Raw genomic sequence first — 72,089 nt, forward strand, 5'->3', positions numbered from 1 at the left:
AAGAAGAAAGGTACCAAATCAATAATCGAATTTTCCACCTTAAAGAACTATAAAAAACAAGCAGAAAGAAGGAAATAATAAATATTGATATTACAGTAGAAATCATTAAAATTGAAAACAGAATACAATAGAGAATACAATAGAGAAAATCAATAGAACAAAAGTTGTTTCTTTAAAATGATTATTAGAATTGATAAAACTTTAGCCAAACCTATAAAGAAAAAAAAAAAAGAGATGGCATAAATAACCAATATCAGAATTGACAAATGGAAGTCACAGACATTAAATGATGATACAGGAAAACCACAAAAAACTTTATGAATATAAATTTGAAAACTTAGATGAAATGGATGAATACCTTAAAGACCACAAACTACCAAAAGTCACCCAAGAATAACTAGATGTTTTGAATAGTCCTAAATCAATTAAATAAATAGAATTCATAGTTAAAACTCTTCTGAAAAAGAAGTATCTAGGCTCAGATAGTTACATGGGAAAATTCTATCAAATACTTAAAAAATAAATAACACCAATTTTACACAATCTCTTTTTCCAAAGGATAGAAGAGAAAGGAAAGCTCTCAAATTATTTTATTAGGCCAGCATTATCCTGATGCCAAAACCAAAGACAGTACAAGGAAATAAAATAACAGACCAATATTCCTTATGAACATAGGTGCAAAAATTCTTAACAAAATACTAGCAAATCAAATATAGCAATATATAAGAAGAATAATATACCATGACCAACTTGGTTTTATTCCAGGAATACAATTGCTGGTTCAATTTTTTAAAAAGTCAATCAGTATAATCAACCATGTCAACAGGCTACAGAAAAAGAAATACCTGATCATATCAATTTACACAGAAAAAATTATTTGACAAAATTCACAGTCATTTGTGACAAAACCTTTAGGAAGCTTGGAATGAAAAAGAGCTTCCTTAATTCATTAAAGGACATCCATAGCAAATATACAGCTAACATCATTCTTAATGGTGAAAGATTGAATACTTTATTCTTGAGATCGTAAAGAAGGCAAGGATGTCCCTTTTCACCACTTCTGTTTAACGTCGTGCTGGAAGAGCTAGCCATTGAAGTAAGAGAAGGAAAATGAAGTAAAGCACATGTAGGTTGGAAATGAAGAGCTAAAACTGTCCCTATTTGTAGATGACATGATTGCCTACATAGAAAATCTCAAAGAACCTATAAAAACATTTCTACAAGTACTATGCAAGTTTATCAAGGTCATAGGATATAAAGTCAACATAAAATTCAATTGTATATCTATATATTGTATTTTCAGCAATGAAAAATTAGAAATAAACCATTTACAAGAAATTAAAAAGTGAAATCCTGAGATAAAATTCTAACAAAATGGGGCAGAATCTGTAGTCTGAAAACTATAAAATGCTGATGAAAAAAAATTATAGACATATAAATGGAGAGACATTGTGTTCACGGATTGGAAGACTCAATATTTAATATGTTAACTGTCTCTAAACTACAGATTTTACACAATTTGAAACAAAATCTTCACAGGAATTCTTGTTGATCTAGACAAGATGATTCTAAAATTTATATGGAAAAGCAAGGGAACTAGCATAGACAAAACAAATTTTAAAAAGAAGAATAAAGTTGGAGGCCACACTAAAAAATTTCAAGACTTACTATAAAGCTACAATAGTTGACACAGTACAGAATTAATGAAGGGATGGATACAAAGACGAGTAAAACAGAATAGAAATTCCAGGAATGTAGCCATACAAATATGGCTACTTGATTTTTGATGAATGTAGAAAGGCAATTCAATGGAAAAATGAAAATTTTACAATATGGTTAGAACAATCAGCCATCTGTATGGTAATAAATGAATATCAACCTAAACCTCACAGCTTATACAAAAATTAACTCAAGTGGATGAGAGATCTAAATATAAAGTCTAAACCCACAAAAGTTTTAAGGAAAACAGAAAATCTTAACAACCTGTGGTTAGATTTCTTAAGTATAAAACTAAAAATGCAACCCATAAAATTAAAAAGTGATAAATGGGACTTCATCAAAATTAAAACATTTTCCTTTGTGTAAGACACTGTTGAGAGAATGAAAAGACAAGCTACAGACTGGGAGAAAATATTTGCAAATCACACAATCAACAAAGCACTTGTATCCATAATATACAGCGAACCCTTGAATAACATGGGTTTGAACAGCACAGGGCCACTTACATGAGGATATTTTCAATAGTAAACATGACAGTACTACATGATCTGCTGTTGGTTGAATCCATGGATATGGAACCAAGGATATGGAGGAATTGCATATACCAAGGGCTGACTATAAGTTATACTCGGATTTTGGATTGTGTGGAAGGTTGGTACCCCAGCCCCCGCATTGTTCAAGGGTCAACCGTATAAGAAACTCTCAAAATTCAACAGTAAGAAAGCAAACAATTCAATTAACAATTGGGCCCAAAAACTTGAATAAATCCTTTACCAAAGAGGATATATGGCTAGCAAATAAGCAAATTAAAATATATATAATCAATATGCTTTGCCATTAAGGAAATCCAAATAAAAACTGACGAGCTGTCCCTATGTACCTAGTAGAATGGCAAAAAATGCAACTAAAGAAAACCCTGCAATATCAACTGCTGGTAAGAATGTGGAACTCCTGGAACTCTCATTGCTGGTGAGAATGCCAAAAAATATACCCACTCTGGAAAACAGTCTGGCTGTTTCTTGTAAAGTTAAAGATACACCTACTTACCATACACCCTTGTAATTCCCACTCAGGTATTTCCTGTAGAGCAGGTCTCTCAACTGTAGAACTATTGATATTTTGGTCCAATCAGTTTTTGTTGTTGGGGGCTGTCCTGTGCATTGTCAGATAATGCACCTTGACTTCTACCCACTAGATGATAGTAGCAACTCTTCAGCCTCCCCACCCCCCAACAAACTCCCACTCTGCTTTAGTTGTGACAATCAAAAATGTCCCTCAGAGATAGCCAAAAATCATATGAAAAGATGCTCAACATCATTAATTATCAGAGAAATGCAAATCAAAACTACAATGAGGTATTACCTCACATTGGTCAGAATGGCCATCATCAAAACGTCTACAAACAATAAATGCTGGAGAGGCTGTAGAGAAAAGGGAATCCTCTTACACTGTTGGTCGGAATGTAAATTGGTAACAGCCACTATGGAGAACAGTATGGAGGTTCATTAAAAAACTAAACATAGAGCTACCATATGGTCCAGCAATCCCACTCCTAGGTATATATCCAGAGAAAATCATAATTCAAAAAGATAAATGCACCCCAATGTTCATTGCAGAAGTATCTACAATAGCCAGGACAGGTAACCAACCTAAAAGTCCATCAATGGATGAATGGATAAAGAAGATGTGGTACATATATACATTGGAATATTACTCAGCCATAAAAAGAACCAAAAAATTCCACTTGCAGCAGCAAGGATGGACCTAGAAATTATCATACTAAGTGAAGTAAGTCAGATGGAAAAAGACAAATATTATATGATATCACTCATATGTGGAATCTAATTTTTTAAAAAAATGATATAAATGAACTTGTTTACAAGACAGAAATAGACTCACAGATTTCAAAAACAAACTTACGGTGACCAAAGGGGAAATGTGGAGGGGAGGGATAAATTAGGAGCTAGGGATTAACATACACACACTACCATGTATAAAATAGATAACCAACAAGGACCTACTGTATAGCACAGGGATATTCTGTAATAACCTATATGGGAAAAGAATCTGTAAAAGAATGAATATATGTATATGTATGACTGAATCACTATGCTGTATGCCTGAAACTAACACAACATTGTAAATCAACTGTACTCTAATAAAATTTTAAAAAAATAAAATGAAGAAAAAAAAAACTCCCCCAGCAAAATTCCCCAAACCCAAAAATGTCCCTCAGGCATTGCCAAAGCTTCCCTTCAGGGCAAAATCATAGAGCAATGAGAACTCATATTCACACAAAACCTGTGCATGAATGTTCATAGCAGCTCTATTCATAATTGCCCCAAACTGGATACAGCCCAAATGTTCTTTAGTAAGTCAATTGATAAACAAACTCATACATCCATACAATGGAATGTTGCTCAGCAATGCAAATGAACAAACTACTGACACACAGCAATATGGACAAATCTCAAGGGCAATATGCTGATGGAAAGAAGCTGGTCTCAAAAGGTCACATAGGGACTTCCCTGGTGGCGCAGTGGTTAAGAATCCACCTGGGAATGCAGGGGACTCAGGTTCGATCCCTGGTCTGGGAAAATCCCACATGCTGTGGAGCAACTAAGCCTGTGAGCAACAACTACTGAGCCTGTGCTCTAGAACCTGCGAGCCACAGCTACTGAGGCCATGCACCACAACTACTGAAGCCTGCACTCCCTAAAGCCCACATGCCGCAACTACTGAGCCTGTGTGCCACAACTACTGAAGCCCTTGTGACTACAGCCCATGCTCCACAACAAGAGGAGCCACTGCAATGAGAAGCCCATGCACCACAACGAAGAATAGCCCCCGCTCACCGCAACTAGAGAAAACCCGCGCACAGCAACGAAGACCCAACTGCAGCCGAAAAAAAAATAGATCACATACATGATTCCATTTATGTGACATTTATGGAAAAAAGGTGAAACTATAGCTATGGAGAATAGATCAGTGGTTGCCAAAGGTTAGGGGAGGAGGGAGCATGTTATTACAAAGGGCCAGTGTTTGGGGATGATGAAACTGGTCTCTTTTCTGATTGTGATGGTGCTTACACAAATCTAGACTGTGTCGAAACTCATAGAATTGTACATTAAACAAAGTCAATTTTACTGTATTTTAGTTAAATGAAACAAAACAAAAACAGCATATATACCTGAGGTCTGCTCACACCAGTTCCTGTCTTACCTAAATTTGGTGAATCTAGTTAGAATCAGTATGTACTTGAAAATGAGGTGATTGGAAACAAGACAAAGGTGTAGAATCTGCCCTTGTCCCTCAACATCATGCCTTTCCATGACTCTTGCCTCTAACACTTCCTTTGTTACCCCAATGCCTTATGCAAAATATCAAGGTATGCTTGAACTAAAAAGAGAAATTGTATCCCAATTTCCAAAGAGATGATAGTTAGGGGTAGGTAAGGTTCTCATTCTGGAGTAAAAAATTTTTAAAGAGCCAGTGATTTGCTATTTTTAAAAGGCACACCTGAAACTAAATAAGTTTATTCTATTACTATCTCTCAACACAAATGTCCCATGTGTAATGAACCCTACTTTAAGAGTGAGGAAATGAGGCTTCATCGAATGCATAATCACAAAAATAGTAAATGGTGATACCAGGAATCAAAACTTACTGCTCTTTTTACGGTAGTATGTAATCACTGTATCAGGGTTGAAGGAGATGTTTTTATTTTCTAGGAATATCTCATGTCTTATTAAGCTATCTATCCTGAGTCCTCAGCAACCTCACTCTCAGAATAATACTAAGCCTGGGTTCCAGCGTCTCAGGCATGACCTCTGGCTAGTGGAGAAGATCCCCACCTCTTTAACTTCAGAGTTTGTCTCCTCAATCATTAAGCACCCAGTGTTGGGAAGTGAATCCTGAAAACAAGAATCCTAATAAAACCAAGAATAAACACACCTTAGCCCTGAGTAATCAGATGAAAACTCCGCTCTGGAAGTCCCATGTCAAGAAGAATAAGTTACAGTTCTTCAAAATCTTCCACAATGTCTTTATCATCTGTTAGCCTAGACTCTCCTTTAATTTGGTTGTTATTGGGATCTTTTTAACATAAGAACTTTAGGATATTTGTTTTTATAAAGAAATCAGGAAGCAGAATTGCATAGCTATAATTAATGAAAACCATTGTCAGAAAGAAGGAAACCAGGATGACTGATTCTGCTTATTAGTTTGTTCCTCAGAGCTGCTCCAAGCCCTTTAAATATTTAGGTTAGACTTTTTGCTCTTTTTTCTTTTCTTTTTGACATTAATTTCCTTCTTGACTCAAAGAATTGTTTTTGATGGAAGGTTAATGGTTCTGGACGTATGGCCACAGTTTACAGATATGTAGTAAAGGTAAAGTTTTTTTTCTGAAAGGAAAAAAATCTCAGTGCCAAGAATAGCTCTGCCTAAAAATCCTCCTCTTCTCTATTTAGTAATCTTCCTCTCATCTTTTGAGAATCAAATGTCGTCAGCTGTGTGAAGCAATTCTTTTAAAAAAATTATTTATTTATTTGTTTATTTATTTATGGCTGTGTTGGGTCTTCATTGCTGTGCATGGGCTTTCTCTAGTTGTGGCGAGCGGGGGCTACTCTTCATTGCAGTGCATGGGCTTCTCACTGTGGTGGCTTCTCTTGTTGCAGAGCACCGGCTCTAAGCATGCGGGTTTCAGTTGTTGTGGCACGTGGTCTCCGTAGTTGAGGCTCACGGGCTCTAGAGTGCAGGCTCAGTAGTTGTGGCGCATGGGCTTAGTTGCTCCACGGCATGTGGGATCTTTCTACACCAGGGCTCAAACCCGTGTCTCCTGCACTGGCAGGCGGATTCTTAACCACTGTACCACCAGGGAAGTCCCCGTGAAGCAATTCTTTAAGGAAAAAAAAAGCTTTATTGAGATATAACTTACATAACATACTATTCATCTATTTAAAGTATATAATTCAATGATGTTGGGTACATTACATTGTTAATTGTAAAAATTGTGGTTAAATATGACATAAAACTTCAACATTTTCACCATTTTAAAGTGTATAGTACAATGGCATTAATAACATTTATAATCACCACTATCTATTTCCAAAACATTTTCATTGCTCCAAATAGAAACTCTGTGACCATTAAACAATAATTCTCATTTTCCCCTCACGAAGCCATTTTTAACAGTCTGAGGCCAAGTTTGCAGCAATCTCTTTTAGATGCCCATGGAGTTCTACTTATATATCTTTCAAATTATTCACTTTTTGTAATAATAAGTTTACACATTTGTTCCTTTCACTAGATTGGTTTTTATGGGTATATAATCATATCAGCTGCAAATAATAATTGTGTACTTCCTTTCATAATTAATCAGAAATAATTAGTTAAATTAAAATTATTATTACCATCAGTAAAGAGGGCAAAGAGTATCTTTACCATAAGAACCAGTAGAGTAGATCTTTCTATCCACTTGATTGAATCTAGATAGACAAAAGAATGACAAAATCCAGTCATATAAAATATGAAAAACTGATTCTAAAGTTTATATGGAGAGGCAAAACCCCCAGGGTAGGCAAATCAATATTAAAGAACAGAGTCAGAGGACTGACACTACCTGACTTCAAGAATTACTATAAAGCTACAGTAATCAAGGCAGTATGATATTATTGGTGAAAGAATGATGAACAAGTCAAGGGAACAGAAAAGAGACTCCAGAAACAGACCCACATAAATAAAGTCAGCTGATGCTTGACAATGGAGCAAAGACAGCCTTTTCAATAACTGTTACTGGAACAACTAGTCACCCATCCATACAAAAACAATAAATAAATCTAGACACAGAGATTACACCCTTTCCAAAAATTAACTAAAAGTGAATCATAGACCTAAATGTAAAATGCAAAACTATAAAACTTCTAGGAGATAACAAAGGAGAAAACCTAACTGACCTTGGGTATGGAGATGACTTTTTAGATATCATACCAAAGGCACAATCCATGAAGGAAATAATTCATAATCTGGACATCTTTAAAATTAAAAACTTGTGCTCTATGAAAGGCAAGGGAATGAGAAGAAAAGCTGCAGACAGAGAAAGTATTTGCAAAAGATATATCTGACAAAGAACTGTTATCCAAAATATACAAAGAACCCTTTTTTTCCCCTCTAGGATAATTTGGCACATTTTCATGTGAAAAAAAATTAGAAACCACTTGATACATATATAATACACACACACACATGGAAACTGAAGCATCTATCTGTAGAATCTGAAATATGAGCTTTTAGATAGGGCTGTAGCTGTAGATAGCACATCAGTTCCCACACTGAAAGATTCCCTTATTTATCTCAAAATTGCCGTGGGAAATGCTAGCTGTGCAATACTAACCATCTTCTCCCGAGGGAAGAGTCTACAATTGCTTAAACATGAAATTTATCTTTACTACACACGTATCCTTTGCCAAACCCATCTGAAAAGCTATTTATTTGGAAGGTTTATTTGATCAATCTACTTGGTAGCCAAAACACCTTCTAGTCCCGCAGTCAAATTTTGGAGCATATTTTCAAGCAGAACTGGATTCCATACGTTAAAAGATAAAAATGAACTAAAACTTAGTAAAACAACCCATAGTAACCACATCAAGATGAAAGTTTCACTGCTAAGCTATGTCAAAATTATACTTATGTAAAAGGCACAAAATACATATATATTAAAAATTTATGGTCAAAATAAACCAGCTAAGCTGTTTAATTTATTCCCTTCTTGTCAACCAAAGAACTTCTCTAGTGTGTAGTACAATTTAGTGGTTAAGACTACAGGTTCTGGAGCCCACCTCCCTGCTTTTGAATCACACTTCCCACCACTTACTAGCTCTGCATCCCTGGCCAAGTTATTTAACTTTCTCAGGGCCTCAGTTTCACTTTCTGTAGAAGAGGGGAAGCAGTTCTACTAGTTTCATAGGGTTGTTGTGAGGATAAATTAGAAAATACAATTAAAAAGTTTAGAACAGCATCAACGCATAGAAAACATTTGCTAATCATTATTGTTAATAATACTGTAATTTTTCATTTTATTTCCCAATTTCCATCTAAGTCTTCCAACTTAAAATATAAAATTGTTGTTAAGGGGAGATTGGGTGTGTCTTGCTTTTGTCTCCACATGTCTCCACAGCTAACACAATACAGGGTGCATAGCATGGATTCACTACATATTTTATGGAAGAAGAAAGGGAGGGAAGGAAAAAAAGAGAAATGAAGGAGGGAGGGAGCAAAGGAGGGAAAAAAGAGGAGGGGAAGGGAGGGGAAAGGAGAAGAAAGGAGAGGAGAGAAAATAAAGGAGTAAAACTGAAAATGTATAGTCAGGAGTAGAAAACCAATAGTAATATGGCATGAGTTCATGTTTGGTAGTAGAACTCTCTTAATAATTTCACAGGTAACTTGATTGTTCTTCATCTAAATCTACTTACTTAATACTTTTGATATATATGTACAATCACAACTGTTTGAATACATTACAAGTGTGCTTTCTGGTTAACTTTCCAAATATTTTAAAGCATTTAGTTCATTTAGTTTATACACACACATTGAAAGGTATGAGGAAAAACACAGAATGAAGCATGAATTCATGTACACAGGCTAATTCAAAGTTAAGCTTTTAGACTTGTTTACCCTAAAACCCACTTCCGGCTTTCCGACCAATACAGAGGTGCCTGAAGGCTGGTTGGATTGGTGAGGACTGAGGCAGCTTCTGGCATTTCTGAAGCACCTCTAGTCAGTACAAGATTGCTCCAGTAGTCTTCAGTTACATGGACAGTCTGCTGTGGCAAACAGATGTCTCACTATTGGATCCTCCAACCTGGCTCAGTGACCATATTATTGGGTTTGCCTTTGAGTACTTTGCCAACAGTCAGTTTCATGACTCCTCTGACAAGGTCTGCTTTATCAGTCCTGAAGTCAACCAGTTCATTAAGTGCACGGGCAACCCAGTTATTTAAAAAAAAATTTCATAGGTAGATATTAACCAAACCATTAGGTGTTTAATTTGTTAATTTAAATATGCTATGATCTTAATAAGAAGTAACAAAATTGTTATTCTATTTAAGAGAAAAAAATTTTTTGGAAGCAATTATTTACCAGGTAGTGAAATTATGATCATACATGATAATAAAAAAGGATGACAATAATGTAATAAAATGTAAAAATAAATTCAAAACATGTAATTATCCTACTAATTTAACTAAATCTAATTAGAATGAATTTGGGTAGTCTAAGTGATCTAGTTTGGCTGACCAGATTTTTCCTTAATAAAATAGTCGATTTCTCTCTTCACTTTGTACCTGATAAACTTAGTACAAATGTACTTGTTTATAATTTGAAGTGATGTATTTTCATGATTTTCCAGTAGTGCTAATTCCTATAGAACAAATATTTTCTCAAAATATTTCTCCAATATTTTCTCAAAATTGATGGTGTATTTTTATCCACTAAATAAACATTTTCTTGTTTAAAAAAATAGAATTGAATACTTAGATAATGAAATTTTGGAGAACCGTCTAAGATTAGAAGCAATAGAATTATGTCACAAAGGAATTTTTCAGTGGTTTAACTATAAATTTAAATACTTTTAAAAATGTCAAGATATGAACTGATAAAATATTTTCTGCAAAATTGAGAGACTAAATGTTAAGATGTTTGTTATATAAAGAATTGATGTCAACCGAGAAATTTAAAAAACATTGAAATCAAAATTAAAAAATCAACAAAGGAAATACACCATATTGAAGAGAAGAGATATATTAGTAAAACCAGTGTTTGAGGGAAAATAAAGTTGAAACACACTAGTATTAAAATAAATGTAATTTAAAACAATAGTATGTCTCCATTTTCACCTGTCACATTTGCAAATAATTTATTTTATTTTTTAACATCTTTATTGGAGTATAATTGCTTTACAATGGTTTGTTAGTTTCTGCTTTATAACAAAGTGAATCAGCTATACATATATATATATATCCCCATATCTCCTCCCTCTTGCATCTCCCTCCCACCCTCCCTATCCCACCCCTCTAGGTGGTCACAAAGCACCAAGCTGATCTCCCTCAGCTATGTGGCTGCTTCCCACTAGCTATCTATTTTACATTTGGTAATGTATATATGTCAATGATACTCACTTTGTCCCAGCTTACCCTTCCCTGTCCCCGTGTCCTCAAGTCCATTCTCTACGACTGCTTCTTTATTCCTGTCCTGCCCTTGCAAATGGTTTTAATGACAATGTTTTATAATTTAACCACCAGTATTTAAAGTGATGAATTTTGTAAGGGAGACTTAATTGGGATATCCAACTCCTTTCTCTTGGTGAGCAGACAGCTATCCAAACTCCTCAGTCAGAAAATGGATTTTGTATGACTCTTTTATTCAGGCAACAATCCAATTATTAGAATATGATATATGTGATGTTATATAATTGTTTTGGCATAACTAAATATCTTGTTCCAGAAAAATCTTTGACTATAGTTATGACAGGGGAAATAAGACACCTGGGCTTCAAGCCTTTCTGTATAAATATTAAACAGCAGTCGACTTAAAAAGCAAAACAAAGCCAAACACAAACAAGCCAATTAAGAAACAAACAGGGGTGGTTTCCAGACCCAGCTTCACCTATGTCATTTTAGGCCATGGCTAAATGTACTTCCATGGAGCTTGAGAGATTCCTGGGACCTGAACAGACTTAAATTGGTAGTAATATTTCCTCCAATTACCTCATTGTCCAGGTGAATTCATGGCATTCATTGTCAGCTAAACAAACTTTGGATATGACTAAATATGTCTCTCAGTACTCTTGTTAAGGAGCATTATACATAACTCTTACACTTTGCTGCAATGATAAAAGAGACACTGGTGTGGCATGACAGCTAGTCTTACATATTGCTGGTGGCAATATATACTCTTGAGAATACAATTGACAGTCAAGAAGAATAAAAATGTTTATATTTTTACTTTGGTTGATTGATAACTTAATTCAATAATATATGATCTGGTACTTCCATCCCTAGGAATCCATCCTAAGGAAGTAATTCATCATAAGGAAGTAATCCTGTACATGAAAAGTTGGAAAATATCCAAATGTGATGTAAAATGGAGATGAATAGCTATAATCCAATTGTCCAATATCATTGGCCACACAACCCATTTTACATCCTCTTGATGGAGTATCATGTAATCATTAAAAATGATCATGAAACGTATGTAACAATATTAAAACGTTTATAAACCATGGTATTATCTGCAAAAAAGTATTAGAACTATATTTTTAGTATGATTACAACTAGATAAAATATATGTATAGAAGGAAAAAGAAAGTACATAATAATTAAAAAATACTATAAAGATAGCAAAGCTTATGTAGGATCATATTTTTTAAAATATGTTGTTTTCCATATTGTCTATAATATGGCTATATGATTTGCATAAAGAAAAATAGGCCAGATAAGGAGATGGTGAAGGGAAACACAAAAATCCAATCATTAAATAGTATATAATTATTCTATATATTTAATTTTTAAGCCAATGACTTCTAGAAGAAATCATCAGCTGGCAGTACAGGAAGTCACATTTCATGGAAATTAATCCTGTGATTCCAAAACTGAAAACTGGTTAGAATCCATTTTTGATATGTGATTGCATCTACTGAAATGTATGTAAACTAAACCATAATGATTTATGTTGAAAAACAGGCCATATTATTTGCTGATAATATAACCCTTTTCTCTTAGTACTTCAGTTCTTGTTCAGCTTGAGAAACCCTATCTCTCTGAATCATTGGAACACCTTCAGAAAGTCCTTCTACCCAGAAGCACCACTGGATCCAGAATTTTCACCAACAGAGACTGAGCTGAGAATAAAGGGGATCATGGAGAAGCTAGACCAGCTGATCCCACCCAGACCCTTCTCCCACGTGAGCTCCACCACCAGCGCCACACACAGTAAAGCCACCCTCCTCAGCCCTCAAGACACATACTGCAGGGGGGATCAGCTAGACGTCCTGCTGGAGGTGAGGGACCACTTGGGACGCAGGAAGGAATATGACGGGGATTTCCTGAGGGCCAGGATGTCCTGCCCAGCCCTGAAGGCAGGCGCTTCGGGAAAGGTGACAGACTTCAACAATGGCACCTACCTTGTCAGCTTCACCCTGTTCTGGGAGGTCCGGGTGTCTCTGTCTGTCCTGCTCATCCTCCCCAGTGAAGGGGTGTCGGCTCTCTGGAGGGCAAGGAACTGAGGCTATGACAGGGTGATGTTCACAGGCCAGTTTGCCAATGGCACCTCCCATGTCAATACTGATTGCGCCCTGGTTTTAAATTCAAATGCTGAACTGTGTGAGAACCTGCACTATCGCGACCAGGAAGCCTTCTACTGCGTGAAGCCTCCATGTGTTCCCTGTGAGGCACTGACCCACGTGACCACCAGGAATGCAAATATTTCCTATCTTAGAGAGAAAGAATGGATCATTTTCCGCAGGTAAACGGGCCTTCAAACACAATCATCAATACAAAGAGGGAGACTTAGTTTCAGAGCAACACTGCCTAATAACTTTTCTTAATCAAGCTCCCTTATGTTGACTAGTTTATAATCAGAGATTCAGTGCAGATGGTAATATATTCACAGGGTCCCATACAGGTCACCTCTACAACTGTGGTTTTATTCATCCTGAGCTATTTGCTAAAAGGAGTACAACCAATGAAGCAATTCATGTAGGTCTATAGTTCTCCAGAGTTTGTAATACTTCCAGATAGGAATTTTCTGGAGACCAGTATTTTCTATAATGTGTTCCATGGAATACCAATCCTATAGAGTGTTAATGGATGCTATGCAAAAACAACAAAAAAGAACAACAACAAAAAAATAAAACAAACAACAAACCCAAGGGGAAGGAATGCTATCATTATTTAGTCTACCTCACCCTTTACATCAAATGAATCACCAAATCCTGTGAATTGTACCTCCCAAGTATCTCCTGAACCAAGCCATTTCACTCTATTGCTGTTGCCTCTATCTTTGTATAAACTATCATTCTACCTCAATTAGGTTATTATAACAATCTCCAGAGATGTTTACTTTCTCACAGCCTTGTTTCCTTCCTACCCACTCCACACCCAGACTAATGTTTACTTTTACTTGCTCAAAACACTTAATATGATCCCATTGTTCTAAGGATGAAATCCAAACCCTTTAATATGTTTACAAGGACTTACCTAGCTCTGAAGCCCCTTATCTCACCTTTCTGCTGCCTTGCTCTCTGTCAGTCAAATTGAACTCCTTTAATTTCACAAACGGACTGTGGTGTCTCTCAGCTCTGGCATTTCACAAGCCTTCATCTAAACATCATTTCCTCTATGTTTGGGTAAAATGCTAGTCTCATACTCTTCCACTGCATTCTATTCTTCCCCAATCATAATACTCATTACACTATTAAATTTCAGATATATATTTTATACCCTCTGTTAAATTGTAAGCTCTGTGAGGCAATAACTGTAACTATTTTTTCACCATTCATTCAATTTATAGATAGCACATTCTATATTCCAGACACAGCTCTAGGTGTTGAGAATTTAACATTGTAGTTGGGTAGAAAGACAACAAACCAATAAACAAATAGATTTGTAATATAAAGTCATCAGAATAAGAGATCTGAATGTGATGGTGAATGCTATTTTAAAAGCGTGGTCAGGTAAGACCTGTCTTGAGCACCAATCTGAGGATGGGTCACTTGAACAGTAACCTGAATGAAGTGAAGAAGAGAGCCTTGTGAATTATGGGGGGAACACTATTTCAGGAAGAGGAATAGAACCTGAAGCAATGGCATGCTAGAATGTTCCAGGAACCATGAGGAGGACCAGGGAGGCTGGAATGCAATAAGAGAGGGAGAAAGGAGGTCAGGCGAGTAGGCAGAGCCTTGGAGTATCCCTTAACTTTAGTCTCTATTCCTTCAAGTGAGATGGAACACAAAACATTTCCCAGAATTACTTGACTGTGGACCACTTATTTATTTATGTATTTATTGGCTGCACCGCGCGGCATGCAGGATCTTAGTTCCCCAACCAGGGATCAAACCTGTGCTCCCTGCATTGGGAGCACAGAGTCCTAACCACTGGACTGCCATGGAAGTCCTGGACCACCTGTTTAATGGATCATTTTCAGGGATTGTGGTTCCATAGTTTGGTAAATGCTGCTGTAGAAAAGTCTTGGTTTTCGAGAAGAGCAAGTTGGATATCACAATATCCTGGAAATTCAAGTTCAAGTCCAATTCAAACATTATGATGACACAAGGGGAGGGGGTAGGATACAAGAGACCTTACCTGGCTACAGGATTTCCTTTCCACTCCTAGGTCACCTTTACTTCTTTTTGTTTTCTTGGTCAAGGTGTGAAAAAATCCATTTATCCTATGGCTCAGCCAAAAGAGGCTGGACTTTTTCAAATAAATATTTTACTGAAAACTAAAGGAGACATAATCATGGAGACATAAAGGCCTAAATAATTGCAAAGACAGAGACCTTCCTGTCTTGAAGGTCTGAGAGCCATGTCTTAACTCTATGGGCAGAGACTACCTGTGCTGATTCCACATTCCTTGTTGGCCACATCTGCTCCCTCTTGAGATGGTCCTCCTTGCAGCTTGGGTTGGAGGAGCTCTCCTTGCACACTCTCCTGGCTGCTCTCAGGAAATGCCAAGTCCCTGGTCTGGCAGATCTGCAGATCTGTATTTTGGGTCTAATCACGCTTCTCAAGTGAGCTATGTTCATGACAATAATCTGCCTGACCCCATTTTACTTCCCAAAAGACACATTTACTTCCTGGATCCCCTGCTCTATTCAAACCATCTATTCTCCCCCGCCTCCATCCCCCCTGCCCGCCCCCCACCCCCAATGCATGGAAGTAGATATCTCAGTCTTCTCAAAGGTGATTTAGTGCCCACACAAGGAACAGTTGGCTTCTGGTGATTCTGGATCCAAGAACTCTCACTATCACTAAGCTCTCGTGCCCCTTCTTAGGCCCACGCCAGGTTCTGTGGCATCTTTCTTTCCCACAAGTCCAGGGACTTAGCCTGTTTCTCTCTCATTTGTCACAAAGTAAATACATTTTCCTACCAGGGTTCTCTCTCCCAACCCTAGCTGCAGAATCAGATGCTACCTCCTCAGACACTCACTTCTTCAAAGTTAAAAAAGTCTTTTTTCTTCTTAATTTAAGAGTTTTATTGAAAATCATGATGGGAAAATAAACAAGGGGCATCACATGAGAACACATCACACAGGCAACAAGTTGTTGACAATTCTTTCCATTTCTGTTATGTTTCTAATACTATGGACCCCTTCTGAAATGTGATACACAAGCACACTCAATACTAAGACAAGACACATTGAAATAAATGCCTTTATACCATGAGTACATATTTTTTTTTTGTTTTTTTAGGGTTTTTTTTTGTGTTTTTGCGGTACGCGAGCCTCTCACTGTTGTGGCCTCTCCTGTTGCAGAGCACAGGCTCCAGATGCGCAGGCTCAGCGGCCATGGCTCACGGGCCCAGCCCCTCCACAGCATGTGTGATCTTCCCGGACCGGGGCACGAACCTGTGTCCCCTGCAACGGCGGGCGGACTCTCAACCACTGTGCCACCAGGGGAAGCCCCATGAGTACATATTTTTAATCCTAATTTTAAGGTCCCATCAAAGTTTGGCTTTGGTAACAAAATTTACGAGGTAGCTGGCTATTGGTCTCTTTTGTCAACTTCAACCTTACCTGGAACGGATGTAGAAGAATCAGTGTTTCAAGTTTTAAAGTTCAAGTTTTCCACTGAGACAAATTTTAATTTGTGCCAAATAGAGGTCTGATAAGCGCCTCAGTAAGATACTCTGGAGCGACTATGGTTGGCCAGAGTAGGTAGCGTCTAGTAAGTGGCAGAGTCAGAACTGGAATACCTCTATCCCCTATTCCAAAGTCGGTAGGCTATAGCACAGTCTCTCATGACTCCATCGCTCTATGCAGCCATCACTGTCCAGATACCCCAGCCTCTCTGCTCTCCAGCCCTCAGATGCCCTTGATAAAGAAAATATTTTTCACTTGACCTAAAAAAATCCTTTCCTGTGATTCCAGCAATCCCTCTCAATTTTTGAAAATGTGTCCTTTGTCCCTCCTGGAGATCTCTGTGGCTCTGGGCCTGGAAGTCCTTCTTTCCCCCAGATGGATTTCATTCTGATGAAATGAATTTGATTGATCAGTAAAGTGACCATCTTAATTGGTAAGACCTATACCTTGAGGTGAAACTCACTGTGCCAGGGCCTTGAAATATTATAGTGAATAAAATTTGACCTACTTATTCACTATAATATTTCAAGGCCCTGGCACAGTGAGGTCTCAAGGAGATAACAGAGAACAGAAAATAGACTCCTGGGGGGATTTGTGAAGGAGAGTGCAGGGAGGAGAGGCTGGAGAAGTAGATACTCATAGGAAGTGTTATGCTAGTTGAGGACCTTGGTCCTTATCCTGCAGGTTGATGATGGAAAGTCATGGAAAGATTTGGTGTAGGGGAATAAAACAGGCAGCACAGAGGATGTATTTAGGTGGGATAACCCAAAGGGGCAGAAAGACAATATTATAACAATCTAGGATATAGTTCTCAAAGTAATGTCCTTGTATCAGCAGCCTCAGCATCACTTGAGAGTTTGTTGGAAACCCAAATTTGTGGACCCCGCCCCAGAACTAATTTTTTTCTAGCTTATTGAGGTATGATTGATAAATAAAAATTGTATATATTGAGGGTGTACAGCATGCTGTTTTGATACACATATACGTTGTAGAACAATCACTAAAATCAAGCTGATTAACATATCCATCACCTCACATAATTTGCGTTTTTGTGTGTGTGGTGAGAACTCTTAATATCTACTTTCTTAGCAGATTTCAAGTATACAATACATTATTATTAACTATACCCACCATGCTGTATGTTAGATCCCCAGAACTTGGTCATCTTCTAACTGAAAGTTTGTACCCTTTAACCAACATCTCCCCACTTCCCCAACCCTCAACTCTTGGCAACCACCATTCTACTCTCCGTTTCTACTCTCTGAGTTCAGATTTTGTAGATTCCACATAAAAGTGAGATCACGCAGTATTTGTTTTTCTATATCTGGCTTATTTCATTTAGCAAAATGTCCTCCAAGGTCATCCATATTTTTGCAAATGGCAGGACTTTCTTTCTTAAGGCTATTGTACATATAAACCATATTTTTCTCTACCCATTTATCCATTGATAGACACTTAGATTGTTCCCATATCATGGCTATTGCGAATGATGCTGCTATGACCGTGGAAGTACAGAGATCTCTTCAAGTGCCCAGAACTATTGAATCAGAAGCTCTGAAGATGAAACCCAGCAATCTGAGTCGTAACAAGCACTCTAGATGATTTTGATGCATGGTCGAGTTAGAGAAGTACCTGCCTAAGAAAATGTCCATGAAGGACTGAATTACTACGAGTGGTAAATGTGGAAAGGGTGGCTTGTGGTAGAAAATCATTTGGAAGGTAAAATCAAAGAGCTATATATTTGATTAATTGCACAAAGAAGGTGAGTGACTCTCTGGATCTCTGCATTCTTGTCATCAGTAGGAGAACAGTTTTATAGAATCTTGGCCCGTCTATTTCCTGCAAAATATCTAAAATATATCAAAATAAAGAAAAAAGTATTTGTAGAGAGTTGAGAGTGGTTTGATCCCTCTAAGTCCCCCATGATTCATTCTTACTTTAATGTCTGGACAGCTATCAGGCTATTTTACTTTCCCATTTCTTGAAGTTCCAACATGGGGCTTGAAATAATGAAGGACTTTACCTCCATCAAGGTCTTGCCATGTAACAAGTCTATTGTGTTCATAATTTATCCATTTAAAGGACATTCTTACTTTAAGAGATATTTCTTGAACATTAACCATTTCAATCTTTCATTTCCTGGAATAAATAATATTAATCATCTTGGGTTTTGCAGAAGGGGTTTTATTCTTGGAAATATTTTCATATCAATTTAAACCAATTTTCATCTTGAGTCAGATATAAAAGGCTAGGTAACCCTTCATTTCAGCTGCCTTCTCTCAAAATGTACAGATTATTTGTACTTGTATTTCAATTTGGGATTTGTTCCTGAAAAGCCAATAATTGGATACTGGTGAAAATGTCTCAAATGAACTACAGAGCTAGAAAATCTCTCTTTCAGCCAAACCATCTCAGTTAAAGTTCTATGAACTAGCAATTCCTGTGAATATTTTAAATTTTATCACATAAACTTCAGTGGTCAATACAAAGCCATCTCACTTATCAAAGTGATGTTTCTGCTATCCTGAAAGTAAAGTCAACTTCAGAAAAGCAAATTACTTCTGTTTTAACAGTCAATGGGGTATGCATTTATCCATTGCCCTTTTCTCATATATTTAGCACATGTTTATTGAGGACCTACTATAGGCAAAGAACTTTGCTAAATCCTGTGGAGATATAAATGGATCAGGAACCCAGACCTAAAGCTCACAGTCTATGGGAAAGACAGATCCCTTCTCTGCCATGGCAACCATTGTCCATACCCAACATTTACACCAAAGAAAGTTCTTTGACCCTTGAAGCCACTTGAGTCCTCTTAACACCCCTGTGGTTTCTCTCTTGCCTGGACAGTAATTTCTAGTAAAGTCAGGCAGTTTCTTATAAGACAGTGCCAGACTTATTTTAGGAGCCATTTATAAACCTGATATAATTCAATATGGATAAACTTAAGTCCCTAAACATATACCCCAAATCTGAACAATGTAGGTAGATGAAAAAAAGATGTGTTTTTTAAGTGGCAAAATAAAAAATGGCCTGAGCCACACATGGATGGAAAGCTTGATATGAGTCAGTGACTTCAGCTTAGGCCACTTCAAAGTGGAATATTCAGAATAAGCAGAGAATGTTTCTCTCTTTTTCTGCACTAATCAGACCACACAGAATATTAAGTTCAGTTCTGGGCACAAGAAAGAAACATTGAAGGAGTTTTCCTATTAACTAGAAAACATGGTTCTAATACATACAAAATAAACAACGTGTAATAGTCATTTTGTAAAGGTGTTCAAGCTTTCTGCATGGATAAGGAGTTTGAGGAGGAGGAGATGTCCAGTCCCCCCCTGGCCAGTGTCATGGGTATGATATTCAGCTGGGCTACCGAGTCCTGCTCTTTTGCCACCACATAGTTCCCCCTGATTTTGGCTAGCTGTCTCACAACTGAGTGACATTAGGGACAAGATGAAGCCCTGGGAAACATTACAAATGCACAAAGAAAAAAATTTAACCCCAGTCTAGGAAATACCATTCATTATTGGGATTATTCAAAAGTGAGAAATTTTAACTCATCCCTTAACATGAACTTATTAAATAAATATTTGGGAAGAGAGGATGGCAGAGACAGAGAAGGGTGGAGGGAAAAGGGGAAAAAGAGGAATAAAATGAGGAAAGTGTTTCTGAAATAATTTGTGATAATAAAAGTTGCTGACTGTGGGAGTTTTTATTGCCAGAGAGTGAGAACATAGAAACAAACTGTCAGCTTGGCAGGAAGACTCCTTTTCCCAGCGGTTATACTGTGAAAAGAAGGTGGATTGCAGCATTTTGCAAACAGATCGAGTTAAATGAAACAAAAAATATAAATGACTGCTTGAAGAGAAAACTTATTTACCTCATGGGAGATTCAACACTGCGTCAGTGGATTCACTACTTACCAAAAGTGGTTAAAAAGTATGTATTTTATTTTTACTTTGAAACTACAGTTGCCTTCAGAGGTTATTTTTATAGAATTCTTTGCTTCCCTTTCCTGACGTTTATTATTTTTCAAAATTTGCCAAATATTTGGATTTGGGCTTTTAATGAAAAGTTAAATTTTATTTTCTTCATTCACAAATATTAACATTTTCTTCCCCTTTCTCTATGCTGATAATAAGTTCAAAATTTTGTTAAGATTTGAATGCATCTGTTAAAGTTCCCTTCCTCCCACAGGCAGCAGTGCTCTTAGAGTTAGAAGTGATCTTGGCTAGAATTTTACAAATACGTGCATTTAAAAATTATATCATTATTTTCCTTTTGCTAAAAGATTTATTGATTTTTTTTCCCATCAGCCTTAAAATGTTTTGATCGTCATGGAGCTGGGATCTTTAAAACACATGTGCTTCTGGATGCTGAAAGACATATTTTGATTCAGTGGAAAAAGCATGGTCATCCATTTATTACCAAAAATCTGTTCTCAGTGAAGGATGAAAATTATATCCCATGGGAAATTGACCGGGTAGCAGGAGACAATGACACAGCCATTGTCATCACTCTCGGTCAGCACTTCAGACCCCTCCCCATCAAAATCTTTATCCGTAGGGCCATCAATGTTCAAAAGGCCATTGAACATCTATTCTTGTGAAGCCCAGAGACCAAGATGATCCTGAAAACTGAAAACACCAGGGGGATGTCTCAAAATGCAGAGATGTTTAGTGACTTTCATGGTTCTATTCAGAATCTTATCATGAGGGATGTTTTTGTGGATCTCAATGTGGGTATTATTGATGCCTGGGACATGACTACTGCATATAACACTGATAATGTTCATCCACCTGATTATGTGATTGGAAATCAGATTAACATGTTCTTAAACTACATTTGCTAGAGGAAAAATACAAAAAAAGCCAGTACCAGCCATTCTCTACAGATGACCTCACTTATACTGCAAGGATGGTTTAATGAAATCCAAGGTAGGAGGAAACAAAATAAAAATAATTATTGTTAAAATATACGTAACATAAAAATTACCATTTAAACCATTTTAAGTGTACAATTCAGTGGCATTAATGACATTCACAATATTGTGCAACCACCATCTTGATCTATCCCCAGAATTTTTCATCATCCCAAACAGAAACTTCGTATCCATTGAACAATAATTCCCCTCCCCCAAGGCAACCACCATTCTACTTTCTGTCTTTATGAATTAAACCATTCTAGGTAGCTCATATAAGCGGAATTGTATAGTATTTGTCCTTTGTGCTGGCTTATTCCACTTAGTATAATGTCTTTAAGGTTCATCCATGTTGTAGCATATGTCAGAATTCCCTTCCTTTTTTAAAGCTGAATAATAATTCCATTGCATTATGTGTATATCACATTTTGTTTATCCATTCATCTGTTGATGGACACTTGGGTTGTTTCCATCTTTTGGATATTGTGAATAATGCTACTATGAAGAGGAAACCAAATTTGAAAGATTGTTTCCAGTACTGAGTATGATGACAGAACAGCAAAACATCATCATTCATAGTTTGATTTTAAGAAATGTAAGGCCTGGAAAGGAGCAGTCTAAATGATTCAAGTTTACAGAAAATGTGAAATGTAGGAGGAAACTTAGTGAAATCATAATAACAGTCTTTGTGCTTAAGATAATTATTTGAAATTTGGTAAACAGTTTTTCTCTAGATTTCAGTAAGAATCAGAGATCACAGTCCAAACCCACAAACTCATTGAGAAAAACCAACTAGTATTATGTCAATGTACAGACCCTACAACCCTGGTTCTTGCTGATCTTAAAAGTATGAGATGAGATCCTCTCCAGAGGACCTCAAATGACTTTATAAGCTTTGTCTCTAAACTGTCCTCTCAGAATAAAAGTATCCTCCATTTCTATTAATATACTTGAGGTCACATGAGTGGAAATATTGTTACTCCAGGGTGATTTCTTTGTTTGGACTGTGTTTCTTAGGGAGAGGAAGTGAAATTATAGTACTGTAACATCAGTATAAAGGTCAATCCATACAGCTTAGGACGAGGCTCCTCTAAATAAGGAAACACACATTAGAAATCTTTTCTTTTGGTTCTAATTCTTCGCATAGGAAACTTTCAAAATAAACCTAATCGTTCTTCCAATCATTGCATTCTTAAATGCTTATATGACTTATCATTGTCCCACCAAAGTTACCTTAAGTTCGTTTAACCTAATTCTGAGTTGATAGAGTTTCCAGTTTTGTTACCATTACTCTTCTCTGATTGCAATGAAGTGTGTCTGTGTCATTCCACAGCATGTTTCTACCCCATCTCTCTCCTCAAAAAATTGAATGCTCTAATTTAAATGTGATAAATCAGCATCGAAAAATGAGGGTCTATTACTTCACTTGTTCTAAAGATGAACTGTACAATATTATAGCCATTAGTTACATGTGGCTGTTTAAATTAAAATTAAATTAAATTAAAAATCATTTCCTTGGTTGCACTGATCACATTTCATGTTCAGTAGCCACATGTGGCTAGTGGCACTGTACTGACAGCACAATATTTACTTACATTTGTTGCTGGAGATTATTTTTTAACGTTTTGTTGTAGTATTTGAATGTGTTTTTAATAATAAGGCCAATGATATATTGTAGTTTTTTACAGTGAGTAAAAAAATTATTAAATGTTGCTAAGTGTCAAACTCTTGACTTTTAAGCCATTTTCTTCTGGTTCAGTCTTTTAAAGAAATCCTGGTACCTATATAGTTCATAATTCTTTGGCCTTGAAGTGATAGCTTCAGATTATTACAGATATTGACTATGTTGCTCGTGTATTTACAAGACTTGAGCAAGCCATTTGAAATGTAAAGATATTCTTTACTGGTATTATCAAGTCTCTTTCAAAAGCCCATGTATGTATAAGGAATGAAACTAGAAATCAATAACAAAAGGAAAACAGGAAAATTCACAAATACATAGAAATTAAACAGTGGACTCTTTTTTTTTAACATCTTTATTAGAGTATAATTGCTTTACAATGGTGTGTCAGTTTCTGCTTTATAACAAAGTGAATCAGTTATACATATACATATGTCCCCATATCTCTTCCCTCTTGCATCTCCCTCCCTCCCACTCTCCCTATCCCACCACTCTAGGTGGTCACAAAGCACTAAGCTGATCTCCCTGTGCTATGCAGCTGCTTCCCACTAGCTATCTATTTTACGTTTGATAGTGTATATATGTCCATGCCACTCTCTCACTTTGTCCCAGCTTACCCTTTCCCTTCCCCGTATCCTCAAGTCCATTCTCTTGTAGGTCTGCATCTTTATTCCTGTCTTGCCCTTAGGTTCTTCTGACCATTTTCTTTCTTTCTTTCTTTCTTTCACTTTTTAGATTCCATATATATATACATATATATATATATATATATGTTAACATATGGTATTTGTTTTTCTCTTTCTGACTTACTTCACTCTGTATAACAGTCTCTAGGTCCATCCACCTCACTACAAATAACTCAGTTTCATTCCTTTTTAAGGCTGAGTAATATTCCATTGTATATATGTGCCACATCTTCTTTATCCATTCATCTGTTGATGGACACTTAGGTTGCTTCCATGTCCTGGCTATTGTAAATAGAGCTGCAGTGAACATTGTGGTATATGACTCTTTTTGAATTATGGTTTTCTCAGGGTATATGCCCAGTAGTGGGATGGCTGGGTCATATGGTAGTTCTATTTTTAGGTTTTTAAGGAACCTCCATACTGTTCTCCATAGTGGGTATATCAATTTACATTCCTACCAAGAGTGCAAGAGGGTTCCCTTTTCTCCACACCCTCTCAAGCATTTATTGTTTGTAGATTTTTTGAAGATGGCCATTCTGACCAGTGTGAGATGGTATGTCATTGTAGTTTAAACAATGGACTCTTAAACAATTACTGGATCAAAGAAGAAATCACAAGGGGATTTAGAAAATATTTGGAGGCAAGTGAAATAAAAACCACTATATGTCAAAACTTATGTGATACAGTGAAAGCAGTGCTATGAGAGAAGTTTATTGTGGTAAATACTTACACTAAAAAAAGAAGAAAGTTCTCAAATCAACAAACTAAACCCAAAATGAGTAGAAGAAAGAAAATCATGAAGGCTAGAGCAGAGATAAATGAAAGAAGAAAACAATAGAGAAAAAATCAACAAAAGCAAGAGTTGATTTTTTTTTGAAAATATCAAAAATTTGACAAGTGCTTAGCTAGACTAACTAAGAAAAAATGAAAAATCAAATGAAGTTAGAAAGGAAAGAGAGGACACTACAACTGATGTTACAGAAATAAAAAAGATTATGAGACTGCTATGAACAATCATCAGCCAACAAGTTGGACAACCTAGAAGAAATAAATAAATCCCTAGAAACATACAACCTACCAAGACTGAAGCATGAAGAAATAATAAATCTGAACAGACCTGTAACTATGCTGAATACAAACAGTTCTTTAAAGCAGTAATCAAAAACTTCTCAACAAAGAGAAGCCCAGGACAAGATGGCTTAACTGGAGGATTCTACCAAAGATTTAAAGAAGAAATAATACGAATCCTTCTCAAATTGTTGCAAAGAATAAAAGAGGAGGGAACATTCCCTTTGAGTGTTCAATGAAGCCAACATTACCAGATACCAAAACCAGACAAAGACACAACAACAACAACAACAACAGAAACCACTACAGATCAATATCCCTGATGAACAGTAACACAAAAATCCTAAACACAATAGTAGCAAACCGAATTCAACAGCATATTAAAAGAATCATACATTATGATCATACATCATTTATATCTGGAAAAAAGGATAGTTCAACATACAAAAATCAATCAGTGTAATGTACCACATTGATAAAAACTTGATTGTCTCAATCAGTGCAGAAAAAATATTTGACATAATTCAACACCATTTCATGATAAAAACATTAAACAAACTAGGAATAGAAGGAAACTACTTCAACATAATAAAAGCCATATTTGAAAAGCCCACAGCTAACATCATATTCAACATGGAAAGACTGAAAGCTTTTCCTCTAGAATCAGGAAAAAGGCAAAGATTCAACATAGTACAGGACATTCTAGCCAGAGCAATTAGATAAGAAAAAGAAATAAAAGGCATAAAAATTGGGAAAGAAGAAACAAAATTATCTCCATTTCCAGATGACATGATCTTATATATAGAAAATCCTAAAGATTCTACAAAAATACCTGTTAGAACTAATAAACAAATTCAGCAAAGTTGTAGTATACAAAAATCAACACTCAAAAACCAGTTGCAGGCTTCCCTGGTGCGCAGTGATTGAGGGTCCGTCTGCTGATGCTGGAGATGCAGGTTCATGCCCCGGTCTGGGAAGGTCCTGCATGCTGCGGAGCAGCTAGGCTCATGAGCCACGGCCGCAGAGCCTGCACGTCTGGAGCTTGTGTTCCACAACGGGAGAGGCCACAACAGTGAGAGGCCCACGAACCCCTCCAAAAAAGAAAACAGTCCTATTTAGTATAGACTCAAAAAGGAATTAAATATTTTGGAACAAACTTAATCAAGGAGGTGAAAGACTTGTACACTAAAAAATACAAAACATTGTCAAAAAACATTCAAAGAGGTTACAGATAAATGGAAAGGCATCGCATACTTGTGGACTGGAAGACTTAATATCAAAATGTTCATACTTCCCAATGCAATCTACAGACTCAATGCAATACTTATCAAAATTCCAATGGTATTTTTTTGTGGAGATAGAAAAAAATTTCTAAAATTCATATGGAATCTCAAGGGACCCTGAATAGCCAAAACAATCTTGCAAAAAAAAAAGTTGGAAGACTCAGACTTCCTGATTTCAAAATGATACTACAAAGCAGTAATAATTAAGGTGGTGTGGTACTGGCATAAAGATAGATATATAAGCCAATGGAACAGGATAGAGAGTATAGAAATAATCCCTTGCATATATGGCCAAATGATTTTTACCAAGGGTGCCAAGCCTAAACAGTAGGGAAAGAACACCAAGGGTGTTGTGGAAACTGGATGTCCACATACAACACAATGAAGTTGGACCCTTGCCTTATACTGCATACAAAAATAAACTCAAAATTGATTAAAGACCTAAACTATTAAACTTCTAGAAGAAAACATAGGGGAAATCTTTAGGACTTTAAATTTGGCAATGATTTCTTTGATATGACACCAAAAGCACAAATAACAAAATAAACAGACAAATGGGACTATACCACGAACTTAAAAACTTATGCATGCCAAAGGAAACAATGCATGAAAAGATAGTCTAAAGAATGGGAGAAAATAATTGTAAATCACACATCTGACAAAGGTTAATATCCACAATATATAAGGAATAGCTATAACTCAAAAAAAAAAAAAAAACCCTGATTATAAAGCGGGCAAAGGATCGAGGCTAGAGTCATGCTTGGGTATCAGCCATTGTCTTACTGTGCTAGAGTCCTCAAAGAGTAGCTGCTGACCTTATTCACTGACTGTGGCCCTCATGGCATAGTCAGTCACCAGGTTAGTGACATGCATCAGAGAAAAAAAATGGGCAAAGGAATCGAATAGATATTTCTCCAAAGAAGATATACAAATGTCCAATAAGCATATGAAAAGATGCTCAACATCAGTGATCATTAGGGAAATGCAAATCAAAACCAAAATGAGACATCACTTCACACCTATCAGAATGGCCACTATCAAAACAAGTGTTGGTGAGGATGCAGAGAGAAGTTGGAACTCTTGTGCACTGTTAGTGGGAATGTAAAATGGTGCAGTTATTGTGGAAAACAGTATGGAGGTTACTCAAAAAATTAAAAATAGATTTACCACATGACCCACTGATCCTGTTTCTGGGTATAACCAGAAGGACTGAAATCAGAATCTGAAAGAGATATGTGCACTCTCATGTTCATTGCAGCATTATTCACAATAGCCAAGATGTGGAAACAATCCAAATGCGCACCAACAAATAAATGAATAATGAGATATATACATGCAATGGAACATAATGGAAGTCTTAAGAAAAAAAGGAAATCCTGTCACATGCTACAACATGGATGAACCTCAAGGAAATTATGCTAAGTAAAATAAGCCAGTCACAAAAGGACACATAGTGTATGATTCCACGCATATGAAGTATCTAAAGTAATCAAAATCATAGAAACAGAAAGTACAAATGTGGTTACCAAGGTGGGAGGAGACGGAACCAGTATTTAGTGGGTGTAGAGTTCTGGTGTTGCAAGACAGAAGTTCTAGAGACCTGTTATACAACAATGTGAATATACTTAATGCTACTGAACTGAACATTTAAAAATGGTTAAGCTGGTAAATTTAATGTTATGTGTTTTTTATGTGACGTATGTTCTTTTCCTTTCATAGCAAATAAACATCAATGTTGAGATCCAGAGCAGTTCATTTCTTTGCTTAACATGTTAAAATGAAATAGTCTCAGTTGCTCAGTAGCTGTTGGTGACTTGAATTCTTAATTTTCTTTCATAATAAGTCAACATTAGGAGGCATATTGTTAAAAAAGAAAACTGTTGGGGCTTCCCTGGTGGCGCAGTGGTTGAGAGTCCGCCTGCCGATGCAGGGGACACGGGTTCGTGCCCCGGTCCGGGAAGATCCCACATGCCGCGGAGCGGCTGGGCCCGTGAGCCATGGCCGCTGAGCCTGTGCGTCCGGAGCCTGTGCTCCACAACGGGGGAGGCCACAACAGTAAGAGGCCCGCGTACAGCAAAAAAAAAAAAAAAAAGAAAAGAAAACTGTTCTGTTAGTAAAGCAGCATGTGAATTGGCTTCAGGTAAAGTCTTGCTACACACATAGCTGCTGTCTTAGTAGGAGTAATCCCAATGCCCTTTTCCATTCTACACCACAGCTCACAAAATAACTTATATGAAAATTCTTCCTCTACAGCACGTTTTCAATGACAACAAGAAGCAAAAAATCATCAAGTGCTTCAGCCTCTTAGAAATGCTGTACAGATGCCAAGAGCTTATCATACCCTACATATCAATCACTTCAACTTACAGTAAAGCAAAATGTGTTCCAGTATACACCTTTCAATTCGCATTATATGCTATTGACATTGTGTTTGCACAACAGTATCATTTGACAAAGGAATTTTGCCAACAGTTCCATCTGATTTAGCACTAACCATATTTGTCGTTAACTTGTGGTTGGCTTTATAAACTTCTCATCAGTGGTTTGACATGTACCTTTTTTCATTATCAGGAGTTCAGTGCTGAATGATACCTTAGTAATTCTAATCTTTCCTTTGACTTCATTAATAAAATTCATCAAGTTTGTACTGGAAGGCAATATTTTGTTCCTACTCTGGAAAAAAGCTGATTGCTTTAGCAGAGAGGTGACTCTGCTTTCTCTGGCGATCATATAAAATCTTTAATGGCTTTAGTCCTCTGTGTTAGACAGGAGCTTTTTTTTTTTTTATAGGTGATAGAAATCCACCTCAAAGTAGCCTAAGGAGGGTGGGAACGAACGTATTGACTCATAACTAAAAAGTACAGAAAAGGCAGAAAAATTGAGGAATGTTGCCTCCAGATGCTTAAAGAGCATTGTTAGGACTCTGTCTCTCCCTTACCACCTCTTGGCTCTGTGTTTCGCTGGCGGTTTCATTTTCAGGCAGGATGTTTACATGTGATAGTTGAAAAGTTGCATGATCCTTGTGACTTGGGATCCCAGAGGAATAGAACCCTCTTCTAGTGTCTATATATAGATAAAAAACATAGAGAAGACTCTGGTTGTCCTGTTTAGGTCACATGTCCATGTTGGACCCAATGACAGTGGCCCAGGGTATAAATGATTTTGATTATCAAGCCTAGACCATATGCCCACACTTATGGTCAGATTCTATTGCTAGAGGTGAAGGAAAGAATATAAACACAACATATTTTTCTTTTACTGCAGATGTATTTTTTTAACATCTTTATTGGAGTATAATTGCTTTACAATGGTGTGTTAGTTTCTGTTGTATAATAAAGTGAACCAGCTATACATAAACATATATCCCCATATCGCCTCCCTCTTGCATCTCCCTCCCACCCTCCCTATCCCACCCCTCTAGGTGGTCACAAAGCACCAAGCTGATCTCCCTGTGCTATGCGGCTGCTTCCCACTAGCTATCTATTTTACGTTTGGTAGTGTATATATGTCCATGCCACTCTCTCACTTCCTCCCAGCTTCCCCTTTCCCCTTCCCCGAGTCCTCAAGTCCAGTCTCTACATCTGCGTCTTTATTCCTGTCCACTGCAGATGTATTTGAAGAAGTCTCATAAAAAATAATACAAATAAAAAATAATACCCAAGGGGCAAATAGATTACTGATTCTGTAAAATTTAATTATCAGAGATTTGTGGTTGTATTTTTTTGTACTTTCTTTTTTACTTAATTGCATAAAATCACCACATTCACAGATATTTGGAAAGAAGCTCTTCACTTTATGTCTAAAATTATTTTGAGTTGAAGTATTTGTCACTAATTTTTCCACTACATTTAATTTCAATAATCCACTCTTAAACCTTTGAGTTATTTATTTGTGTAGTGAGAATCTAAAGTTATATAATAGAAACCAATAAAATATAAATTTAACATAAACAAAAATACTCTGAAATGATATAAAAATATGTTTACGAATCCCAAACTGTGCCATGCTAACTGAATATTAGTCAAAATTAAGTGACCAAACAGACCTTATGACTCATGCACCAACTTTGAGTAAGAGATTTTTATTTAGAATATGGAGAAATTTGGGGAAAATCATAATTTTGCCTGATAATTATATCAAGTCTTTCATGGCTTTAGTCCTCTCTATTAGACAAGACTTTTTTTTTAAACGGGTGATAGAAATCAACCTCAAACTAGCCTAAGGAGGGGTAGGATAAAATGCATTTCATTTCAAATCTATGAAATATAAGTAAAGAAAATATCTAAGTGTTTTTCTTTGAGAACTACTCAAACACCTCCTGACCTCTTGCTAAACTACCACAAGCCACACTCTGAGAATTAGTGCTTTATCCTACAAGGGTATTTTCAAAGTCACTCCTCCAAGAGCTTGGGTACCACAACTATCTGGGAAGCTTATAAAAGACATTGATTGACAGACTTAATTCTGACTAACCAAATAAGGCTTTTCCTGGGTGATGCTCAGAAGTTTCTATTTTTAAATAGTCACTGTAACATACCCATCTTGGCATCTGGCAATGGGATTAATTTAGGAATCACACCCTAAAGTATTCTCTCTCCACTCTATTCCCTGAGGTCAAGCAACTTAACTTATCCATTTGCCCTGTCTGTATCCCTCCTCGGTTCTCATCTAAACCTATCACATGGCTGAGTCCTCACCACAGGATACTGTGGGAAGCAGCCCCCCAAAGAGGTAATTCATAATCCTTGTGGAAGTTTTATCAGCAGGTAGGACAAGGAAAAGCAGCTTTAGTGGGGCCTGATCACCAGGCAGTTTGTCTCCACCCTCACCTGCTCTGGATCCAATAAAACTAGTTGTCTATGCCTCCTCTTCTACTGCACTTCATGAAAAAAGGAATTCTGGTGCTCAAGGAAGGTCACTCCATTTCCTACATAAAAGTTACCCTAGGAATAGGGGAGAGGTGATGAGGGATGAAATAAAAATGCTCTGAAATATAGGTGGGTATATGTTTCTTGTCTCTTCTATTCATCTCTGTCTTCATTATCTGGGTCTCGGATATATTACACAATATGTCCTTCCTGCAAAGTACAACCTGGGCAGGGAAATAAGTAAGTGGCACTTTTCAAGGATTTGGTCAGCATATATTGAGATGCAAGCTGAGGGCTTCCTGGTGGCCAAGCAGGGAATGGTCAGTGCTGCTTCTATAGTCTTAAGCAATTCAGCTCTGACCCCCAAGCTGCAAATCTCACTAAGCCAAATGAGAGCTCTGTGATTGAAAAGATCTGCCCTACTCAGAAGGCTGTTTGGTATCAGGTCATTGTCACTAGGTTATACACTTAGGGAGGAGGTAGGTGGTGTTCCATACTTTAAGCAGTTGGTGAAAGTATTCCTTCCACCTGCAAAGAGCACTTTCAATAAGGAGAATGGAAATAAATAAATAGGTTCTGCCTTTTTGCATATCTGCTGCTAGTTTAGGAATCAGCAAATTGATGGCTGCCAGCCAAACCCAGCCTGCAGCCTGTATTTATACAGCCTGGGGGACAGGGGCTAAGTATGGTGGTTGCCTTTTTAGGTTTGTAAAAATAAAACAAAGAAGAATATATGACCCACAAAACCTAAGATAGTTACCATCTGGCCCTTTACCGAAAAATTTGCTGACCTTTGGCTTAGAGTCCTTTTAGACTGGTGTACCTGGTAACTTCCTGGCTGGCCCTCCTCTTAATTGGACTCTCCCTGGATCTACCATGAAACCAACGGAGAGTCATTTCTGACCTAGTTCACATACCTGTCCTCCATTTACCAAATCCCTCTGGTGTGCAAGTAAATGTTCAACAACCAGCAATCAGAACAAAAAAGCCCTGATTTGTAGCATCTGCCGGTTTCTGTGGTGTAAATACTCCCCTCCACGGCTGGTTTCAAGCTACCAGCATGATGTTACTGAGCACAGAATTGGGAAGAAAGGCACACATCAGATCTCACTAGATGGTAGGAGCTGACTCCAGCAACCACTGCCCAGTCCTGAGAGGTGTGAAGCATCTGGAGTACTGGAAAGAGAATCATTCCCTGGTTAAATATTCTTAAATTCAAATCAAGTCATCATTACTTAACTAGTTGGATGACCTTCAAAAATTCACTTAACGTCAATGAGCTTGTTTTTTCATGTGCAAATTTGAAATAATGCTACATTATTATCTCAGAGAGAAGGATTTGGGAAGAGTGAGAATAGGTCAAGCAAACATACCACACAGTATTTGGGACACACCTTCCCCACTTTTCCTCCACTGGCCCCATAGTAGGGTGGAGGTTTCCTCTTCCTTCCTCCATCTTCTCTACAGCTCACTCTGCTTAGGCCAGGACTGGATGGGAGTCCAGTGGATACTCCTTCTGGGTCTGTTGTGGAGGTGTTTGGGCCCCAGGAAAAGTTTGAGGTCTGAGAGAGTTGGCTGGGGCCTTATGAGCCGGATAAGCACAAAACTTTGGGTGGGTTGTCCTGAGGATGTCCTTCAAAAGAGAAAATAGTCACTAGATTCCACTTTAAGGGCTGAGTTCCAGTCTTATTTTGCTCTGTATCTACCATGGCTGGCACAATTGCATGGAAATAGGAGCCATTCAATATATAATTGCTGGATGAGTGAATGAATGCTGATTGTATCTGCCAACACATGAATGCAATCCTGATCAAATACTGATTAAGAGACTGGGCTGTGAACAGTCTGAATTTGAATACAGCTTTGTCCCTTACAAGCTCTGTATCTTTGGACAACTTACTTAACCTCTCTGGACTTCAGTTTCATCATCTATAAAACAGATAATAGTATCTACTTTCAAGAATTGATTTAAAGTATTTACTAAAATAAGTCTGGAACAATATAAGTGCTCAACAATGTAAGCTATTATTATCTTTCTCATCAAAGTCAATGTCAACAACTAACACTCATTGATACCCCCTATGCCTCATGCTCTTCTTTTAATCTATTAGTCGGTTCATCATTTCAAGGAAAGGAGGCCACAATACAATAGTACCACTCTAATATGTCAAGATGCCTAATTTTAATAGAACAGATTCATCGTAGCCAAATATTTCTATTCTTTTGGTCTCTCATGCTCATCCGATTTAAGAAGCAAAGGCTGTGATGAAATCAAAACAAGTCTGAATTATAGCAGCAAAAGATGTTAAATACATTGCCTCTGAAATGTTCTCTGCCTCACAGACATGTCCGCTCTTATCTCATCTATGTCACTATTCTTAATTCTTAGACTTTATACCTTGGGTAAGATATAGGAGAGATAATGGTTAAGAAACAGAATGTTCTTCTGTAAATATTATGATATGGTCATTTTGATGCTTTGTGGAAGTGGTAGTATGGGGTAGCATTCGACTTTTAGCCTTTATTTCTCCCAGTAACTAATGTGAGAAATGAATCTTCTCCCAGGATGGCCAGCCTTCACCCCACACCTGGACGTAGTCTCATTCCTGACCCGTAGTCCAAACATTTTACTAATGCCAACTTTATTGTGGGCAACTTGCTGTTAAATCCTGCAATTAATCTTTGGTTTATAATTAAGTAACTGGATTTAGACTTTGGCTTAAATTTGTGGCTTTCTTGCTTTTGAGTTGGGCTGTACCTTGTGTAACAACTGGCACCATAAAATACCCAATGTCTTGAACCACTTTGGCTTAGGACAATTGCCTTGCTCCATTAGCAAAACAGTAGACAATATTCTGGGAAATGTGGCATAATTCTTCAAATTTTCATCCATAAAAATAGAAGAAATAATCCTTATTGATGTCACTAGTGGAAAAAAGTATAACAGAAATCAAAGGCCATTTCAAAACTAAGAAATGAATCAAGAGTCGGACATGGAATAAAGTAAGGGCAAGGTAACTCTCAGAGTTGGGACTTGCAGATAGGTTACAGGTGATGGATGAATTTGGTAGCAATTTTACTCACACATAAAAGCTTTTGAAAGAACCAAGCTAGTCTGCCTCTGTTTCTTTCTTTCTCTCTCCCTATCCCTCACCCCTTTCCTCCCTCCCTCTCCCCTCTCTTTCTCTGTTTCTCTCTTTTCGTCTCTGTCTCTCTGACTCTCTCTCTCCTCCCTTTTGGTGGACAGGGATATGTAAATGTCAAAATGTAGCCTAAAACCAACTTTTAAAAATTTTATCTACATTCTAAAAATGGTCCTGAGGTTATTTGTGTTTGCTTTTTGATTTACTTATATCCAATACTTTTCCATCCCTGCAATGTCTAACTGACATTTCTTAACAGTTTTTTTCCTAGTTCCCTACACTCAATATCACACACTATTCTTTTTACGTTGGAAGGTAATTCTGAGTTCACCTCTCTCCTGTTTTTTTTTTGCAGGCTTCTAGCAGCCATGAATAAACTTTCACATGTAATACTTAACTCTTTTTATAAACAGAAATTGTACAATAAAAACTGAGGTCCCCTTCCATTTAGGGGTCCGAAAAGGAATTCAAGGGGCTCTCACTGGTCAAATATGGGGCAATGTGAACTCCGAAAAGAATGACTGCAATTGTTTGAAGCACATTGAATATATAAAAGTCTCCGAGTTTATGGGAGAGAGGGAGAGGGAGTGAGAGAGAGAAGAAATCTCATTTATCATCACTGGAGGTAGGAAGCACAGAAACACCTTACTCTAAATGTTGATAATTAAAGTTAAAGAATTCGCATTTATCTTGCTTTTCCTGTGTGAATTATATTCAGGGAAATCAAAGAGCTTGAACTGATGAAGGAAAGTTCTACTTAACAGAATTGTTCCAGGGAATAAATGTGGAAAGAATTAGAAAATCACCAGCTTTTAAGCTCCTAATGAATTTGTCTATTTAGATAATAATTATTAATAGATGCTAAAGTAATTACAGATATTCACAAAGTGCCCAAACATTGCCCCACAAATTACTTACTGGCTGTAAGAGGAAAGTGCATCTACACAATGGGGAAGTCAGCCTGCCACCACCCAAACCCACTCAGCATCACTATAAGCAGGACAGTAGGCAACTACATGCCTTCTGAACACTTCATGCAACATGAAGCGTTTTTGTCCAAAATGTTGAACCAGAATCTAATTGAGCCTTCAGATCTATTTCTAGTTTATAGGAAACCTAGAAGTGTAATGAAACAAATTAACTAACACCTTGGGGAAGCAATAAGAAAATTCAGAAGATGGGTTATTCTGCAGAACAACTGCCTCATTTTTCAACAAGTCAATGTCAAAAAAGCAAAGGAAGTTGTGAGATAACTGTTCTAGCCTAAAAGAGATTTAAGAAGTAGAATGGTGGTTGCCAGGGGTGGGGGGTGGAGCAACGTGAAGTTGTTCAGTGGGTATAAAGTTTCAGTTGCACCAGATGAATAAATTCCAGAGAACTTCTGTACAATATCATGTCTATAGTTAATCCTACAACGTGCAGTTAAAAAATTAAGAGAGTAGATCTCATGTTAACACACACACACACACACACACACACACACCACAAACTAAACAAAAATAACCAATTTGCACAAGGAAACTTTTAGAGGTAATGGATATGTTTATTACATTGATTGTGGTGATGGCTTCATGAGTGTTACACATTTTGTTCCAGATAAATTTATAAAGTCTAGTCGAAACAACCCCCATTATACTCTGATCTAATTCACTCTGACTTGTTTTTTACAGACGACTTGTTTTTCTGCTTAGTTGCATATCCACACCTGGTATTTTTCTCTTTTAAGAACACTCCCCTTTACACTCCGTTCTTTGTAAGCATTCTTCATTCCAGAGAGAAGGTCACAGTTTGATAATCTTGAGAATCACAGAAGCCCATCACAAGACCAAGTCCTGATGGTCTCCAGATGATCTCTGGATGGAAGGAATGCAGGCCCTGCACGTACCCTGATCCTAATCAACAACCCTGTTCCCTGAACCATTACTATAAGACTCCTCAAAACAGCCCCCTTCCCCGGGCTGGGACACACAGTTTTGAGTGCATTATCCTGCTGTGGCCCCCCTTTGCCTGGCAAAGAAATAAAGCTATTCCTTTCTGCTTCACCCAAAACTTTGTCTCCGAGATTCAATTTGGTGCTGGTGTACAGAGACCAGAATTCGGTCACAATATGTCCAAGCTCAAATTGTACACATTAAATATTTACAGTTTTTTGTATACCAATTATACATCAATAAAACTGTTTAAAGAAAGAAAAATTTAAGAGTTGTAAGATCCAATTATTAAAATGTATGATTATTTATTGAATCCTGGCTTGAACTTGTAAAAGATGTTTTGGGGACAATTGGGGAATTTTGAATATGAACAGGATACTTGATAGAACTAAGATAATACTGTAAATCTTGTTGGGAATGATAATGGCATTGATCTTAAGTAAGAAATGCCATGTTTTAAAAAGGAGAGGCATACACACACATTTGGAAATTAAGTTTCATTTGTCTGACATTTACTTTAAAATACTTTTGCCAAAACAAAACAGGTGGAAAACAAATGGGACAAAACTAAATAGATGGAAAAAATATAGCAAAATTCTAATCATTGTTAAAACCAGATGTTAGGTATCTGAGGATTAATTATATTAGTCCATTCTACCTATTTATATAGACGTTTGAAAATGTTCAATAAAAAGTGAAAAAGAATATGAGGGTCCATAATCCCTTTGTTACAAGGAAATGGATGAAGTCACATCCATCATTGCTTTTCTCATGGTGAGTTGAAATCCACAATAAAGGTAGTAAATCTGGCAGAATTTCCAATGAAATTGCTGTGATTATAGGTACATATAGTCATTAGTGTAACTGAGATGTTCAGGCTTCATTTATCTGTGACAAAAATTACATGTCACAAATCCTATTTTTAAAAAATTTGAAATAAAGATATATATAAATATATAACACATATATACGTTAAAAGCAAGGCTAAGTACAATAGAATGGTATCACATGGAATACCATTTCCTCCAAAGAGTTAATTATTTCTGTTTTAGGTTGGCAGGTGGTATACCATACATTTAAGTTCATACTTCTTATTGATTATACTGACATTAGATGGAATTCATTGAGTTGTTATTGGGAAAGATGAGGAATCTAGATCACTTCCAGCTTCTTTCTTCCACTGTAAGATTTGTTCCTTATATTACTACTTTTAGTGCTTCTGTGGATTGTTTTTTTTATTACGTTAGATAATACAGTCAAACCTCTATTTCATGTTAGATCACCTGTAGTCAGTATGTCTTCACTGCCAGCAGGTACGATAAATAATAATACGCCACTACTTCTTCCTTCCTTTCACCTCTCTCCAAACCCAACCAAAGAAATGGCAGAAATAATATTTTTAATAAATAAATTAATAACAATTTTAGGAAACAAGGAAGAGAACCAATAGCAGATGGAAAATTTTTGAGCACTTTCTGAAAGTCAGAAAACAAGGTCACTCCTCAGGGGTATGGGAGGCAGCAGCTTAGTGCAGGAGAAGCTTGGGTGCCAAGGACCCTGGGGAGTGGGGGAGCTGTCTGGTTGTGCCTTTGTTCTTCTCCACATTGCTTTGGGTGGACTCTTGCCCATTCTGTCATCACTACAGGTCCATGGGATGAGTCAGGGGTGGCAGTGCCCGTCAGAACCATTGGATCCACTTGGTCAGGGAAAGTGTTTAGAAGAGTTACACACAGTTTCTGCCTCCCCAGACCTGGTGGAGGGCCTGCAGAGTGAGTGCATCCAGCCTCGTGTGACCACCTGACCCAGGGCTCAGCCTGCTTCCGGTGGCTGTGGCTGCTGGGGGTCTCGGGCCACAGCGTGCTTGTCACGTGTCTCCTCTCAAGCAGTTTCCTGGCCTTGTTCCTCAGCTGAGAACCTCTCAAGACAAGTAGTCTGTGGTCCCAGCCCTCTCTGATGCCATTCCCCCCACACCAGGTCCTTCTGGAAGCCCCATACTTCTCATTGGTACCCGAGTGGCTCTCCCCTAATGAAGGTGACACACTGGAGACAGCCTGGCTGTGACAGCTATGAGTGAGCCTGTGCTCCGTGTCTGACCCCCCATGGCTTTGACAAAGGAGGAAGCCTGCAAGGTCAAGTGGCTACCCAGGATGCCCAGGGTGAGTTCAGGCCATGGGGGATCTGGGGAGTTGACTGCATACCTACCATTTATGAAAGATTTTAGTATTGATATTATTTCTCTTCCCATAATCACCCCTGAGGGAGGTAGTAAGATCATCCCATTTTACTGATGAGAAAACTGACACAGAAGGAGGTTAAATAATCTGCCCCAAATCACAGCAATGATCAGTAGCTTGGACCAGATTTGAGAGGTCTGACTTTAGAGTGTTTTCCTTTAACGACTGTATTTCCTGCCCATGAATAGAATTAGGATAGAGGATTAAGTAGAAAAGAGAAAGGCATGCCAAAAGAAAAAGGAAGTAGAGGGTACACAATAATGGTATCCCAGAAATGCGAGCAGCATAGAGGAAAAGTTTGACTAGAAGGAGATAGTATTAAAAAGAGGAGGAGATAGGAAGGAAGTGGAAAGAAAGTCTGCAGTTTCAACCCTTGTTTATATATTGTACCTGGAAGATCCCTGTTCCTGCATTTATCAGCAAAACTTCTATTTAAGCTTAATTTTCCTACATAGTTTAAGGAGTTCTGTTTATGAGACAACACATCATTCCCTAACCTTTACAGAAAATTTGCAATTTATTTAAGAATTGCGAGGAGGAAAGGAAGGAAAGAAGGAAGTGAAAAGAATAAAGGAAGGGAGGGAGAGAAAAAAAAGGAAGGAAAGCATGGAAGGAAGGGGAGAGGGAGGGAAGGATTACTAATTTTTGAAATCCCAAAGTGTGGAAAGCATAGAGTTGGAAAAGTGTTACCAAAAACACAGTAATAAATGATCCATTTGGTCAGGAAGAGGGAGAACAATTCAAGGTTACATCATATGGCAAGATTTCCTGAGGGCTTCAGAAGGAAAGAGTCTCACAATGGATTTTGTACGCAGTTATTAATTCCCCTGGGCATGTACCAGCTATATCCCCAAATCTGAGTTATCTTCATAAGGTGATTTACTTTGGCCTGCCCAGAGAGATTGTTATGAAACTGGATTAAAACATCTAATATAGTGAGTAAGCAAAGATTTCCTAGCTTTAAAAAGTCTTCGGGGGGCAAGGAAGGGGTCACAAAAGTGATCCAGGCAACTAGTACAAACATCAGTATGGAAGATAATGTATGTTTCCTTCCAGTGTACAATACATGGTATGAATCTTATTATAGGTAAATATGAAAGAAATTTCATGAACAATTACAAGTAACATGACACCCCTTGGTGCTGACACTGCCCCTTTCCATTAGATCTCTTGTGCTCAGAACCCTCTCCTGACTGGTTCCAAGTTCTTCCCAGCTGTCATCTCTTTGTAGCTCTGAATTTATCAACAATGCTTTCTATAGAAGGGGAAAATGAGAAACGAAGAAACTTCCTAAATTTCCTCTAGAAAAATAAAATGTCAAACTGGTTGGAGACAACATACACAATCCTAAGGATGAGAGACCATTATTATCTCCATTTGACAGATGAGGAACCGAAAATTCAAATAGGATAAATAAAATAGTCAAGGTCACATGAAGGGTAAATCAGTAACCTGAGATTTAATCCCAGATCTGTACAACTCCTAACTCAGATCTTAACCACAACACTGTTCTGTTTCTCATGCCATTATGACAGCCCACTTCCCAGTTACACTCTCAACCTTGAGTCAACTGCAGAGTGGAAGTCTCTTTCCCCTTATCCCACCAGAGTGTGTGACACCATAAAGCTTCAACATGTTGACATTGAAAATATTCCATTCACTTCTGCTTGTAATGTTATAGCCAACAGTTAGGGTCTATCTTTGCATTCTTTTTCCACCATCTTTTTCCTACCACTCGGCCAGTCTTTTGCCATACACAGGCTTTTGAAGTCCAAATGTTACCTGGCTACACCAAATGAAGAGACTTGCATACCCTGTTACCATAGTTAAGTACCTCTGAACTTTCTACTAGCCCAAGCAGGAACTTCATAATCCTCCATTGCACTACCTCTGAACAAAAAGTCTTCCCATCTGTTTCTGAACATCCTCAAATGGGTGCCTCGTGTGTGCCTATGAACCATCTGCTGGTCTTTTCTGTGTTTGCCTCTTCCACCCCTCTCTGTTTTGGTTCATGCCTGCTGACAAGCAATGCTTGCAAAGCTACTTGAAGGAGCATCATTGGGACTTCCATGGCTTTATTTTACACTCTGGGTAATGTTGCCTTCAGAAACTGTCTCCTCCTAATGCTAATAAAGCTAGTGATCCTTGGCTTGCCACAGTTGTGCTAGATTTCAGGTTACAGGTCAGGAGAATACCCTAAAACTCTATGCTACACTTTTGCACTGGGGTCCTGTAGCAGCATTGTTTGTGCCATAGCTCACAAAAGTATTTTGTCCACACGACAACATCTGAGGTCTAGCTCAGCCAGGCAAAATTCCTTGCTGCATGTTATTAAATCATGCAATCATAGGACTCAGAGTTAAAGGGGATGGTGAAGAGCTTCTGTGCTAACCTCGTACGTGGTGCCAAATTCCCATTTAAATCAGTGGTTTTCAAACTTTAATGTGTATCAGAATCACCTGGAAAGCTTGTTAAGTCACAAGTGTTTCTTGCAGTGTGTACCGACAACAAATTTTCTTAGCTTATTTTACCTGAATATGCTTTATTTTACCTTCATTCCTGAAGGATATCTTTTGCCTGGTATAGAATTCTGTGTTGACAGTTGTTATTCATAAGCATTTCAAAGATGTCGTTCCTCTGTTTACTGGCCTCTGTTATATACAATAAGAAGTCAGCTATCATTTGAGTCATTATTCACTTTTTATGTATTGTGTCAGTTTCCTCTGTCTACTTTGAAGATGTTCTCTTTGTCTTTAGTTTTCAGCAGTTTATCTCTAATGTGCTTAGGAGTGGTTTTCTTCAAATCTATCCTGCCTGGGGCTCTATGAAGTGCTTGAATCTGTAAGTTTATTTCTTTTTCTAAGCTTTGGACATTTTGGGTCGGGATTTCTTTACCCCCCCCCCTTATTTTCTTTATTCACTCTCTCCTTTCCTTATGGGACTTGTTAAAATAAAAAGCAAATGGAGACCAGCCTTGAAAATTCCCTGAGCAGACAAAACTACTTTAGTCATACAAGCAAAGTTTAATTTAGCTTACTTTACAAGAATAACTTGACCTAGGTCATTTCTTGTTTATGACTCTGGAAATCACAAGCAAAACTTAAACTGTTGATATGAGGTAACCACTGACCAATTCCCTATCATTTAAGAAAATTCTAATGTTATAATTAATCACTGTGAAGAATAAACAGTCACTGTATCCTTACCCTGGAGCCTCATTCCATGTTTGATTTGAATGCTCCAGGTTCACAAACTGTCTTTTTGCTGTGTACATAATAAACTTTTACTAATTACTACTTTGGTGATTCATTGGTTTTACCTTGGCTGTTTCTGAACTTTTGACAGATTCCAACTGCATCTATGTTAAACTTTATGATACTGTCCCTGAGTCTTGGTTCATCTAAAAATTTTTTTTAATGTACTGGATAACTATTGATTTATCTTTAAGTTCACTGACTTTCCTCTATAAGCGTCATCCTGCTTTTGAGTACATCAGTGACTTTTTAAACAAATCTTAGTTCTAAAATTTACATTAAAAAATTAGTGTCTATTTCTCTGCTAGTATTTCCTATGTTTTTATGTATTGCAAGGATTTTTTCTTCATGTCATTGAGAATAGTTTAAAATCTGCTCATTCCAACATCTGAGTCATCTTAGGGTTAGTCTCCACTGAATTTTTTTTCCTCCTGAAAATAAGTCACATTTTCCTGTTCTTTCATTAATAGAAATGTCCGGGATTGAATTCTAGATATTGTAAATATTATGTTGTAAAGACTATGGATTCTGTTATATTCCTCTGATAAGTATTGCTTATTTATTCTTATTGTTTTAGCACTCATTTGACTTGGTTGGACTCACACTGCAAACCTGTTCCTTGGGAAGCAGTTCAAATCTCAGTTCAGTTCTTTATCCTTTGCTGAGCAGCTTGGAATCTGCCTTGCACATGCATGGTCTGGGGACAGCCAGAGATTTGTTTAAAGACTGTACACAGCATTTGGGGATATCTCCCTCTATCTCTCTCATTTCTAGGGTTCTCCTCTCACTTTCCAGTTTCTTTCTATTGGCTATCTTTTCTGGCTCTTCAAGTCAGAAAAGTGGAAGATTTGCTTTAGGGGTTTTAGATGCCCTGTATAGTACAGTCTAAAATTTTCCTTAGGCTCAAAGCTGTGAAGACAAGAAACACACTTGTTTTTCAAATATCAACCCCTTTCCAGAATCTGCCTACTTTTAGTTTCTCTTCCTTCCACGCTAGATTTTATAATAGTTATTTGTGTGAAAATCTGCTCATTATAAGCTTACTTAGCCATACTAGAACTAGAACCTCCTCTAGTGATTTGAAAGGTATGCATTCTATTTCTCATTTTAATATTAACACTAAAAATGTTAATATACCTTGAATTTTTATTTAGGCATTAATATCTAGAGTTAATCAGTATCTGTGGCTTGCCAAAACCAGAACAAACACCAAGAACCTTAGCAGGGCTTGTTTCTATCTTCTTTCCTTCACCATCATCTATATTGAGATCATCTGGGATTCTCAATATAGATTATTAACCTTTTACATTTAGGCTTCTTTAGTTTCTTTGCTTGCCCTTGCTTCTTATGACCTGTGTCTTCTCTGAATTCATTTATTTCTCCTTTTGGAGTATATCCTCTAATAATTCTTTCAGAGTATGAAGTTGGTAACCTTTTTGATTTAGTTTAATTTTTTAATTAAACTTCTGTAGGTACATAGATTAATGGCAAGTGTCTGACAAAGCTTGCAATGCATAAGAGCAATCCCCTACATCCTTACTACTTAAGTTCTGCTTTCTAGACTTATTATCTATTTTTGATATATTCATTAGCTTATTATATAGGGAGATAAGTGTTCATTTCTCTTACCCTACTGCCCTCCCATACACACACACACACACACACACACACACACACACACATACCTTTCCCCTTCTCTTCCTCTCAGAAGACTATGATTTTGATTAATTACTCAGGATTTCATATTACTGGGTGTATTAGTTTCCTATTACTGCTGTAACAGATTACCAGAAACTAGTGGCGTAAACGAACACAAATTTATTACCTTACATCCTGTAGGTCAGAAGTAAAATACCAGTCTCACTGGAGTAAAGGGAAGATGTTAGCAGGGCTGGTTCCTTCTGGAAGCTCCCTGTGTTTTCCAGCTTCTAGAGACCACCTGCATTCCTTAGCTCATGGTCCCTTCCTTCATTTTCCAGACCAGCAGTGTAACATCTTTAAATCTCTCTGACTCTTTGACCTTTGCTTTAGTTGCCCATCATTTTCTCTCATGCCAACCCTCCTGCCTCCCTCTTATAAGGATCCTTTTGATTACTTTGGGCTTACTTGGAAAATCTCCCATTTTAAGATCCTTAACTTAACCACATCTATAAGTCCCTTTACAGTGTAAGTTAATATATTCACACGTTCCAGGGATTAAGATGTGGCCATCTGGGGCAGGGGCTTGGCATAATTTTGCCTACTATACTAGGATTATATAAATCTTTCTATAAATGAATCATGTGGTACACTATGATTAAATTTTCATTACGTATATAATTTATTTTGATAATTATCTTTTGTTGTTTGCTTAATTTTCTATGTACTTACACATTTTTTTCCTATACTCTATGTTAGAATAATAAAACTCTCTTTAATATGTCAAACACTTTGGGTAAACTACTAGTTCCTGTGATGGTTAATTTTGTGTCAGCTTGACTAGGCCACAGTACCCAGGTATTTGGTCAAACATTATTCTAGATGTTTTTTGTAATATTTTTAACATGAAATTAACATTAAATCAGTAGACTCTGATTAAAGCAGATTACCCTTCATAATATGGGTGGGCCTCATCCAATTATTTGAAGGCCTTAATAGAAAAAGACTGACCTTTCCTCAAGAAGTGGGAATTTTCCAGCAGACTACCTTTGTCCTCAAACTGCAACTCTTCCCTGGGTCTCCAGCCTGACAGCCTACCCTGCAGATTTTGGATGTTCCAAGCCTGCACAATCTTGTGAGCCAATAAATCTCTCTCTCTCTCTCCCTCTGGCTATATACACAACCTCTTGGTTCTGTTTCTCTGGAAAATCCTGACTAATACAGATTTTTGTATTGACAGTGGTTCTAGAGGAACAGAATCTTAAGGATGAGTTTTCTGAATTGGTTCTGGGGTATCTGGAATAGGTTCTCTGATCTGATTAGATTTAAAGACACTAATGACTCTATTTCCAGTAATAAAGAATGATGTTTTTGTAAGAGGAGACTAGGACACAGGTTGGTATAGAGGTAAAACTATTTGAAGAGTCATAGAGAAGACAGCCATCTACAAGCCAAGCAGAGAGGCCTTAGGGGAAACCAACTTTGCCAACATTTTGACCTTGGACATCTAGCCTCCAGAATTTTGAGAAATAAATTTCTACTGTTTAAGCCACCCATCAATTATGTCTTTACAGCAATTCTGTAACATTATTTCTTCATTCCTAATTTTTTAGCCTGTTCTTATTTAATTGATATAATATTCTGTCCTGTTCCTCTGAGAATATTACCTTGATTTAAAAAAAATGTCCGGTTCCTTTAATTATCTTATTGAGTGTCCTGTTTGTTGAGTTTGGTGCTGTTTTATGTAGTGAATTTCCAGAATGTTAGGTGCTTCTTGCTGTATACTCATCTTGTATGAGAGTTTCCCTATTCTAATTTCAGTGGATGCTAATTTTGGGGGTGAACAATGCTGCCTTAAGCGATTGTGGTACTGAAACAGTAGGCTATATTTCAAGGAGGTAAAAATATTTATTTGGGGAACATGGGTTTCCTGCTTCTTCCTGGGTGCTGCAAGTAGCCTAATATGTTGTCCTTCCTCTCTTGCCCAGGTACCCATATTCATAGTTTTAGCCCAGAGGCTAATGTTTTGTTGGCTGTTCCTTGGTATAAATGGACATGGAATGTCATTGTCCTATGGTGTCAACTCATCTGGACATTCAAAATATATCTCTTTAATCACCTAGGTGTTTCGCCAGGGATCCTCCCTGACCCCCGTGTCTACACCTTCAACTTGAAGTATTGATACTTCCAAAGTCATTGCCACCTTTCCTAAGAGTCCTCTTATATGTTTTGGACAATGATTTCTTCTGTTGATCCAACCCCATGTGTATATTCTAGTTTTCATGGCTTCCTCATGATCACTGGTATACATTTTTGTTTTATAGTGTGTTTATGAACTTATTCCTTTAAACAATATCTTTTATGCCATTTTTAAGGATTTAGGTCAGGAAGTGGAGACGGGAGTTTGTGGTCAATCCATTCTCTAATTTTTTATCTTTTACTATGCTCTGGAATAGTTTAAGTAGCACCAGAATTATTTGTTATTTTAAGTCTTGATAGAACGTATCTTAAAGAAACCCCCTGAATCTGAATTAGTGGCAGAGTTTTGACTACCTATAATAATTCTTATCTTGATCAATTTTGATCATTTGTATTTTTTTTAAAAACCCATTTGTATTTTTTAAAAAACCATAGATCTTTTAATCTGATACAAATTTGACATAGTAAATTCTTATTATAACTTTAAAACTCCCCTATGTATCTACAGATATGTCTTCCAAATACTGCTTACTTGTGTAATGAGCAACTTTTAGGGTAAAGCTAATTCATCTTGTTTCCTCCACAGTGTACGAGCACAGGGCTTTATATATTTGTTTAGTTTTCTTTTTAATCCCTTTCAAAATGTTCATTGTACTGGCATTGGTCATGGTTCAGGAGACCAAGACTTTGGCCAATGCCAGGTGTGTGGCTAATAATTCACTTTCCTATACACTGCCCATCTTTAAAGTTATGGCTCTCAGTAGGAAGTAATGAAAGTTAGCATGATCTTCCATTGCTTCATTTCACAATTACATCATCTTTCAAATATGTTACTTGTACCCTCATAGGGTTGCTAAGACTCTTCAGCTTCTCTTGGATACACGCTCCAGGAAAAATAAGCACATGTCCCTGTGTGATTCAATGGTCGCTTCTCTGAAGTGTAGCAGGGAGTTTTGCATGTCTCATCCTCCTGTGGTGTTTGGGAAGTTTTTTCTTTTCTTGGCATTTCTAAAAGCATAGTATAGTTTTTCTTTTTTTTAGCATATTCAGAATAATCTTCTACAAAAGAGCCTCAACCCTATATTTATAAGAATATAAAGATTTCTCTTTTTTTACCTCTGCTGTTTGGGATCTTTCCAAATCCACTTCTTATGAGTTGTTTCCTTCTATCACTGTATTTTTACAAAAGGATTTCTTATATCTTATGTGAGAATTTTTCTTCCTCACTGATAAGCCACGTTTGTAGTCCAAATCTATGAGTTTCTAGCTTTGTGAATGTAGGCAAACCCACTTAATTTCTGTGACCACAGTTTCCTCCTTAGAAAAATGGAGGAGTTAAAATTATTTCCATCTCGTAGGATTGTTGTGAAGATGAAATGAGAAAATGAATGCACATTGCTTAGCGTGGCACACAGGAATCAATAAACATTAGGTGGTACTGTCAGTCATAATCATCATCATTGTTGCCATTTATATTTCAGTTACTTTCCTCTGATATCAAGCAGAAACTCCAGCTTAAACTTGCAAGAGGTATCTGGAGTGATCACCTGCAACAGGAAAGTAACCATGGCACACTGTCCTACAGGCCTTTGTTACATATATCTGTCTCTGAATTTGAGCTTTATCTAAGTGGTCGTATGTGGTCACCATCTGTGTCTGTTTGTGGTGTTCCTGGAAAGCATGCTTCTAAAACCTACTTCTTCCCTTCTCTCTCTGGAAGTGATAAACTGCCAACCTCTGAGTGCTAGCAATTTGCAAGGTATTGATTTCCCTGACTCCTGCACTCCCTCCTAGAACAGACATACACATGGTAAAACTTGTTTCTTCCTTTACACAATTGGATTTCTCTTATTTTCTGTGTTCTGACAATAGTCTGATTTCGATCTTTGCCCCAGAATTTTAGTGCTGTGTTTTCCTTTTAAACCAGTTCTGTCAGCACTGATATCGGCCAAGGCCCCAAACTCATCTCTGCTGATATCAGTAATATCCCAATCCCATCTCCACCAACATCAGTTAATGCTCAAACCCATCTTCACCAATATCAGCTAATGCTTCAAATTCCTTTCCACATGGATTGCGCGCAGGTGGGTTTGGGGCGTTAGCTGATATCAATGCTGGAAGAATGTTTTTAAAAAAGAAACAGAGCAACACGTTTCTGCAGCAAAGATAAAAATTATAATAATAAAGTATGAAATGAATTAAAATATTAAATTATAAATATAATAGTAACATTTCTTGAGTGCTTAAAATGTGCCAGGCACTCAGCTAAACCCTTTTTTTGGCTTATACCTTGTCATTCTGCCAAACAATCCTTGAAGTAGTTTCTCTTATTTTCTCCATTTTATGGATGAAGAAACAGAGCTGTGGATGGATTAAATCACTAACTCATGATCACACACATCTGTTGAGCAGTGAATCCTGGACACAAGTCTAGGTTTTGAGGGCCTCTAATAATTTGCTCCCCTATGCTTCCCTCTTGAATTCTAAACCGAGAGGAATAAAATAGTCAGAAAGATGGAGATCAAAGATTGGCTCTTTTACTGATATAAGTTGGACTGGAGGGCATGGCTTATGCAGCAAAAATTGGCTTTCCACTTCTCAGTGCCCCTCAAGTAAGATCATGGGAAAGTTTGATTCTGCAGGGCAGACACAACTGACCAGGCTGCTGCCTTATATCACTGTAGGTTGGAGATGGGAAAAATAGAGAGTAACTTCTTGTATACTATTTTTATTACTAAAGAAAATTTGATCTTGTCAGTAAATTATGTGTTATGATGCTTCCTAGCTATGTAATCTTAGCTCTGTGCCTCAGTTTCCTTATCTGTAAAATGGGAATTATGGTCATATTTTCTAATATTGTTTTTATAGTGTAACATATAAGCATGATTGAAATAGTATCAATCAAACTGGAAAGGTGAGGGAGTAAGCGGAAGAGAATAAGAGTTTTTAGTGAGGAGCTTACTTGGATGTCTAAAATCCATTTATTTTATGCAGAAATTTAGAATTGACAAGACTTTCATCTTTCTAATACCTTTACCAATTTGGTAATGTAGATACTGTTACCTACAATTTCTAGATGGGAAACTCAGGCTCAGGTGGATTAGGTGGGCTGAAGTGGAACAGTCAATACATAGCAGAGGTGGAAAGATAGTCCAGACCTTTGCCTCATCATCTATTTCCTTTTTTTTTTTAAACATCTTTATTGGAGTATAATTGCTTTACAATGTTCCTATTCCTTTTTATTTTTCTTTTTGGCTGGGCATTTTAGATATGCTTTCTATTTAGTTAGTGTAAATATTTTTCTTTACCAAAGCTAGGAAAGAGTGTGTTTCTCCATCCTTTCTTTGTTTCTGTGGATTTTGCTTTCTTAGCTGCTCCTGGAGCCCTTTGTACATGAGCTGATTTGCTGAGAGAGCAGGAGTGCTTCCCCTATTAAATTGTGCCTGGTGTGAATGTGGTCTTTGGCATTCACTTTCCTGTAAATTCTAGATAGAGACTTTGTCTTCAAAGTATCATTTGTACACACTAGATATACACCAAAGTTTGACTTTACCCTAGGAATCTGGCCAAAAAAACTGGTATTCAGCCTTGGCTTCATCATTAGTCTTAGCCTTTGTATGTTACAGTAGACTAGATATATGTTTAAACGTAACTTTTGCCACCTTTAACTTGTCCATGATCAATAACAGCTTCGTCCTGTGGTTTACTATTATGTCTAAATGGTTTAGCAATGTGAGTAATACAAACATGACATGTTATTCAGATTTTTCACTGATACCTTTAAATGTAAGTGAGCATTCTAGATGTTACGTAGAATGAAAATCTCTGTGTATTTTATATACGAACATTCTCAGCCCATTAAAGTTATGAAGGCATATTTATTATTGCAATTATAAAATGGAACAATTATGAAGGCTCTTCAATTTTTGTACAAAAATAATTAAGAATATTTAAATATAAGGATATAAGTTAGTAGTTAATACAAAAATTAAGGGAAGCTGGGTAACTTCAGGAAGTTATCCTTGGTCAGCAAATAACTACTTATAAGAATTTAAATAATACAAAGCAGAATAATAAAAATATGATTATGCCATAGTTCTAATATTTATAACATGACTAGATATTAAAGTAGGCTTTAAGAACCATATTTAAATCTTAGTTTTGTAATTCCATTTAGGCCATGATTCTCTCAAGGAAAGTTTCTTTTGGGAATTCTTTATGTCTTGTGAGAATGAAGTACGAATGTCAACTTTGTGACCGTCAAATTTCATGAGAAGAGAAAACTCCAAAATCACATAGAAAAACTAGTTATAATAAAGAATAGTAGAGTAGAATACAAGAAGAAAACACTGGGGAAAAATTAGGTGCCTCTCAATTTCTTGTTCTTTTGCCATTTTTTTTTTTTTTTTTTTTTTTGCGGTACTTGGGCCTCTCACTGTTGTGGCCTCTCCCGTTGCCGAGCACAGGCTCCGGACGTGCAGGCTCAGCGGCCATGGCTCACGGGCCCAGCCACTCCGCGGCATGTGAGACCTTCCCAGACCGCGGCATGAACCCGTGTCCCCTGCATCAGCACGCGGACTCTCAACCACTGTGCCACAAGGGAAGCCCTCTTTCACCAATTTTAATGAGTTACTTTATCTCACAAATGTGCTATATAGGAGCTGACCACGCCAAGCAAATACTGCTCCTGTGGTCACACGATAAGCTTAAAATGTCAAATTTCACGTCTAAGTTTAGTGATAAAATTGCAATAATAATATTTTTTCTATATTATAAAAATATAATAGATTTTGTATAAATATAAATTTTGTGTACACATAAAGTAATATATTTTACATCCCACAACTGCCTTCTATAATGTCTGTTTGGCTTGGCTTTAGCTGAATAGTGGTTTTCACACTTGACCTTTGGGCATTTGGCTAAAATCTGTATTTGGTGAACTTCTACTACAAACTGTCTTGTATAATTTTGGCAACCATGTTGTACCCTTAGCAGTGGGGTGCTGAACCTCATTAAGTGAGTATTCCTACTATGTGGGGTAACTAGTTATGATGATGGATATTACTTTTATTTTTTTTTTTCTTTTGAGATTTACGTTTTTTTTTTTTTTTTTGATGATGGATATTATTATAGTATCTTTATTTCTGTTAACTGAGCTAGGATTTTTTGTCAAGAATATCAAATAAACTAAAAACAAAACAAAACAAAAAGCAAACCTCCTAGTAGGGGTTAAGTATTGTAAGAAATTCAGTACGCCAAATCCAGAGATATAAACCATTTGAGGATTGTTACCAAGACCGGAGATGGGTGAGGGGACAGAAATCCTAAGACCAAGAACTAGTAGGAGATCCACTTCAGGTGCCAAGAATCCAAGCATTTAAAGGGCCAGGAATCAAAAGAGTGCATTTTCCTCTTTTATCACCCTATGTCTAAAGATAGCAAATTTTTATGTCTTGTTCCTATGTTAGCATTGTTATGTCCATCAGAAAATCCAGATTCCCTATCTCTTTGGTTGATTCATAGTCGTATTCCACAAAGATATCACTCTGACCCCTTTTATCTTCAAAGTGATGCTCATGTCTTTTCCCTTCCTTCTACCCCTCTTCATTTCTAGGAATGAAGCATCTATGTAGGCTAGATTATACTATAGTAATGAACAACCTCTAAACTTAGTGGTTTAATCCCCCACAAAAGTCTTTTACTTGCCCTACTTGCCTCCTTTATTTCTAGGTTCCATTAGGTGTCTGACTCCATGGTGACACTCGGATTCAGGCTGGTAGAGAATCTGTCATCTTGTAGCTGCAGCATCTGAGCACATGCCTTCTTCAATCACCACAGCAGGGAAAGAGAGATGGGGGCAAAGCATCTGGACCCTTCACTGCATCTGTATAGAAGTGGTATGTGTTATTTCTGCTCACCTTTCGTTGGCCTGAAATAGTCACAAGTCACATGGGCTAATAATTGCAATGTTTTGTACACACAGAAGGGGAGGAATGTCAGATTTTGGTGGATACGAATAATGGCTACCACTGTCTCTCTTCTAGTCACCAAATATTCAGTTCACTCTTCTCTAACAACCCTTCCCAAGGGAGACAACCTGAAATGTTAGCCAGTTATGGTTTTGAGCTCAAAGCCCAGGGCCTCTTCAGGAAGGATCATAGCCTCTACTTCAGATCCAGGCCTGGCTCCTCTTTATCTGGAAATAATGAATGAGAAAGGCAAGTTATCTGTCTGCCATGGACCCAAAATCCAGGAAGGGGAAGAAATCCCCGATCTACGGGAATTCTTCAGTCTCACTGGCAGGCGTTGTGAGGGTCTTCTACCTTGGAAGCTTCCTAGTCCTTTGTTTTTTTTGGCCCCAGTCTTTGGGAGATTTTCCTTTTACTGTTTTCTTCTTCAGCCACAGCCGATGATGACTTTGGGAAATAGGCACTCTATGAGGGCTGTGCAGATTTCACAGCCCATGTTCTGGCTAGAAAAGGTCAGGAGCAAACAATTTCTCACAATCTTTCAAAAACGTATAGAGCTTCTTGCCATTTGATTCCAGTCATCTTCGTGTGCCAGAAACCACACCCATATTCACAATTCTTTTTTTGCTTATTATTATTTTATTTTAAAACAATCTCAAGCACATAGAAAAGCTGCAAATATGGCACAAAGAACTTTCTTTTCTCTGAGCCATTTGACAGCAAGTTGCTGATCTGATGCCCCCTCGTCCCCTTGTGTGTGCATTTCCTACTAACAAGGATGTTCTCCTACGTAACCAAAATATAATCATCAAAATCAGGAAGTCAACATTGATATGTTACTACAAGAGGGAGGGGATATATGTTTACATATAGCTGATTCACTTTGTTATACAACAGAAATGAACACATTGTAAAGCGACTATACTCCAATTAAAAAAAAAAAAGAAACCTCAGACACATTCACATTTTGCCTGATATTTCAAAAATGTCCTTTATAGCAAAAGAAGTCAGTTCAGAATCATGAGTTGTTTTTCATTCTCGTATCTTCTTAGTGTCCCTCACTGTGGCCCAGCTCCTCAGTCTTCCCTTCATTTTCATTACATTGACACTTTGGAAGATTATAGACCGATTACTTTGTTCTGTGTCCCCTGATTTACATTTGTTTCATGTTTCCCCATTATCAGATTCAAGTTGTACGTTTTGTCAAGAATATCACAGAGATGATGCTGTGTTTGTGCCATTGGGTGACAGTTTGATTTTTTCACTTTGATCACTTGAATGAGTTGATGTCTACCATGCTTCTCCACTGTAAAGTTATTCTTTTTCCATTTGTAACTAATAACTATTGTGGGAAGGTACTTTGGAACTATGTGTATACCCCATTTGTCATCAAACTTTTAGTTGATTCATTTATTAATTTGTATTTAGAATACATATGTTTTCCATTTTATTTAATGAATTATAATCCATTACCATCATTATTATTTTGATAATTAAATTGTCCTAGATTTGATCAGCAAGTGTCCCTTCAAGCAGGCATCTGTGTTCTTTTGACATGTCTTTATCATTCTTTGAGCTACTCCTTGTTTTCTAGGACAAGAAAGTACCCAAGCTCAATTTATACTTTTCTTGCCCCAGCTCTGGAATCAGATGTTTCTCCAAGGAGCCCTGGTTCCTTTTGGTAGAGAATGAGTATATAGAAACCATGATCTAGGCACTAGTATGTTCATTGCAGTGTCACTCTTCTTAAGCTCTCTCAGAGGATAGAGTTAGGGAATCAGTGTATGTATGTATACACACACACACACACACACACACACATAAACATACACATTTACTTCTATCTCTCTATCAATCTATCAACTATCTATCATCTATCTAATATTACATATAACATATATATAAAATCTCCACAAGCTCATATGATGTATCACAGGGCTGATTCTAATTTTCTCCCTTTTTATATTTAAAGTGCCCTTCTCTGACAATGAGAAACCCATCTCCCATTATCCCTATTTCATCAATCCCTTGGTAATCATCCATTTCTACTGCCCCTTCCCTGCACAAATGCCCTCCTCACTGCACTTAGGCTCTGACAGCCTGACTCGATCTGCCCTTCTCGTGTGGATGCCACCCTCAGCCAACTCAAGAGCTGATACCCATGCTAGGCTGCCACTCCACAAAGACCCCTTCTTAACCCTGCTGGGTCTCTAACTCCCATACTTGGAATGTCCTTTTCACTCTGGGCTCCAAAGGCCCATGACAAGCCATCCTCCACGTGGGGTCTTCTGCACCCACCTCAGGGTTTGCCATCTTGTGTCTGATGTGCCAACTCCCCCTCCCCCATCACCACAGATGGTCACCTCGGTTCCCACGGGTCTCTGACTCTCTTTGCTAGTGTGTGCTTCCCACAGGGATGTCCTCTGATACCCCACGCCAGCCCACTCCTCCAGCAAGACTCTTCAGCCTCCTCAGGCTCTGACGCCACTTGCCAGGACACTTCCCTCCACAGGGACACCCTCCTCACCATTCTGAGGCTCTGACGCCGACACTCCCTCCTCCAGGTGGACAACCTCCTCGCCACAGTCAGGCTCAGACCTGGGCAGCTGTCCTATGCAGATGCCCTCCTTATTCAGCTCAGACTCCAGTACCCTCCTCTGGGCCACTGTGGCTGCCCCCACCCCGCACCAGGTATGGATGGCCCACCTGCCTTTGCCCAATTTGGCTTTAGGGCCAAATTCTTCAAGAAGGAAAGGGAAGAGAAGAGAAAGATCCCATTGTTCCTTTTGGGACAAATTTCTCATATCTGGTATGTTTCTTTGCATTTTCCTTCCCAAAGCTCTCTTTCTCTATTCCACTTCTGGGGGCAAGTTTTACCCTTAATATTTGACATGAGTAATTTTATAAAGCTGAAAAAGATTTACTGAGCAATATATCTGTAATCTGATCCTTGCCCTTAGGTAATATAATCTGTTGACAGATTTTATCATCTTCCTTAAAATTGCTTTCTGACTCTTATATTTTACTATTTGGAACCTAGAAGCAGTTGGGTTTTTTTGACCTTGCAAAGCCCCAGTTCCTAAATCTCTCAATTTCCTTTCATTTGTGCTTTCAAATTAAGCAATTTTCTCCTGGGCTTATGTCTTTATTATAATACCTAGCCAAACATGACAAATATCACTAAACAAACATTCTAACATATTTTCCCCTAGAGCTGTAGGTTCACTCAAATCACGATCTATTTCTCAAGTTACATGAATGACAGTTCTACGAAATATTTGGTCACTATAAAACATGGTTTACAGCCTTTCTAGCCTCTGTTATCAGTGTCCTTGCCAATGACCATCTAACTGTGAAACATGAGCCACCACGTATTTTGAGTTATTATTATTTTTTTTTTTACAAAGGCACCCAATTTCTGGCAGGAAATTCTGCATTAATAGGAATGGGTGAGGTTATGTTCTGATAACAAACAATCCAAAGTTTCAGGGTCTTAATACAACAAAAGTTGATTTCTTGATCACATCGTATGTCCTGTTCTGGTTGGTGGGGATAAAGGGAAGGCTCTGTTTGGCATAGTCACTCAGAAACCCAGTTTGTCAGATGTTCTGCCATCTGTATCTACACCATCTGAAACAACTAGCTCCCTAGTTGCCTCAACAGGGTGATAGGGAATGGTGAAGAGTGCATGGACTTTCCATCACCTCACACCGGATATGACATACATCACTTATGGCCACATTTCAATAGCCAGAATTAGTCATAGGGTCCCAATTAACATGAAGAAGCTGAAAGTGGCCCTTCATATGCCAACAGGGGCAGAACTAGATATTGGCAAACACTAGTATCTTCTGCATGTACATTTCACTAGCAGATTTCAGTGGTGTCTCATTCCAACATGGTTATTATTTATGAAGTGTCCTTCACACTCATTCAGCAGATATTTATTGAGTTCCTATTATTTTCTAGGTACTCTTCTAGGCACTGGTCATATAGCAGTGAACAGAAGAGACAAACCCACTTACCCTTATTCTAGACAGACAAAATTTAAATATACAATGTGTCAGGTGGTGATAAATGCTGTGGAGAAACATTAAGCAGAAAAGGAGGCTAGGGCTTTCTGGTGGGAGAATGAGATCTGTAAGCTTGAATATTTCAGTTGGAGAAGGTCTACTAAGAAAGTCACTATAGTTGGCTGAATAATGGCACCCAAAGATGTCCATGATTTCATTCCCAGAACCTGTGAACATGTTACCTTTTATAGCAAAAGAGACTTTGCAGAGGTGATTAAGGATCATGAAAAGGAAAGATTATCCTGGATTAAGTTGGTTGGATCAAGTGACAAGGGTCCTTATATGAGGGTGCTAGGAGGGTCAGAGTCAGAAAAGACAATGACAGTGGAAGCAGAAGTCAGAGGAAGGGAGATATGAAGATGCTACATGGCTGACTTTGAAGGGGGCAGGACTCAAGGAATGCAAGTGCCGTCTAAGGTTTGGAGATGTGGAAGGTGAGGTGATCACCTGGGTAAAATAAATTAATGTAAAAGTGCATATATAACAACCAAAAAGAAAACCCCCTTTATCCTTAAAAAAGCTAAGCTAAATATATTATAATTCCATCACGTGCAATAGTCATGGTGTAAATTGTTCATCAAATCATTACAATAAATTCCAAATCATTTGTTAATGTTTAGAAATTGTTGCTGTGATCTTTCATTTGAAGAGGTTGTCATTAGCTAAATGATGCCCTTGTCTGTGAGCTATGCTGTAATAAAAGAGATTAAATCCAACACACAAAAACTTCCCTGCTAAATTAATAGTCATTGGTGACTTAGAGTGTCAAATTAACGCCGATAATATAGATTATGATGCCGAATCCTCTCAGCTTCTATTGAAATGCAATTATATTAAAAATGTTCTACCCTCCTAAATGTTTTAGTCCTTATATTACTGAGATTTTGTGTATTAAAAATCTATATTATCAACTAAATCAAGAAAAGCATTTTGGAATGTCACATTTAATTGGGTGGAATGCAATCCTTCCGGCCAAACAAGAGGCAAAGCACTACAGCAGTTAAGAGCACTGGCTATGTGCCAGACTAAGTTTGAATCTTAGTTCTGCCATTTAAGTTTTAAATAACCTCTCTGTGTCTCAGTTATCTTATCTGTAAAACTGGAGATGATAATGAGCATTAAGTACCTAAATGAGTTGATATTTACCAGACAAAGCAAATATTGTAAGTGATTGCTTTCATTTTTATTAATAAAATTATTGCTGCTAATTCTTGTGATGGGTGAGTGTTTGATGGATTTTAATGAGCTGATCCAATTAGATGGAGGTGAAATTCAACAGTGATCTATACTCTGGATATCCTAGACCTCAAACTGTCCCCAAGTGTCCCATCCATTCCTTCCTGCTTACCTGTTCTCCCAGCATCTCCCAGATCCTTTCTTTCTTTTTTTAAAAGAGTTTCAGTTTTATTATTTTTTTTTCAGTTATACATATATATTTTCTTTTTTTTTTTTTTTGTGGTACGCTGGCCTCTCACTGTTGTGGCCTCTCCCATTGCGGAGAACAGGCTCCGGACGCGCAGGCTCAGCGGCCGTGGCTCACGGGCCCAGCCGCTCCGCAGCATGTGGGATCTTCCTGGACCGGGGCACGAATCCATGTCCCCTGCATCGGCAGACGTACTCTCAACCACTGCGCCACCAGGGAAGCCCATACATATATATATTCTTTTTCATATTTTCCATTACGGTTTGTCACAGGATTTTGAATATAGTTCCCTGTGCCATACTGTAGGACCTTGTTTCTCCATCCTGTATATAATAGTTTGCATTCCAGATCCTTTCTGAGGCAAAGTCCCATGGAGGCTACAGTCCTAGTAGCCATGTGAAAGTGACAACAGGGTAAGAACCAGCAGCACTAGGCCAGAGCTTTGGGGGCCAGATGGAGCTTTAGGCATTTTCTTACGTGAATACCAGTGCCACCAGGAACACTTCCTATAAATCTCTGGGCCAACTAGAGCCGGAATCTAAGGTTGGCTCACAGGAGCCATGGTGGGTGGGCTGGCATTCCAGGAGCCTCCCAAACATTATCACTCAGAGATCCTCAGGCCTGTGCACAGTGTGAGCAGGGCATGGTCTACTCTGCTTGGGGTTGGAAGGATGGCAATGCCAGGGAGTCGGGACCCTTGGGGAATATAAGTGGCACTTACACTATCGATCAATGAGAAAAGAATCTGGCCTTAGTGCTGGAGCAGGAACCTAGAGCCACCTCCAGTGCCTAGGATGAAGTCTTTAATTTCTGGATTTTGAGAAGGTAATGAGTGGGTTCCAGGGAGTAGCAATGGTTGGCAGGAGCACTCAGAGAGCTCAGATGTGGCTATTTATCAATGGTGTGGGAATAGTTTAGTATTTTAACAACTAGAATGGCTATAGCTATGCATATGGTTGGATATTTGCTCTGCTCTTAGTTCAAGTAAGCTGAAAACTGACTTAGATTTTATAACGTGGACGTCATTGATGTTTTGGTGAGCCAATAAGGGTATGAGTTTGACTGAGTAGGTACAGAGGAAAATGCAAGGAAAATTGGTGACTCTTTCAAGGGATTTTGCTATAAAGAGGAGTAGAGAAATGGGGTTGGGGATGAGGGGATCAAAGGAAGGTTTTCTTAAAGTAGGAGAATTAATAATATGTTTGCTGTTGATGAGAAAGCTTTTGCAGAGAGATGATGTCTGTCTTTGTTTATTACCCAGGAGCTGTGTGTGTGATGTACTAAGGCTACACATATTTTTTTTCAGTATTATGCTCAGCTTTTCTTCCCATTATTTCCATTATGAAGTACCAGGCATCCCTCTCACTATTATTTTTTCTTCTCTTGTTATAGATGCTGCCCTGATTCATATCTGGGAATTTTTCTTTCTCTGCCTCTATTTTTAGTGTAAAGTCTGCTTGATAAATCAATAAGCACCTAGGTAGCCTGCATATACTGGATGTGTGCTCTTTTCTCTGCCAAGAGACCAACATTTCAGTATCTTAAACCACAACCTAGAAAGCCAAAACCAAATGTCATCCCATAATACTAGTTTTGCAGACAGCTACCTTCCTTACATCTCTCTCTATGTATTATGTCTGTCTGTCTGTCTGTATCTATCTATCTCTCCTCTATCATCTAGTTCTAGAAAGAAATTAAACTACTTGGCTGTTTGTTGAACTAATTTCTTTCCTCAAATCTCAATCTTAGTTGAAATGAAAAATACTACCTACCTGAACCCCCAAGTTTTATAGTTTTATGATAAGACATCCTTTCTTTAGAGTATTTCCCCATGTCCCACACCTCCATCCTTCCAGGAATGAGTTAAAGTGGTTGGGGATGAAAGAGTGATAAATTCTGTTTATTGTCCATCACATCGTGGATTCGTCTGCACCAGAGACAGCCAGCCCCCTCTTGACTTCTCACATCCACCATTTAGTGTTTCCTCCGTGCTCTCCAGTCGATGGTTTCTTTTTTCCCTGGGCCCAGTAAGTGGATTTCTCAGACTCTGTAATACTTGTGAATTCTCTTTATTATTCCATAGAGGATGAGATGCTGCTTCTTTTCCAAAGGTCACAGAAGGAGGCAATAACAGAGGAGTTAAGAGCCCAAACCATTGAATAAGACAAGCCTGCATATAAGTCTCAGCCCTGTACTGACTAGCTCTGTGCAGCATGTTCCCTGTTAAATGGGGATGAAATCATAATGCTTTATTAGGGTTGTGTACCGAATGAGGAAAAAAAAGTAAAGTTCTTAGCATTAAAACAAGTCCTTGTTTACGTTCTGTAGTAAAAGATTTCTGCTTCATTATGAGTCTCATACTTAGTTTTGAGTTTCTAAAATGTGATTTCTTCCCATATTTCTAAATCCTTAACAATAAGTATAATTCTCTCAACAGCCAATAATTTTTCTCCATCAAGAAAGCCGTATGTATTGCTATAATGGATGTCAACAGAAAAACTTAACATTCTGAAATCTTTATTTTGTAGTGACCCTCTCAGAAATCAGTTTTATTTTATACAGTGAAATGACCCTACTTGCAGAAAGGTACATTAAAAAAACCCTGGAACCTAAAGATATAATAAGCAAACCACTTCTCCTACTTCTAGTTTCCTTATTCATAAAGTGAGGAGTGAAATACAGAGGATTTCTAAGATCCTTTTTAAATATATGCAACCAACAATACCAGTTTCCAGTTTCCGTCAGGAAGGAGATTTAAGCGTTGAATGAACTATAAGGTGAGGCCTTGGTGATGGTCTACTACTTGCGTTTCTCTTCTCCTCAAAGCAGCATGGGGTTTAACTGGTATGTCAATACAGGGTTAGCAGGTACTTGGAAGTCATGACATTCTTTTTTCTCTCCACAATAGACCTTGTTAATGCATCACAGCTTTTTCCAGCTCTGCTTGATGAGGTCTCAGAATCCTTCTCAACACAGTTCTGCAACAAGCCATTACCAATCACTTGGCATTGGCCTGCACATGGGAACCAATGTTTCATCCCTGGAACAAAAATATTTGTTCCAGAGAGTTTGTCTTCACAACATATAGGAAACACTTAGTAGAGTGTAGTTTCCTTTTTCGCTCCAAGATAATATCGACTCTGAAAAAAAATATATATATTGACTATGGTGAAACCATCCTCCCCCTCCAGAGCAGATCCTTCCTGTACCAACTGTGTAACCCGCTGTCTTTCCACATTTCTACCTTCCTCCTGAGGGTGGGCAGGACATGTCTTATGCCAATCATAAGACAACATTTTGGTTTTAGTCAATGGAGCGAAAGCTCTATTTTGGCAACATTTCTATTGGTGACAGAAGCTTTTTCTCTGTTTTTCACTCTTTTTCCCTCTGTAACCACTCATTCCTGAAGTTTCCAGAACTTTCATGACCCTTTTTCTTCTCAGACCAGAGAATACTAGTTAAAAATGGGAATTTCTCTCCTCAGATCAAAGAATACTAATTAAAAATGAAAAAAAAATATTGTTACCCCTATAAGGGAGGGATTTGGAAAGGGCTGTGCTTAATCTGTAGCAAGAATTTTCTATGATAGATTTCAGACAATAAGACCAAATGGGAGATATGTCAGAAAAAGCTGTTTTTCTAATGTACCTCAGATTGTAGTATTTGGTCTTAACAGCAAAAAGTGACAAATGGGGTGCACAGTGGGAAACTCATGTTATTTTGGAAAAGGGTTGGGGTTCTTAGATTAGGGCTCTATGGAAGATGTCAGAGATAACACAAAAACAAATATTCACACTCAGGAGCAGTGGCATTTAATAAAGTGATTAAGCATTGACATTAAATAAGTTCTCAGGACATTTTGAAGTGATTAATGTGCGTGGATGGAGGCCAGGCTTCATTGGGGAAAGAATAGAGGGATGTTTTTCTTGACTAAAAATTGCAAGCAACCGTGGTAAAAATTTCATGGGAAGTTTTGTTTGATTGTCCTTGGCATTAAATGACATTGATTATTAAAAAGGCTTCTCCCCCTCCCTGCTACAGGGTGGAGAGGATAAAGCCTCTGGAGGAATGGAAATATTTGTGAGCAGATTCTGGGTTGGTGTTGGAATTGTTCGCAGACACTTTTGGTTCATCTCCATCCATTAACCTTTCCCATTTCCTAGGTGAATTTCACTGATCCAAGAATATTATTGCCATTTGCTTAGAAGGGCATTGCTTCCATGATTGCATAGTGGTTAAGTACCTACATCTAGGGTTACTGAGGAGATTTGATGAGTTACATTGTGCAATGTGCTTGACAGAGAACAAGGTATATGGCTACTGCTCAAGAAAGATACTATTGCTGTTATCGTTATTATGTTCTATCTTTAACACCAGCTCTGATGGAAGCAGTCCTGTAGAATCTTTAACCAACAGCTTATACCCATGGGGCTCTGTCTCTACATTCTAACCCAGTGGTAAAGTATAAGAAGACACTTGAGTTTACCATCAACCGTACTTGTCTATTTCACTATTGTATCAAGTATATAATAGATGCTTGTTGAATGAACCTAATGTGTGCAGAATTCACAGGTGAATGAAAATTAGATGGACAAATTCCACTCAGGCAGAATTCTTGCTGCTGGGGAAGGTAGAGGAAAGTGGAGTTACTCTGTTGGAAGGCAATATGGGATTATCTGGTCCAACTTCCTACTTAAAGCAGGAATCACAATCTCAGCTTTCTTTCAAATGTTCATCTGCTTCTCCTTTAACATGAGATTGAGAGGTTTGGTTGAAGGTTCACATTTTTCTTGAGCAATAAGCAGGACGTGTTCTTGGACAAGTATGAGTGAACTTACTCAGATATGCTGATGCATTAGCTGGGTCACAGGGGAAGTCTGGGGTACACAGTTATTCTTTAAACAGAGCAGAGAGCAGGTGTATTTGTGTCATACCAGAATTCTGGTCCTGACTCTCTCACTGAAGAGACAGTAGAGTGGTCAAGAGGTTGGGCTTTGGAGACAAACCTGGACTAGAATCAGGAGAAAGTGTAAGCCAGGATCCTTCATTTGCATGGGTTCCTTCCAAGGCCCTGGGAGAAGCCCTACCAATACAGTCACATGGCTATATATTTTAGTAAAAGAAAAATCTGTATATATTATATATGTATTTATATAGAGATAAATATATACAAAACATATAAAATATAAAAACTTATATTTTATAAATATATATTTAGTTATTTTATTTATATATATATATATATATATATATATATATAAATAAAACTGCAATCAGTTAAGACTAAGGGCTCTTTCCACCCAGATTTTATGTGAAGAGGCAATCAAAGAGTAAATAACCACTAAAACAACAGACATTAAGTGGCTATATATATATATATATGTGTGTATACAAATATATTTTTATTGAAATATAATTAATGTACAATATTAAGTTAGTTTCAGGTGTACAACATAGTGATCCGACAATCAAATACATTACAGAAGTATCACCACGAGTCCAGTAACTGTCTATCACCATACAAAATTATTACAGTATAATTACAGTATAATTGACTCTATTCCTTACAGTATGTATTACATCCCTGTGACTTATTTATTTTATAACTGGAAATTTGTATCTCTTGATCCCCTTCATCTATTTCACTGAATCCCCCGCTCTCCTCCCCTCTGGCAGCCATCAGTTTTCTCTCTGCATCTATAACTCTGTTTCTGTTCTGTTTTGTTTGTTTTGCTGTTTAGACTCCACATATAAATGAGGTCACTATTTTATATCTTTATTGGAAATATTTTGAAATGTACAGAGAAGGGGAAGTAGGAAAAAAATACAAATATAGTTAGAGAACTCAACACCACTCTCTCAAAAACTGACATCGTATGTAGACAGATAATCAGTGTTGATATAAAGTACTTAACACTATCAACCAACTAGACACATTTGCCATTTATCAAACAGCTAACCAACATCAGCAGAAAACATGACACTTCTTTGTTGTGTGTCAGCTTGAATAGGCTGAAATGCATTCCCCAGAATATTCACTCTTACATATTTGTGATTGTGATGGGCCACAGGGAGATTCTTGTGGAAGATTTAGAAGGTGGAAGTGAAGCAGCAGCATGCTGTTGGTGATCTGCTGAGTCAACTTGGCATTAATGCAGCAGGTGGACTGCAATGACTCCACCGTGCCCTGGACATGCTGCGAGCTTCTACAACAACCAGGGGCACGTATGCATGATAAACTCCAAGATGAAAGACCTCAGGTCTGCCAGATATCCATACCACTATGTCAGAGGCGACAAGAACAAACATGATTTTCTGTCCATCTCATGAGTTTTCAACTCCTTATGTTGGCCCCAATTCGTCCTGGATCTCCCTCTTTACATCCATTGTCCCTTCCCAAGTGTCTCCCCAGTGGCCTATAATCTCCAGCCCGAGATGTGAAGAATGAACCTTACAAAATGCTTAGTCAGCTTCCACAAATGTGTAAGATCAAATTCCTGTTACAAATCCATATATATGTTGCTCTTCATTGAATAAAGTCTCTCTGGGAACTTCCCTGGCAGTCCAGTGGTTAAGACTTCGCCTTCCAGCGCAGGGGGTGTGGGTTCGATCCCTGGTAGGGGAGCTAAGATCCCACATGCCTCATGGCCAAAAAAACCCAAAACATAAAACAGAAGCAATATTGTAACAAATTCAATAAAGACTTTAAAAATTGTGCACATCATAAAAAAGCTTAAGAAAAAAAGTCTCTCTGGTATAATTAAACACACACACACACGCACACACAAAGCAAAACCACAAAACCAAAGACTGGATAACCAAAAAAAAAATGAGGGAGGAGATAGAGATGTGTCAGGGAGTTAATTAATAAAAATCAGTTAGTTTTTCTGGATTTTATGATGTTTGGTATGTATCAGCTTTTAAAGATGTGCAAATTTGTTATGATTTCCTTTCTTGTTCCAAATAAGTCTTTACTTTGACACCTAATTTTGTCTTTTAAATTATGTATTCTTTTTCTTCCAGAAAACCCCAGAAGATCCAGGCCCCAAGGAATTCATATCCATCTCTGATTGGAATCCTAGCATCGTTCACTAACTCTGTGATCTTGGGCACCTCACTTTACCCGTCTGAGTCCCAGTTCAATCTGTAAAACAGCACCCATCTGTTAAATAATAAAGCAGCACTAATCTGTGTAATAATCTTATGAAACTACTTAGGTTATTGTCCGGGCTAATGTTGATGCATGTGACAGTGATAGTAAATATTAGCTATTATAGTTATTAATAATAATATCTGATTTTCCTACAGATTTCCCCATCTTAAAATGGATGTCATAAAATATAGTCTCTCATACTCACAAGGGTTTTTGAAGAATCAAATGAGATGATAACATTTACATGGCTATGAAGATGTCTTTTAATCACCGGAAGAAGGGCATGTACACAGGTCCACATCCTATCTCCTGTACACACACACACACACACACACACACACACACACACACACACACACTTCTCTTTCTAATTCCAATCTAGAATTCACACTGATTAGTTGGCTCTTCCCATGCAGGTTGTTTCCGCTTCAGTCAGGTAACCCACAGCGGTGCTCTATGCCTCCTCTATACCTCCTCCAGATGGCCTGTGTTTGAATTCTGGCTCTACCAGGCCCTGTTGTAAGACTTGGGCAAGTTATTTAATGCATCTATTTGTCAGTTTCTTCTCTGTAAACTAAGGGTAATAATAGTAGTCACTTCTAGGGGTGTTGTGAAGATGAAATGAATTAATACATGTAAAAATCCATATAAAGTAAATCATTGTAAGTTTTACTACTTCCATTTTACCAACACCTAGTGAGTGCTCGTGGAGTGTCAGCTATTGCTGTCTGCATAACAAGTCAGCTTCTGCTGGTGTGTCAGACCTTGTGTTTATGCTAAGCCTTCTCCCAGTTATGTGGATGAGTATTTTGTTGGTCAAAAAGTAAGCTACAACTAAAAATAGAACTACCATATGATTCATCAATCCCACTCCTGGGCATAACCAGACAAAACTATAATTCAAAAAGATACATGCACCCCTATGTTCATAACAGCACTATTTATAATAGCCAAAACATGGAAACAACCCAAATATTCATTGACAGATGAATGAATAAAGAAGCTGTGGTACATATACACAATGGAATACTACTCAGCCATAAAAAGAATGAAATTTGCAGTAACATGGATGCAACTAGAAATTATCATACTAAGTGAAGTAAGTCAGAAATACAAATACCATATGATATCACCTATATGTGGAATCTAAAATATGACACAAATGAACCTATCTATGAACCAGAAACAGAATCAGGGACATAGAGAACAGACTGGTGGTTGCCAAGGGGGAAGAGGGTAGGAGCAGGTTGGATTGGGAATTTGGGATTGGCAAATGAAAACTGGTATATATAGAATGGATAAACAACAAGGTCCTACTGTATAGCACAGGGAACTATATTCAATATCCTGTGATAAACCATAATGGAAAAGAATATGAGAAAGAATGTATATATGTGTATAACTGAGTCACTTTGTTGTACAGCAGTAACTAACACAACGTTGTAATTCAACTATACTTCAATAAAAAATAAATTTTAAAAAGTAAGCTATAAAATGAGAAAAATTAACATAAAGAGTAAGTTTTTCATAAAGCAAATTGTATTATATTTAATTTCCTTTAATCATTTTATGTTTTTCCTACCTTTTATATCTTATGTAATTTTGTTAGTGGTGAATGGTAATTTATTTGTTATTGCTTTATTTGGTGATATAAAGAATTGACATTCCTTTTTTAAAAAAAATTTTATTGACTCATGAAATCCAGAAACTTTCACTGGTTCATGAAATCCCAAATCCTGGGAATCATTGGTTTCCCATTAATACTGAAAGTCTGTAGACATAAGCACTTTTCTAAGGGTCACTGCTTTCAACAAGGTATTGGAGGCTTTGCTTAACAAAACTTCTACCCATCTTCCTTTATCTCCCTTGATTTTTTCATGGAGCTCCTAAACCAGATGGAGAATGAAAACTTGGGCCTCTTTTCTCCATTCTCAACAGCAGGGGAGTTATAGATAGGCACTCAAATATGAAGCTACAGTGATTCTCAGGACTGTCCATCCACTGGTAGCAAAAGGGAGAATAAGGGAAAAGCAATACAGAAGAAGCTCCTTTAGCATTTGAGCCAAGACAAGGAAACGTCAGTGGATAGAGAAGAGTCCAAAGTGTCTGCAAACCACAAAGTATCTGATTCCAGCAAAGGACTCTTGGTGCCAGCACTTTCCTTCTGTCCCTCACCTGGAACTCCTCCCTCTCACTGTGAAAAGAGAGAGCTATTTAATAGTCAAGACCATCTTAAGGCCAAGGACAACCAATTAATAACACTTCCCTGAAATTTCAAGACCTCCCCCAACATACCCTTTTTATTCAAAAGAACAGCCCTCCACATCCCTCCCCTAACAGATCCTGGCCTCCATCCACCCACATTAATCACTCCAACATGACCTGAGAACTTACTTAATGTCACTGACTAATCACTTTATTAAATGTCATTGCTCGTGATTGTGAAGACTTGTTTTGTTTCTCATCCCTGCCCATCTCCTCTGGACACCTATTCTCTTGAAAGGTAGAATTAGAGGCCCTGTTGTGCACTGTTTCTCTGCATCTCCATCAAGATCTCTCATTTTGAAATGGGATGCATTTCTGCAAAAGCAACAGATTGTCCCTGAAGTCCTCAGGAAGCAGGTACACTCAGCTCCTGACTTCCGTTGCTTCTCCCACTTTCCTCGGCAGAGGTTGGAAATATGGAAACTGAGCTATTTGCAAGCCGACATTTTGGGAGAGCATCCAGTTTTGTGGCCAAAACTGGATGAGTTAGGAGAGTATTGTGTCACCTATGGCCTGAGAGAGAAATCAAAAGTCAGCTATTTTTCACAATTACCAGAACCCAAATCCACCATGATCTTCTATCGTTTGTCTCATCAAGTTTAAATTTCTCTGCCTGACATCCAGAGCACCTCATGATGCAGTCTCGTGCATCGTGTCTATTACATCTCGAGAAGGACCTCAGACCAAGCCAGGAACCTCGTGATTTTTCCTTTGCACCAAAGGTCTTCATTGGTGCTATATCCTTGCCTTCTTCCTTGTCTCTCCATATACACTATCCAGGCCTCTTCAGAATTAATCATTCATTTATTAACCCCAAACTGATTTATTAAGCTTTTTTGGGTGCCAGGCACTGGGGACTGGTAACACAGAAGGTAAGGCCTTTGCCTTCAAGGTGTTATACGTAAGATCTTGTAGGTAAAGACTGACGTGTAAACAAAGAAGTTGATGAAAGTTTTGCCGTGGAAAAATGTCTGCTCTGGGAACAAGGCGGCATAAAGAATGGGGTGGCCAGGTATCTTTGCGGGGTCGGGAAGGAAAGGTTTCATAGCAGAGGTGGCTCTTGAGGTAGATTTTGGGAGAGGAGTGTTGTTTTCCACGTGGCTGGGCAGGGCTTAAGTTATGCATCTCTGGGAGCTGTGCCCAGGATGGGGCTGGGTTGGGGGTTCCACTTAAGTTATGCATCTCTGGGAGCTGTGCCCGGGATGGGGCTGGGTTGGGGGTTCCATCAGGGGCACCTATCATGCTGTCCCAGAGCCAGTCTGTGTAATGTGGGCATGAGTATGGTGTGTGTTTCCTAATCTAATGTTTAGGAGCCTCAGTGCGCCTATGCAAGGCATTATGTGAGACAATGAGGCTTATTTAACATTCGCTATGGGAAAAATAAGAGAAAATTAAAAGAGCAATTTTAGGAGGGAATAATTGTTTTCTATACACTATAATTACAACTGCTTGTAAATGCTGTTATCATAAACGAATTTGCGTTTTGGTGTTCTCTTAAATTCTCTCGGTAATGAACAGACACTCAAGGAAAGGGACTAATGTCTCCTTATAGAGAATCTGGGGTTGCACTGACCCCTGGCGTCTACCTTGAGCAGAGGCCTCTAACTGCCCAGAACTGTATATTAGGCTTCTTAATCTTCCTGTCCCTGGTTTCAGAAAGACCCAAGAATCCTTTAGGACCAGAAGTGAATCTTAGAATCTCAGCCTTCCTAGGCCTTCTTAGGTAATTTTCTAATATTTATCTTCAATTCTATTTCTCCTCTCGTGCTACTTCCACAAAAGCTGCCGTTTAGAATCTGAACGTCATTTTTGATGCTTCCTTTCTTCCCCACCATTCTCAAGTCCCCAAGCCAAGAGCTGCTCAATCACTGAGACCTACTGATCGTACCACCTACATAAACGCTACAATCCATCTGCTGCTTGAAATCAGGACACGGTCACCCTGCTTGGTTTGTAAGCAAAGATTTCCTGTCTGGCTTCCCTGCTCGAGACTTTCTGTCACCAGGGACATCCCATCTTAGCTCACTAAATTTATTCCTCAACTAACCTTTGATATGCTGGAAGGATTGCTATTAATTGCTTCTGGTAAATAACTGCATGAACTTATGTATGTCACTTGGGCAATCTCGTCATCTTATAAAATGAGGGTTTGGGAACAAGAAGAGGGGTTTTCTATCTTTTCACTCTGAGGACTTATACTATGAGTTCCCTCAGCACTCTGCCCTTTTCCCTTGTTTCAAAAAATCTCTTCTACCAAAATAAACTCTTTGATTAAAGAAAAGTTTATTTGTTATCCATCTTTTTTATCCATCAAAGACATATTTAACTGCTATTGGACATTTGGTAAGCGGAAGATCACTGATGTTACTGTAAAGAGCTAATCTAATTCCAGGCAAAGATAAAACAAAAAAATAAAAAAAACGCTGCTATTTTATCTAGACTGTGCACCCTTATCATGAGTATATGTAGCATTTCTGTTAGTCTTCTTGAAATACTGAGAGTACCACATAGCCTTGTATTATAGCCATTACAGATCCCTGTGATATAAAGGGATCTATTGAAAGAAATAACCACAAAGGTCACACTAGCTCTGAGATTCTAGGTTTCTCAATCTCTTATATCTTAAATCCCCCTTAGCATTCCCTACAGTGAACATAGCCCATTCTTTGCGGAGCACAGGCTCCGGATGCGCAGGCTCAGCGGCCATGGCTTACGGGCCCAGCCGCTCCGCGGTGTGTGGGATCATCCCGGACCGGGGCACGAACCCGCGTCCACTGAATCAGCAGGAGGACTCTCAACCACTGCGCCACCAGGGAAGCCCATAACTCATTCTTCTTTAATGGCATCTGGTCCATAAATAAATATTCCATCACCAATGTCAACTCTAATTAAAGTTGGGAGGTGTTGCTACTTGCAAATTGAGCATATATGTGGAGAGAACTTAGAACAAATTAATTTCACATACATTTAATGATTTCTTATTTAATGCATGGTAATTAAACATTTTTGGTAGCATATGAAGAGTCTAATTAATATTAATTTTTATATTGCCAAATCACATTTCTAATTTTTTTCTTTTTTGGTCCTTTAATATCTAAAAATTATCATTTTCCTTTGATGCTATGCCCCGTTCATCTTCCTTTTCTTCCTTATCATCATCTTCTCATCACTACCACCACTACAATGATACATTTACAGATAACTTCAGGCAAAGGCCTGTGTTCTCCAACCAAGCAGATCTCTGTACACACTATAGCTCCTATTTCCCCAAAGGGCAAATCTGGCTCATTAAAGGGTCAGACTATCCAAATTCTGCCTAGGCAACCTTACTGCTTTTGGATACATATATATGTCCCAAATATAATGTGTGATCCTTAATGGGCTCATAAGGACTGGTAACACAGAAGGCAAGGCCTTTGCCTTCAAGGTATTATACGTAAGATCTTGTAGGTAAAGACTGACGTGTAAAACAAAGAAGTTGATGAAAGTTTCGCAGTGGAAAAATGTCTGCTCTGGGAACAAGGTGGCATAAAGAATGGGGTGGCCAGGTCTCTTTGGGGAGTGGGGGGACAGCTATAAAGTAAATTTAAGAACAGTTGGAAAGTTTGAATATGGATGTATACTAGATAAAATTATTGTATTAATATTAAATTTTCTTGGTGTAATAATAGTATGGTAGTTCTATAGAAGAACATCCTTATTCTTGAAAAACATGTGCTGAAATACTCAGAGTGAACTGGTGTGATGTCTGCTACTTACTTTCAAATGTTCTTTTTAAAGAAAAAAAGAAAAAGGAAGGAAAGAAAGGGAAAAAAGGGGTGTGTGTGTGTGTGTGTGTGTGTGTGTGTGTCTACATACATTGTACACAGAGAGAGAAAGAAAATGTGGCAAAACGTTAGCAGTTGGTGAATCTGGGTGAAGGGTCTATGGGTGGTCATTATACCAGTTTCCTAACTTTTCTATAGGTTTGAAATTTTGGAAACACATGTTGGGAAAAAGAATCTTTTGGAATCACTTGGATACTACTGCTGTTGTAATTTCATACCCTTTTCCCCCTTAAAACCCCAATTACTCCTGCTGTTCTATTCTCAGGAGGCAACTTTCTCCTTGTATTCAGCCAGGATGGGCTGGGTTATGCTGCAATAACAATCTGAAGATCTCGGTAACTTAACCCATCAAAGCTTTCCTCCTCACTTGTGCTACATGGGCATTTCAGATCAGTGGGAGATTAAAGCCATCTTTGGGAACATCTCATGTACTCATTCTCACAATATAAAAGTTCTGTTTCTGAAGTGGACTTTTCCCCTTTATCCTCAAAGGAAAAGGCTTCTTTCCTCTTATTTAAAGATAACTGCTTCCTGTGAACTCTGGACCCATGTCTCCTGTGGAATTTTGCTTCCATGAGATCTCGCTGGTTCCTCCATCTCCGACAGCTTCAGTCTCTTTCTCTCCATGTGCTATAGTCTCCATATCTCAGAAAGTCCAGTGTTTGATCCTACCATACCTTCTAATTTCCCCTCTTCCTTTTTCCTGGTAAACTTTTCAAGCTTTTGTTCTTTTCAGGTGTTGTCACTTCCTGACATCCTAATCTTGGTTTTCATACAAGATGGTGTTTGCTCTCAAATTAGATTGAAATGCCTTCGTGCAGAACAAATAGCATTTTAACCCTCTGCTCCATCATTCTTGATCTCTGCTGTGTGGCACTATGGACAATTCTCTCATTTGTAATATTCTCCTCTACTTTGATCTTTGTATATCAGATTTTGGAGGTTCTGCTCTCATCCTCTGGAATTGCTCCTTATCTGTCTTCTCTAATGTTTCCTTTTTATCGTGTCTTCCTAAACATGAGGATTCTCTGGGGACCGTTTTAGCCCTTCTCCTTTGTCCCTCTAACCCCTTTCTCCAAGAGCTTGTTGACTATCACCTTCAGTACATCTCTCTTGTGTACATGCCCAGCCCTGATCTCACCACTACCATTTCAATCTCATTATCCCAACTGCTTATATGATAGGATTTTTTCCATTGGAGTGACTTTCCCATCACCTCAGACTGACACATTCTAACTTAAAGTCACCACATTTCTTATTTCCAAAGGCTTAATTTTCCCCCCAGAAGTACCATTTTTCTTCTGGTTTCCCAGTCTCGTAGACTGTTGGCAGGATTCTTTGACTTTTTCTTCTTCTCCATTTCTCATTTTTATTTCTAATACTCCCAGCCCTATCATTTTCCCTCAGATCCACCCTTTCCTCTTTGTTCTTGCAGATGCACCCTCATTAATGGAGCAGGGATCACTGAGTCTGTGATTCGGGCTTTCTACTTCTTGTTCTTGCTTACCCCCAAGCTACCTCTCATTCTGTTACCAAGCAAAACTTCTTCTATCACGACAATTCCTGGTACGAACTGGCAAGAAGCATCAAATCCAGATGCCTCAGCTCAGAATATAATTTGGTTTCATCCAACCTATTCTGCTGTCACTGACTCTGCTTCAATAATCTTGTAGCCAAGCCCTTCCAGATCCATTCCAGCCTCTCCTGCAAATGCTCTAAATCTTCTATTTGAGTTTTTCCCTCTCTTCACTCCTCTCTTCCCTTTGTTTCTACTTTTCATGATTTCTCTCCATTTTTTCTACCCTCTCCCCCTTCCTTCTTTCCCCTTCATTCTTTTCCTCATCCTCTTTTACTTTCCTGTCTGCTTTTCCAAATCTTAGCTTTTCTTTTTTAAAAATAAA

General features: G+C 37.9%; 1 protein-coding gene and 1 non-coding gene across 2 annotated transcripts; both read left to right on the forward strand.

Annotated features, from left to right (window-relative positions):
* Positions 1–12,829: 12,829 nt before the first annotated feature.
* LOC115844786 (NXPE family member 2-like) lies at positions 12,830–21,424 on the forward strand. Its single transcript, XM_060304359.2, is given in 4 exon segments — positions 12,830–13,236; positions 18,560–18,629; positions 20,303–20,510; positions 20,889–21,424. Coding segments are annotated over 4 exon segments (1,221 nt in total).
* Positions 21,425–26,952: 5,528 nt separating this feature from the next.
* Positions 26,953–27,082, forward strand: LOC115844934 (small nucleolar RNA SNORA3/SNORA45 family). Its single transcript, XR_004036267.1, has one exon. It is a non-coding gene; the product is annotated as a small nucleolar RNA SNORA3/SNORA45 family (small nucleolar RNA).
* The last annotated feature ends 45,007 nt before the right edge of the window (positions 27,083–72,089 follow it).

This window comes from Globicephala melas, chromosome 8 (assembly GCF_963455315.2).
Source record: "Globicephala melas chromosome 8, mGloMel1.2, whole genome shotgun sequence".
Taxonomy (NCBI): Eukaryota; Metazoa; Chordata; class Mammalia; order Artiodactyla; family Delphinidae; genus Globicephala; species Globicephala melas.